Raw genomic sequence first — 72,089 nt, 5'->3', positions numbered from 1 at the left:
CTGCTGATTTGTTAAACTTTCTGGAATACATATATTTCTACTGTTGTGTAGGATCTGGGCCTGCTGTCACTTCATCCCTCTTTCTTTCTCTCTTTTTCTTTCTCTCTTTCTTTTTCTTTCTCTCCCTCTTTCTTTCTTTCTCCCTCTATCCCTCATTCATCTCATACCAGACCCCTTCCGAGCCACGCCCATTTAAGACACGCCTACTATTCCGCTCAAGCCACGCCCATTTTTCGCTGCAGCGCATTTTTCTGTTACAGTATGCCCACCTACAAATGAATAAAACGCCCCCTAATTATAGCAGGCTCCGCCTACATGCAAAAAAAGTGTCCCAAATTTGTTTTTTGCAATGTTGGCAACTATGTATATGGCTACAACAAGTACATTTTGTAGATCAAAACTGTTAAAGGCTATATGTACTTTTTAATATGGTATTACTGGTAAAAAAATCTAAATAGTTCAATAGAAAGGAGCAGCTGTATGGGTACTCAGGCACCAGGGGGAGTTATATCAAGTATAAGTTCAAAAGTCTAAAAGTAAAAAAAAAGAGAGCAAATATACATGCATAAGCTCAATATACAGCACCTTGAAAAAGTATTTATATCCCTTGAAATTTTCCACATTTTGTCATGTTACAACCAAAAACATAAATGTATTTTATTGGGATTTTATGTGATATGGTTAACAAAATATTTTACAAATAAATATCTGAAACGTGTGGCATCCATTTGAATTCAGTCAATACTTTGTAGAACCACCTTTTGCTGCAATTACAGCTGCAAGTCTTTTGGGTATGTCTCTACCACCTTTATACATCTATAGAGTGACATTTTTGCCCATTCTTCTTTGCAAAACAGCTAAATCTCTGTCAGACAAATCATGCCACATATTATTATGATTAATTGGATTTAGGTCTTTACTTATCAACAATCAACCTAACAAACAGCTACTGGTAAGTCCCAGTGAGTTAACAGGACTGAGGGAACCCTGCCTTTATTACCCCCCAAGACTGTTTGAGTTCAATCGTATGCCCTTTTGGTTAAACAAGATCCCCAGTACCTTTCAAAGGTTGATGGAAAGGTGTTTGGAGGACTACAACTTTGAGACTGTGCTTATCTATCCACTAGACCACATACATCACCTGCACAAGGTATTGATGAAGAACCTAAAATGTAAAAGAGGCAGCTAAGTGGAGCCTAAAAGGTGAGCACCAACCTTTCCCACAGACCCCTGTGTATGACATGGTCTCAGAAGGCCCTTATCCAATCACAAAAGGGCTGCACCGCAATCTGCTGAGATTCGGTGTACAGTACAGTGGAGACTGTTCTGCCAAATCTGCCGCAGACAGAAGGGACAATGATCTTCTGGATGTTCCACCAATCCATGAAATCCCCTTTGAATGGTACCTGCCTCCTACTGAACCCAGGCCTCTGGCCTCAGATGATCCTGAGGAGGAAAGTACCACCGACCTCAAGGCACCATTCCCAGAGGCTACCAGTCATGCTGACTCTCTGGACTCCTCCAAGGGTTCAGCCTCCAGCTCAAATAAAGGGGGTGTAGCTGACCCTGATGACCCTCAACCACCTGAAGCCTCAAAGTCACAAGCAGAAGGTGACTCCACAGAGGACAGTGAGATTCACTGCACAATGCGTTCCAACCGTCGGCAACACCCTGCAAAGTACTCTGATTATGTTGTTTGAAATGCTATGCTTATTGCCTTAATTATATTTCATGCAGTTATGTGTTGTTCTTATTGTGTTGCGATGCCAAGGATGGCATCTGTCAAAGGGGGGGACCAGCCAGGTCGCATTTTGCTCCTCATTGCAGATGCTGTCAGCATCTTTCAAGTCTACACATCGCTGTTACAGTTCATAAGTGGCTCCAGACGGTCGTACCTACCTTCTGGGCCTAGTTTTATTGCGTTGGACCTTTCTACAATATATTGCTCTTGCCTATTTTGGGCTCAGTGTGTTTACTGCCTGCCACACCAAGCAGCACCTTGCTCACAAGTGAATTCCTTCTGGCACAGAGGCATGCTGCTAATGTGTGCAAGCTTCTTATGTGCAGCTCAGTGTACATTCAAAATAACGAATGTAGGTAATAATGTTTTATTGCAGTAGAAACATATTCTCTTGCAATGAATTATGTCGCTTCTGCAATGAAAAGCCTGTCTGATTTTTTTTTTTTTGTGGTGGTCAAATTCCACTTTAAGGCTGGGTTCACATACGTGCAAATTGGATGTGGGTTTCCCTGCATCCAATTCGCATGACATGCGAGTGTGCCCGGCTCGCAATGGAGCCGGTTCACACAGGTCTGGTGTGGCCGTTGTCCACATTCAAAAAGGGTCCTGTGCGTCTTTGGGTCCGGTACAGGTGCGAATTCAGGCAAAAATTCGGATCTGATTCGCACCTGTACCAGTGAACAGGGAAGCACTGGACCCCATTCTGGGAGCCGCGGCCGCACATGTGTGAACCTGACCTCAGTGTTCTATTGGGTTGTGTTAACACACGGTTTGGCACATTTTGAACCGCATTACATGAAGACAGTCCATTCATTAGAGAAGAAAAAACACATTTGTGTTATGGAACATGTTGATGTGCAATGTGTTAGGCAGCCCATTCATAAAATTCTGCATATGACTTTTTTTAGCAACTCAGCACACCACAGTGCACTGTATGTACATTGTGCTGCACTTCAGTGAAGTGCTGCCTATTGCACAATATGCTGGAGAGCCACTCAAAAAAAATGTCATCTCACTGCACACAGAACTTTAGTGCAGCGCACAAGTGTGAATAGGTTCTTAAGGAACCCCAGATAGCAGTAAAAAACAGACAGGGGTTCTAATTCTTCTCCATTAACTCCAAAACAAGAAAATAGGTTTGAATAGACATATACAGTACATTAAAATCGCGCATTGACTAACCTGGAACAAGTATGCAGGCTGATGTTAGACGTATGGAACACCGGCGACCATAAGGGGGCTTTTATACTGCTCCGTTGCAAAAAATGCATTAAAAACACGTGTTTAAGATGCATTTCTGGTGTATTTCTGGTGAGTTTTCTGTGTCCCTGAATCCCAGTATGTTTAGGTTTCCTGTAAAACATAGACATAAACATAGCCCGAGTGCTTTCACACTGGAGCGGTGCGCTTGCAGGATGGTAAAAAAAGTCCTGCAAGCAGCATCTTTGCACCACTCCTAAAGCACCCCTGCCCATTGAAATTAATGGTTTTAACCATTTTTCAGCCGCTAGCAGGGGTTAAAAGCGGAATAGCGCCACCAAAACGTCAGTAAAGCCCCTCTAAAAATAGCAGCTCTATACCGCCGAAGCCCCCAACGCCCCAGTGTGAAAGCAGCCTTACACTGAGGTGCTTTTCAGGCACTTTCACGCTAAAAAAGGCACCTGAAAAGCTCATGAAAACCTATTTCCATTAAGATCAATTAATGCTTTCACACTGGGGCAGTGCATTGGCAGGGCAGTGAAAAAACACCCCTCTCCATTGAAATGAATGGAAAGCGCTTCAAAAGCACCTGAAAAGCTCTTCAAAAGTGCCTGAAAAGCTCTTCAAAAGCTCTCCGTGTTTTACTGGCAGTTTAGAAGTGCCTCAGTGTAAAAGGGGCCTAACAAGTGCAGAGAAAATACACACCTGTTTCTAGGCGACACCTCACTCATCCAGCCAGCAAAAGAAGCTAAACCGGAAAACAGGTGTGTATTTCTCCACCCTGTATAGCAATCCTGACACTGGCAAGTTCTTGCAAACAGGAGCATAGTGTGCCATGGCCCTGACTGTGATTTCCTGATCTGCAAACGTGTCCAGGCTCAGTGACCTGAAATATATCGAAGCCAGAGGGCCATCATGGCAGCCAGGAAATTTTCAGTAGCAGGTTAGGGGTTCATGTCAATAGGCATCCTAATCAAATGCTGCAATTTTCTTTAAAACACATGCAGCTGCATTAAAATAGAGGACACAGCATTTTTTGTTTTTTGTTCAATTAGATTATTTTCTGACCTGAATTTGATGTACATTCCAAATTGTACGTCAAACACAGGAATACAATGTCATTCAGCATGAGCCTTTATTTGCTTAAAAAAAGAAGTCGATCTTTCTGACCATATTTAATTTGTAACATGATAAATGGTCACAATCTGCAGTTCCCCCCACCCCGTTACAGAATTTAGGGGTTCTTCCAATCGCCAACTCCTGTCATTATTTGAATTCGGCCTGGCTCTGCCTGCACAGCCGTCATTAAATTCACAGAAGTCTGTAAATGAAAAAAAAAAACAGAGGTCTGATCTGCCACGGAGGCAGAGGAAGTCATAGTTTTCATGAGAGTACAGGTCAGGGGATGCCACCGCACCTGTAGTCTATTGATACTTTGTTTATCCCTATAACTGGAGGACCGACCTGCAGCTGGAAGAATAGTCTGCAAGAGCCAGAACACCGCAATGCACATTTTTTTTTTTTATTTATAAATGTAGCACCCTCTAGTGTGCTACTAGTGTTAGTGTAGGTATATTTGTTTGATTCATAGTAACTGTATGAGTCTGTAATCAGGTCGGGTTACTAGAGGTCAGGCTGGAGGGCTCTATAGTGCAGGTCTCTGGTACCTCCCCCTGAGTCTAGAGGCTTGGAGAAGCTTCTGGAAGTTGGTGGGCGGAGGCATACTTGCCGATATCTGGCCAATGCCCGGGCAGAGGACCTGGCAAAGTGACCCAGGCTAGCAGGGGAGTCGGGTGGAAGATGGAATGCGGAGGAGGCTGTCAGTGGCCTAAGAGGGGACCCCCAGATCTAGGGGGGCTCTGCCTCCAGGCTGGGGCTCAGGCTGGCTTAGAAGAATCCTTTCAGCATCCGGTTTGGGAAGGAATCTTCCCTAAGAGCAACAGGAAGCAAGAAGGACGGTGTGAGTACCAGCGGCGGCCCGTCAAAGCTACACTTCATAATTTTTTTTATTTTAAATTGTCTGTCTCTAAGTGTGGGCGGGGCACCGGACACAACTGCTATGGGAAGCTTTATGTCATTGCAATCACATGATTGCGGGCAAGACGATCTATTGGCAGGCCTGTAGACTGCCCTCGGGGCGCAAGGTCCAAACACCCCCACTCTATCATTAGGTTTTAGTAGTGGCTACTGATTGGCACGGTTCTAGGAGGTAGGCGGTGCATTAGGTTTCCATTGGAAGTAGCCATCTGTATACAGGCACAGTGGAGTCCAGTGAGATTGCACAATCTCTGTCCGGCTGTCAGCAGTGGCCTCGTCTCAGTGTTCCGTGTGGGGTCGGCATCCTGGCCAGTAGGAATCTTTTGGCGCTCAATCGAGATCCAGAGCGAGGGCTGGAGCGCAGCTGGGGAGCACAGGAGAGGGCTGGAACACAGTGCAGGGCGGGATGGCGTCACGGACGCTGCGTGCTTGAGCGCCGAAAGATTCCTGAGATTGTGCAATCTCACTGAACTCCACTGTGCCTGCATATAGATACTGTAATGTGAGTTTTTAATATGCTTTGTCTATTAAATATAACAGTCTTACTTAGAGGCGCCTATGTCCTTTTCTTTCTCTACATGTTTGGAGCATGCTTCAACTCCCCCCACAAGGCTTCCCTGATATTGCAGACTGTCTTCTCACACAGATCTAGATAGCTCAAAGGAACTTTGTATGGGCTCATGTTACCAGGGCCGATCCTAGGGTCACAGGCGCCTGGGTGCAGAAATATTTCTGGCGCCCCCACATGGGCGTGATCATCTTACTAACTCCTCCCCTTTACTAATGTTTTTATGGCAACAACTCCACCTCTCCATCTGTAAGCCCCACCACTTTGTTTTATGGCACAGTGGCAGCGTTTGATGGGCACAGTGGCAGCTTTTGATGGGCACAGTGGCAGCTTTTGATGGGCACAGTGGCTGTGTTTGATGGGCACAGTGGCTGTGTTTGATGGGCACAGTGGACTTTTGATGGCACAGTGGCAGCGTTTGATGGGCACAGTGGCTGTGTTTGATGGGCACAGTGGCTGTGTTTGATGGGCACAGTGGCAGCTTTTACAGGGCACAGTGGGCGTTTGGGCACAGTGACAGCTTGTGATGGACGCAGTGGGCGTTTGGGCACAGTGGGCGTTTGATGGGCACAGTTGCTGCTTTTAATGGGCACAAACAACTTACTTACTTCCAAGTTACTTGACCAGCCTGGACGCTGGTGCAGTGCAGGGACAGGGAGTCACTCACTGTGACTCACAGCAAGGCAGGCAGCCGCACCTGAGCAGCTCTGCTCTCTCTCTTCAGGAGCCTGGAGGAGTACTTCAGACCAGGCACGCCGCACGAGACACGCTCCGAGTCCGATCCGGCTCCGCTCCCTCTGAGCCATGCTGTCTGAAGATGGCAGAGGTGGCCGGAGCTTGTTTACTAGCCGCGGAGGCGGCGCAAAGAATGCTGGGGTGGCCGAGGCACGTTCAGAATGCTGGGGCAGCCGCTGCCTCTCCAGCCGGCGATTCTAGCATGTAAAGTGAGCAACCCGTGCAGTCAGCTTTGGCGCTCCTCTTCTGCAGGCAAATTACAGCGCTGGGGTGCGGTGTACCCCTCCCAAGATCGGCCCTGCATGTTACATTTTTATACTACAGCCTGCGCCACTATGCTTTGTATTTGTGCTTTTTTATACATGAACTGTGCTGTGGGACAACATTGGGCCTAAAACTTTATCCTGTTTTAATAGTGGCCAATTTTTTTCAGGCTATCCTTTTCAAACTTCTTATAATGAACATTGTAATCCAGAATAAACCTAAAATTTTAATTATCCTGTCCAGATGTCTTATCCTTAATTTGATCAGAAACCAGTGAACTTCTATATTTTAATCTAATTCTCTCTATTTTCTGGCTAAGGGAATTCATTTCATATCCTTTTTGTTGGAACCTAGATGCCAATTCTTGTGACTGCATAAGGAAATCAGCTTCAAACGTACAATTACGCCTCAATCTTACGAATTGGCCTCTGGGTATATTACATTACCATAATTTATGATGACAACTTCCTAATGGGATATACGAATTCCGATCAGTGGGCTTCAGGTAGTTACACGTATGAAACCGACCTTTCTACTTAGAGATCTAGGAAAATCATCCGCTCTAGACTGACATTCCATGATAAAGTAATATTTTTATTGTTTCCATTAAGCTTCTACATAAATATATTCAGGTCCACCGAGTTGCCTTCCCAGATCATTACTAGGTCATCGATGTATCGTCGATAACAGACCAATTGAGGGGGGCTATCTCCAAACACCATCTTTTCCTCACAGTGGGCCATAAATAAATTGGCCACACTGGGAGCAAAACTGGCGCCCATCGCCACCCCTCTGGTCTGTAAAAAGAATTCCCTATCCCACCAAAAATTATTTTTGGTCAAGCAAAAATCAAGGCTCCTAAGTAGGCTCCTAAGTAAAAACTTTTAAAAGTGGGAGTCATGCTCATCATAAGTATGTAGCCCTGGCAGTTCTACTGCGTCCCACAGCCTCCTCGTATGATCCGGGTAGCTGGGAAAGATTCTGGTATGATGTTGTGCTGAATAGCTGTACATTCAGGAAAACCAGGAAGTAGTCAGCTCCATGCTTTCCAGCTTGAACCGGACGAAGAAATTATGTCACCAGCATGGGACGGGAGGAAGGGGTCAGGACTGTCTCTGTGGAATGAAAGGCTATGCCCTCAGAGCTCACAGCTCCTTCTACTGGCCTGTTGTTCTCTGGAGGAGAGCATCATTAAATACACCCTCCTGGGCATGATGTCCGCAGCCATAGAACTACAATGGTCAGCGGACCAAAGGCAATGGGATGAAAGAATTTCTGAAAAATAGTAGATTATAAATAGTTGGGCTTACAAAGGTTGACAGCTGATGCAAAACAGAGCACATATTGAGCTAAAAAAGGCCAAAAATCAAACTAAGGCTCGGCTTCCACTAGTGTGACCTATCAGGCAACTTGGGACTGCAAAGTCGCACGACTAGTTGTTCCCCATGACTTCCAATGAGCAATGTTCACATCTGTGTGACTTCAAAGCAGTCCCTGCATTACTCTGGTCCCACTTTGATGCGACTCGAGGTCCATAGATGGCAAAATCGTGCTACTTTCAGGTCACAACAGTGGAAACCCAGCCCAAGGGTGCACAATCTGAATAGAGTATGTATCTCAATCCCCCCCCCCCCCCCCCCCCCGGTGAGAGAGTACTTAAAGAGTACATCCAGAAGGTCATTTAAAACGCTCCACAGCAGGAAGATCTCTGGAGACGGCCTCAATCACCCAGAGGACACTATGTTTGTCGCATCCCTGCTCAAAGAATCGTTTATGTTTACCAAATCATTGGCAAAAGGGACGGATGGTCCTTTCTATATACAGGAGACCACAAGGACATGTCAGGCAGTATATGACATACTCACTGGAGCAAATATGGAATTCTTTGATGTTATATGTCTTTCCTTTTGTGGTGAAATTTTTTTGCCCATGATGAACAGATTTGCACATAGGGCATAGTTTTTTCCGGCATTGAAACGTGCCTGTCAGTGGAATGAGTGGGATATATGTGGGTGGGGGGGAGACTGGAACTTATAAATTCTGCTGGGTGCTAATTGTCTCTTGATGTTTTTAGCCCTACGATAGGACACTTTGGGTTTCTGCATAAGGAACAAGCCCAGAAGGGGGTCTTCCAATAAAATTGGCCAGTGTTTAATAAGATTAATAATCTCTCCCAAAACCCCTCCGCTCGGTTAGTGGGCTAAACTCATGGGAAAGACTAGTTGATCAGGGGGGAATAAATAGACACGGGATTTCCAATATATATACAGTGGGGACAGAAAGTATTCTGACCCCCTTAAATGTTTTACTCTTTGTTATATTGCAGCCATTTGCTATAATTATTTAACTTCATTTTTTTTCCTCATTAATGTACACACAGCACCCCATATTGACAGAAAAACACAGAATTGTTGACATTTTTGCAGATTTAATAAAAAAGAAAAACTGAAATATCACATGGTCCTAAGTATTCAGACCCTTTGCTGTGACACTCATATATTTAACTCAGGTGCTGTCCATTTCTTCGGATCATCCTTGAGATGAGCCTCACATTCTGCATGGGACTAACCAAAAAAAATGAATTACGTTCATATTGGTCAACCCTCCACCATCCACCACATGCCCATCTTTTCCACAGTACTGCCCAGAACCACATATTTCATGATTATGAGATTCGTACACTTTAATGATAATACCCAGTGCCCTCCCCGAAATGACCCAAATTTTGATAAGCTTTATAAAATTCGGCCACTACTAACTTATTTTTCTGAAATCTTCCCCCAGTTGTTTACCCCAGACCAACACATATGTGTGGATGAGTCCCTTATCAAATTTACTGGCAGGCTGGGTTTCAAACAATTTATTCCCATCAAAAAGGTGAAGCTGTATAAATTGTGCGACCGAGCCACAGGGTATACATATGCCTTCATGGTATACCAAGGGAAGGACACCCAGCTGCATGCCCCTAATTGCCCAGACTACATGGGATCAAACGAGAAAGTCGTTTGGGAACTCATAAACCCACTCCTGGAGGAAGGCTACCATTTGTACATAGATAACATTTATACAAGTTTGCCCCTGGACCACAACCTTCACAGAAAGAACACTCCCGCATGTGGCACCGTAAGGACAAACCGGAAGGGCATTCCTCAAAGCCTCATCAACAAGAAGCTAAGAAGAGGGGAGATGGCGAGTTTACGGAATTAGGAAATTCTGTCTGTGAAGTGAAGGGACAGAAGGGATGTGCTACGTGCTTTCTTTGATCCACAACAATGCGTTCGCTGAGATCACCAGGAGGAATGGCTCAATCCAAAAACCAACATGTATCCACGAATATAATATGTTCATGGGGGGTGTCGACTTCAACGACCAAATGCTACTTGCTCTGTAACTGACCCTGGCTTGTTATTTGACCACGCTTCTGCCTACTGATTCTGTTCATACCTCTGCCTGATCTGGAACTGACGCTGGCTTGTTATTCGACTACGCCACTGCCTACCGATTCTGTTCATACCTCTGCCTGATCTGGAACTGACCCTGGCTTGTTATTCGACCACGCTTCTGCCTACCGATTCTGTTCATACCTCTGCCTGATCTGGAACTGACCCTGGCTTGTTATTTGACCACGCTTCTGCCTACCGATTCTGTTCATACCTCTGCCTGATCTGGAACTGACCCTGGCTTGTTATTTGACCACACTTCTGCCTACCGATTCTGTACATACCTCTGCCTGATCTGGAACTGACCCTGGACTGTTTGACCATGCTTTTTGCCTGCCTCTTAGACTGATCTTGTACCCTGCCACTGGACTAGTGGGATTCATAACACAGGGGTCTCACATATGTGAGGGGCTCCAGAATTGTTTTTCTGGATGAAGAAAACTAATTTTTTTGTTTTCTCATTCCTAGATTAGGGTCTGGAGACTTGGAGGCTTCAAAGAGATTTGGGTGGGAGAAGTCTCTACCCCTGTCCCCATTCTGTCCTGAACAAGGCCCTACTTCTGCCTGCTGCCTGTAGGACCTATGCCATCATGCCTCTGCCTGTCGCATGAACTGACCACACCACATGGACCATGTTCCTGCCTAATACCAGGACCAATATTTTGGCACTGCTGACAATCTCTGCCTGCACTGACCCTGGACTGTATATGGACAGTATCCCTGCCTGCTGCCTGTACTGACTATGGACAGTATTCCTGCTTGTTGCCTGGACAATTGAGTCCGCTTTTGCTGACCAAGTCCCTGCCTGCTGCCTGGACCAGTGCTATCCTCCTGTGGACAACTGTGCTACTAAAACCACAGGTAATCTTTTGTTTATCGTTTGCTCAACAGAATGTATTTTGGGGTGTAATTCTTGGCATGTGCATGCTATGTGTCCCTAGAACATCTGAGGATGTTCCTTGCATGTTGGGCCTCTGTATGTGGCCAGGCTGTGTAAAAGTCTCACACATGTGGTATCGCCATACTCAGGAGGAGTAGCAGAATGTATTTTGGGGTATAATGTTTGCTATGTACATGCTATGTGTTGGAAATGTCTTATAAATGCACAACTTTGTGTAAAAAAAAAAAAAAAAAAAATGTTTTCATTTTTTTTCCACATTTTCCAAAAACTTCTGGAAAAAAATAAACCGTTCAAAAGACTCATTATGTCTCAGATTATATGTTGGGGTGTTAGCTTTCAAAATGGGGTCATTTTGTGGGCTTTTCCATTGTCCTGGTGCTCCAGGGCCTTCAAAAATGTAATAGGTGGTTGAGAAATGAGATGTGTAATTTATGCTCCTAGAATGCCTGAAGGTGCTATTTCAATGTTGGGCCTCTTTATGTGGCTAGGCTGTGAAAAAGTCCCACACATGTGGTATCGCCATACTACTCATTTGTGGTATACAGATGCCATATGAGAGAAATAATAGGATTTTTAAATACAGCTTACCTGTAAAATCCTTTTCTTGAGAATACATCACGGGACACAGAGTATTCATTACATAGTGAGTTAGATAGGCACCATCGGTGATTGGACACTGGTTAACCCCAATTAAGGAGAATTCCTCCCCTATATAACCCCTGCCATACGGGGAGGACCTCAGTTTTGTAGCAAAGCAATAGGTAACCATGTAAAACCCATAGAAGGGCGGTAGCTCTGTGTCCTGTGGTGTACTCTCAAGAAAAGGATTTTACAGGTAAGCTGTATTTAAAAATCCTATTTTCTTGATCATACATCACGGGACACAGAGTATTCATTACATAATGGGATGTCCCAAAGCAATTCTCATTTGAGGGGAGGGAGACACAGATCAGAAAATATAGACCGCAAACGGACCAGAGGAATTAAACTGCAGCCTGCAGTACACTGCACCCGAAGGCGGTATCCTCTTGCCCTCTTACATCCACCTGATAGAATCTGGTGAATGTATGGACTGAAGACCAAGTCGCAGCCTTACAGATCTGAGCCATGGAGGCCTGGTGATGCAGTGCCCAAGACGCACTAACAGCCCTAGTTGAGTGCGCTTTCACATGAAAAGGAGGAGTCTTCCTCTTTATATCATAAGCCTGAAAAATAACCTGTCCAATCCATCTAGAAAGAGTGGATTTCGATGCTGCTTGGCCTTTCTTATGGCCATGTGGCAGAATAAACAAACAATCAGTTTTCCGTATCTGAGCGGTTGCCTGCAGATAGACACTGACTGCTCTAACCACATCAAGAGTGTGCAAAGATTCTTCCTCCGCAGACTGCGGATCTGGAAAAAAGGATAGTAGGATTACATCTTGATTCAAATGGAATCCTGAAACCACCTTAGGTAAGAAGGAACGATTAGGACGCATAACAATCCTGTTCTTGTGAATAATTAAATATGGCTCTTTACAAGAAAAAGCTGCCAATTCTGATACTCTCCTAGCAGAGGATATGGCTATCAAGAAGACTAATTTTTTAGTCAAAAGCGCTAAAGGAGCCAGGTGCAGTGGCTCAAAGGGTTGTCCCTGTAAAGCCGACAACACCAAATTCAAATCCCATGGGCATACTGGAGGTTTGACTGGCGGATTCAACCGCAGTGCCCCCTGAATAAAGGCCCGGACCAGGGAATGTGACGCAATTGGCTTCTGAAAAAATACAGACAAAGCTGAAATTTGGACTTTTATAGTGCTCAAAGCCTGACTGAAGAAAGGTCAAGATTCTGCTAATCATATACCTTCTAGGATGCCATCCCCTGGGTTCACACCAGGAAACATATGCCTTCCAGATTTTGTAGTAAATAAGCCTGGAGGCCGGCTTTCTGGCATTGACCAGAGTGGAAAGGACTGACTCCGAGAGCCCACGGTCTTTTAAAATGTGGGTTTCAGCAGCCAAGCCGTCAAATTTAGACTTCGTAAAGCAGGGTGGCAAATCGGACCCTGTGTGAGCAGATCTGGCCGGAATGGGAGGACCCAAGGCCTGCCCACTGCCATCTTTACGATCTCTGCATACCAAGGTCGTCTGGGGCAAGCCGGGGCTACTAAAAGGACCGACTTTGCTTCCCTTTTGACCCTTCCCAGGAATCGCGGAAGAAGTAGGTTCGGAGGGAAGGCATACATTAGATTGTACTGATCCCATGAGATTATCAGAGCATCTGACCCCTGAGCAAGTACATCCCTTGTTCTGGACACAAATTTGTCCAGCTTCCTGTTGAATCTGGACGTGAATAGATCCACATCTGGTGTTCCCCACCTTTGACATATGGTTTGGAATATGTCGGGTGTAGAGACCAGTCTCCTGGGCATAATTGCTGACGGCTTAAGAAATCCGCTTGCCAATTTTCCACTCCTGGGATGAATACCACAGACAGGCAGGGAACATGGCTTTCTGCCCATGCAAGAATGCGATTCACCTCCCTTTGGGCATCCAGACTTCTGGTGCCTCCTTGGTGATTGATGTAAGCCACAGCCGTGGCATTGTCGGATTGTATCCGAATAGGATGACCCTGTAGCCTATAAGACCAGTCCATGAGGGCCAAGTAAATTGCCCGAATTTCTAGAATATTGATGGGCAAGCGTCTCTCGGTTGCAGACCATCTTCCCTGCTTGCATGTTTCTTCCAGAACTGCTCCCCAGCCTGTCAGACTGGCATCTGTGGTTACGATCTTCCATTGTAGTGGAAGAAAGGCCTTGCCTTTCAAAAGATTTTTGGTTCGTAACCACCAATTGAGGCTTTTGCGTATCCTTGGGGATAGGCACATCGGAAGATCCAAGGCATAAGTCTTTTTGTTCCAAGCTGCGAGAATGCTTCTCTGCAGGGGCCTTGAGTGAAACTTGGCAAATGGAACAGCCTCGAAAGTGGCAACCATCTTTCCTAACAGTCTCATACATAGCCCAATAGATGGACTCTTTTTGGTTAATACTAAGCGGACTAGAGCTCTTATGGCCTTGACCTTTGGCTGTGGTAGAAACACCCTGCCTTGAGCGGTGTGTATGATCATGCCTAGATACTCCAACCTTGTTGAAGGTTGCAAAGAAGACTTTTCTAGGTTGATTATCCAGCCTAGTCTTTCCAAATGTCTTACTATCTTGAAGACAGCGCGGTTCAGGTGTGCCACCGATTGCTCTATGAGTAGTAAATCATCTAGATAAGCTACCACAGTTATGCCCTGAGCTCTTAAATTTGCTAAGACAGGGTCTAGAATTTTTGTAAAAATTCGAGGAGCTGTAGCGAGACCGAAAGGAAGGGCCACAAACTGGAAATGGCGCTGGTCTACCGCGAACCTTAGATATCTTTGGTGAGCGGGAAAAATCGGCACATGAAGATATGCATCCTTGATATCTATTGATGCCATAAATTCTCCCCCCTGCAGGGTGGAGACCACCGAACGAATTGACTGCATTTGGAAGGATCGAATGTGTAGAAACTGATTCAGATCCTTTAGATCTAGGTTGGGTCTGACATCTCCATTTGACTTTGGAACGGTGAAGAGATTTGAGTAGAACCCTGAACCCTGATCTTTTGGGTTCATTTCTACTATCACTCCCTGGGATAGTAAGCGATCTAAGGCCAGTAGCAGCGGTTCTCGCTTTACTGGATCTTTGGGAACTCTTGACCTTAGGAAACGAGCTAGTGGAAGCTCTGGGAACTCTATTTTGTAACCTAGAGATACTGAAGAGACCACCCACTTGTCTTAAACCTCTTCCCACCAGGCTCCTGAAAACTGTAGGAGCCTTCCCCCCACTCGGCCCAGTGGGGACGCCCCTTCACAGGGATGTTTTGGGGCTCTGCTTGGCAGGCTTTCGTCCCCAAGTCTTTTTCTGCCCTTGGGTGTGACCCTGGGCCCTTCCTCTGAAAGTAGATTGGGAAGGCCGTCGCCACTGCTTTGAGCCTGATGTTCCAGGGGAAAGGGAAAGAGACCGTTTGAATGGTGGATGTTTACGCCTCTTAACTGGTAGGAGTGTAGATTTACCACCTGTAATTTTTTGGATAAAATTATCTAGGTCATCCCCAAATAGGCGTTCCCCTTTGAATGGGAAGCCAGCTAAATATCTTTTGCATGAAAGCTCTGCTGCCCAACTTTTAAGCCAAGGGGACCTGCGCATGTGTACCAACAGGAGAGACAAACGAGATGCTTGCTGGGCAGAATCCAGAATGGCATCAATCATAAAACACAGCACTTGTGGAAGGTCTGCATAGTTCTCCACTTCCTCATTGGGAAGGAAGCCAAGCATCTGCTTAACCTGTTCCTTGAGGAATTGACACAAACCCACAGTTGCGACTGAAGGTTGGACTACAGCGCCAGCCATGGAGAAGGAGGCTTTTAATAAAGTTTCCAGCTTTTTATCAGTTGGATCTTTAAACACCTGAGCATTGTCCAAGGGACAGGTCAGGTTTTTATTCACACAAGAGACAGCCGCATCCACGGATGGGACCTCTCACTTTTTGGTGAAGCTTTCCTCCAGAGGATAAAGCATAGAAAACCTTTTAGGAGGAGTAAACAGTTTATCGGGATATCCCCAGTCCTCATACAACAGTTTATCCATTAAAGGATGAATTGGAAAGGAAAAGTCAGTCTGTGGGATCCTTCTGACCCCCAGCGAAGAAACAGAGGATGTAGCTGCCTCAGCAGAGGGCATTTTACATGTGGAACGCACTAGTTCAGTATAATACTGGACCTGCTTCTTGAGTGCCTGAGAGGAAGAAGCTCTCTCCTCTTCCTCTGAAGCCTCAGACTGCTCTTGATCCCTATCTCTGCATAGGGATCTCTCCTCATTGTCAGAAGATTCATCTGAAAGAGAAAGTGCAGCAGCGGGAGTGGATCTACCCCTTTTTCTGCTATCTTTTAAGGAAGCTGAAATAAAATTCATAATTCTTCCCTCAAAACCCTCCAATGTAGCCCTAAGGGAATCCTCTGTGACATACGCTGGGGCTGTAACATTAGGAGAGGCTGCAAAACCTGACAGGGGCACTGACTCATCCTGTGAGGCTGGCTCCAGTCTTGCAGGGGGGATGGTAATCTGCAGGCATCTTTAGGACCCCTAGACGCAGGCGGTGACTTTCTTGTGCCTTTGTTACCTCCCCCCGAAACCCTCTTACGAGGAGACATAGTCCCAAGCTACAAAGCAGAGATACATATGCAATCACTGTTGTGCTAAAAGTCTCACAATATACATATATGCTTAATACTGCAAAACCTGATGCCGAGTAGGTGTCTTAGGTTAGCCTTGATCCGACCACTTAGGATGCTCACTGCCCACACTCTGTGTTCATCTGTTTACAGAGCTCTGAACGCTCTGGGCTTTTAAATTAGCCACCTGGCGTCTGCACACCTGCAGTGGAGAAAGTGAGCGGATTGGACACCAGCTTCACTGAGTGTGTATCTGAAAAGCACGTAAGTTTGCTCCTTACTCCCTCTAGTGGTGGAAATCAGGTAAGACATGCAACTACTCATTGAAGAAAATCCATTTGATATATAAATATATATATAGGATTAACTTCTCTTACCTGTCCCCGCCGCAGGAACTGCTGAGAACAGACAGTTTCCAGCCTTCACCCATCACGGCGGGTAGCGCTGTGCCAACCTTCAGGGTTTTTTGGGTTCCTACTCAGAGAAACCTCTTACCTGGACCTGTAAAAGACTCTGCCAGAAACTTTCGTGCCACTGTTTTAATAGTACACCAAGCCTGGTTTTCTCAGGGCCCAGTACTCCAAAGAGAGACTTACAGGCAAAACCTCGCTTCTTCAGATGACGAGGCCCGGGTACCATACCATCTTGGGAGTCAAAATATCAGCCCGAGATATGGATCCGGTCAGCATAGCCCTTTAAGCCCCCGCAGGGACCAAACTGGAGCTTTCTTCACAGCACATGTTTTACGTGACCAACCACCTTAGACACTGGTGAAAAAACTGAGGTTCTCCCCGTATGGGAGGGGTTATATAGGGGAGGAATTCTCCTTAATTGGGGTTAACCAGTGTCCAATCACCGATGGTGCCTATCTAACCCATTATGTAATGAATACTCTGTGTCCCGTGATGTATGATCAAGAAAACCTATTACAATGACAATTTTGTGGATAAAAAAAAAAATCTTCATTTTGCAAAGAATTGTGGGAAAAAAATGACAACATCAAAAACCTCACCATGCATCTTACTAAATACCTTTGAATGTCTACTTTAAAAAAAGGGGTCATTTGGGGGGTATTTGTACTTTCCTGGCTTGTTCAAGTCGCACGAAATGAGATAGGCCACCAGTACATCAGGTGTGATCAATTTGTTATGATTTGCACCACAGCTTGTAGACTCTAATGCCACAAACACATGGTCGGAATTTCTGACAACAAATGTTTGATGGGAGCTTGTTGTCGGAAATTCCGACTGTGTGTAGGCTCCATCGGAAATTTTTTGTCGGAATTTCTGACAACAAAAATTTGAGAGCTGGTTCTCAAATTTTTCGACAACAAAATCTGTTGTCGTAAATTCTGAGTGTATGTACACAGTTCAGACGCACAAAATTCCATGCATGCTATGAATCAAGTATGAGACAGAAGCACTCGGTCTGGTAAAACTAGCATTCCTAATGGAGATAGCACATTCGTCACGCTGCACATTTTTTAATCTTTTAATGCAGCGCATTCTCTTCTTCTTTATAATGCTAGAATTATGAAGTTGGTTTTGCTGCAGATATTCACACAGAGTTTTGACAAACTGATTTCTTGTGATCTCATGAATAATCTTTTTTCATTTTTTTTGCCAGATCTCCAGAATAATGTGTTTATAGTGATCTCCTTTTTTTTTTTTTTTTTTTAAATCAAGATCCCCTGTTTTTTTTTTTTTCTAGTGATCTCCATAATATTTTTTTTCGTTTTGTGTGTCAAGTTACCACAACACCATTATTATCTTGTATTTTTTAACCTCAAGGAGATTGGTTGGTGTTGGTGTCCCTTGTTAATTTGACATTGTATTTTTGAAATGTACCTGCCTACTCACAAACTGTCCTTTTTTAATTATAACACACAGCCAATTATTTAAGAAAAAAAATAGACATTTATTAAGGGGTCATAACAAAATAAAGAGGAAGGCAACGCTGGATAAACTGGTGAAATTAGCGAAGCCTTTGTACCCCAGGGCACACATCAACTTTTTGACATGCAAAATTGGGAGCCTGAGGAGTCCATTTAATAGGGAGCACAACCTAGTCCAGGACTCCAAGAGATCAGGAACAGCATTTGGTGACATATATGTCCCCAGGCTGTGGTCTTACCACAGCCTGCGTCTTTTGCCAGACCAGACCAAACCCAGGCCATCACTCTCTTGTCTTCCTTACATGCTTGCTTCCATGCTTGCTTCCAGGCTGTGGCTCTGGCGTTGGACTTGTGGCAGGAGGTGGAGAAGGAGGATGGTCCAACTCACACAGGTGGGTTTTGCTTGTGAGTTCACCCCTCAACCCCTTATTTAGGGCCATATATATCACTTCCTCACAAAAGAGCCTTGGCCCACCTCCATTTCCTGCATTTTGTTGACAGCCATGCAGGCATAGGCCTCAAGAAGACTGGGGGGGGTTCTGAGGGCCGCAGAACCCTGCCGAATTAACCCAAGTGCTGACTCCTCCACGCTCCTCCCCTTCCTGGGCCTTTTTTGTTGAAGGCGGACTGGAAGGACCTGTGATTCGGTCAGGCTACTGGACCCAGCCACCTCCTGGCTGCCACTATCCCTGCCACCTCCTGGCTGCCACTTTCCCCTGCCACCTCCTGGCTGCCACTTTCCACAGCCTCCTCCTGGCTGAGGCTTTCCTGTGTATGAAAAAGGGACATAGGTTTAGTTTATTGTTCATCAATCACACACAATTTTCAGAAATATGTTGAACAATGCTATACCTGACTCAAGCTAGGCTCCTCCACAACTTCTTCCTGGGTGGAAGGCCCAGTTGGGCGTCGGAAGCCTCAGCTGGGGTGGAAGGAAGAGTGGAAGGAAGGGTTGAGAGTGATGGCCTGATTTCAGTCTGGTCTGACAGAAATTGCAGTCTGTCTTAGTACCAGACCCTGGGGACATAAATGTCATCTGCTGCTGCTCCTGATCTCTGGGAATCCTGGACCTTCTTGCACTCCCTATTATACTTGCTCCTCAGGCCACCAATTTTGCACTTCAAATAGTTGATGTCTGCCGTGAGGATCTGCGGCTTCACAAATTCCAGCAATTTATCCAGAGCTGCCTTACTCTTTAGTCGATTTGTATAAAAGGGGTGTTTTGTCTGCCACAGACAAGGCAGCTCTCTGTACAAATCAATGAATTGGTGGAGGAGATCATGATCGTTGAATCGATCCATTTTATCTGCAAGACACAACACAAGACAAACCCTAATGTCAGGCTAAACTTGCATAATCTTGTCCCAATATAGGCCTCAATCTATAAGCAGTATAGGCCACTGATGTCCCAAGTTAAAATTGTACCTTCGTTAGAATGATCGGCGCTTCCGCTACTCCTTCCTCGACTCACAGATTGTACGTACAACGCACACATGTTCTGCTTTATATACACTGCGCATGTATTGAACTCCGCCCACCCCTGACCTTCTTTCTAGTATATTCCCTGCCCCTTCTCTTTCAGTGCAGTGGGAGAGCACATGGCGGAGAAAGAACAAGTGCATGAAGACAGCAGCAGCAACAACGAAAGCCCAGAGCCACGAATGTCCTGATCCCGGAGGTGATTTAAGGCCTCAAATATGTCCTTTGTAGAGATGGTGGAAATGGTGGACATCTTGAAGAGGGCCAGCTATGATGGGAAGCATGGACCTTGCCCAAACCCAAATGTGAGAAAGGCCAAGATCATGACTAACGTTGTGAAAAGTCTGCACAGGAATTTTGGGGTATGGTGGTCCAAGGATCAACTGAGGTCAGACCTCAAATTGAGGGAGCAGGATCAGTACAGAGAGATCAAGAGAGTTCTGCAAAAAAAGTAAGTATTTTGTCGTGTGTTCCTATTATTAATATTACTTCCATGATGCTCCATGTGCTTTTCTTTACTATTGGACAGTTTAAGATGGCGGCTAAAACGGCATGTTTCAGGTTCGTGGGCACAGTAATCGTTCGTAGTAAACATCATTCGTTCACCCACTAATACGATGTTTTTGGCAGATGCAGGTTAACTACATTTGGTCATGCTTATTTGTATTCAAAGAAGTTTAGTACATTGTTGTCTAGATGGGTTTGTAACTAGAATGAAATGCAAACTTGATTCAGTGTAAGGAGAGGACACTCAGCAGCTGTTTACACATCTGGACGCAGGAGCACTAGTGTGGGACACCAGAACAAACTTTTTAGGGTGTCCCACACAGGTGCTCCAGTGGATACTAGGGGTGTCTCCATGCATGAAACTTTACCAAAACAGGTAATTATTGCAGCTTTAAAAAAGGGGAAAAATCATGTCTTCAGCTTGGAACTCTGCCAAAACAGACAATTGTACGACACTTCCAAACAATGTTTCATATTCCTATTTTGGCCCTCAAATATCTGTGTGCTAAGTATACCTTTTTTTATTCACATAGGGGAGAAAAGACTCTGGACATCAGAGGACACCAGGGACCCACAACCTCCTAAAGAAGGGGAAATCCCAAAACCACAACCTCAGGATGTGGAGGAAGGAGAGGTTTATGAATTGGGCGAAATAGTGACCATTACAGGTGAGTGTCTGAGACCACAGCTTCAGGTAATAGATGTATGCCTGCATATTTATAATACATGGTGTGTTTTTTTTATTTTAGGTGATGTGGATGTTGTGGAAGAAGAAACACATTTCACAAGTGCAAGCGCACAGATCCTCATCGGCGAGATCATGGTGTGCAATCAGGATTTACAGAAGATCAAGGAAGACATCAATGATGTGGAAAAAAGACTCAAAAATATCATTGATGTTTTAGGCAGAATCTAAAACACACCAACATTTTTGTAATTGTTTTTATTTTTCTAACTTTTCTAAAAAAATTTGAAAGCCAAATTTTGAAGATGCACACAGTGTGTCAACATGTGCTATATGCCATCACGGGATATCAATGTACACATTTGTGGGTGCAACCCCTTCCTCGCTAAAGTAGATGAGAGGAAGGGTTTGCACCCCCGAAATATGTCAATTGATCCCCATGATGGGAGCTAGCACATGTTGACCTTAGGCATGGGATCAGGAGGGAAATCCCCATTTTGACTCTCAATTTGTGTGCATCTTCAAAATTTGGCTTTCATGGGGGTGACATCACCCCATCTGATGAAGGCAATATCAACACAGTTTGGACATACTAATGTACTAATGATTATTTTTACCAAAGATATGTAGCAGTATAAATTGTGGCCAAAATTTATGAAGAAAAATTAATAATTTGCAAAATTTTATCACAGAAACTAAGAAAAATGCGTTTTTTTTCAAAATTTTCGGTCTTTTTTCATTTATAGCGCAAAAAATAAAAAACCCAGAAGTGATTAAATACCACCAAAAGAAAGCTCTATTTGTATGAAAAAAAGGACAAAAAATCTATTTGGGTACAGTATTACATGACTGAGTAATTGTCATTCAAAGTGTGAGAGCACCGAAAGCTGAAAATTGGTCTGGGCAGGAGGGGGGTTTAAGTGCCCAGTAGGCAAGTGGATACATATGGTTTTGAAATGATGTGGAATGTTTTTATGTGTATAATAACTTAATTAAAAAAAAAAAGAAGGGTAGAAGTTACTTGCCACCTTCCCATGGAGCCAGGCGAAATCCTGTTGGAGCTGAAGCCAGTTTTTGTGGGCAACTGCTGCAAGGACAACAGCTTAGCCCCACTTTGGGGTGCCAGATGTAGCAGAATCTCTGACCTCTTCCAGTCTAATGGGAACCTTCAAGACCAAAGATAGCTGACATCCTTCAATATGTGGTGGGTTGTGAGGCTTAGTGGGTGCAAAGGTGGTAAAAGTAACTGGGCGCCAGACACTTCTTGGATGTTCGAGTCGAACATGAGTTCTACTCGAACCTTGGCTGTTCGCCCATTCGCCACATAGCGAACAATTTGGGGTGTTCGCGGCAAATTCAAAAGCCGCGAAACACCCTTTAAAAGTCTATGGGAGAAATCAAAAGTGCTAATTTTAATAGCTAATTTGCAAGTTCTTGTCATAAAAAGTGTTTGGGGACCTGGGTCCTGTCCCAGGGGACATGCATCAATGCAAAAAAAAGTTCTAAAAACGGCCGTTTTTTTCGGGAGCAGTGATTTTAATAATGCTTAAAGTGAAACAATAAAAGTGAAATATTCCTTTAAATTTCGTACCTGGGGGGTGTCTATAGTATACCTGTAAAGTAGCGCATGTTTCTTGTGTTTATAACAGTCCGAGAGCAAAATGACATTTCTGAAGGAAAAAAAAGGTAATTTAAAAGTGCTAGCGCTAGTGCCGGCTATTAATGAATTGTCGGTCCCGACAATACACATAAAAGTCATTGAAAGTCATTGAAAAATAAAAAATAAAAATGCGTGAGGGTCCCCCGAAATTCCATTACCAGGCCCTTCAGATCTTGTATGGATTTTAAGCCGCAGTCCCAACCCTGCGCTGCTCTCTTACTTTTGGATAGGCCCTCACACAGCCTGGCAGCCTGATACCCCCGGGATAGGCCCAATCTCTGGCCTGGCAGCCCAGGGCAGATGACCCTCGTCCACCCAGATGGCGCTCTGGGTGGCACACAAGAACTTTGATTAGCTGACCTCATATAGGCTCTCCCAGCAGGCCAAGGAATTCAACAAAATTCCTGCCCATTGGCTGAGACACATTCCACATACCCATAACCTGACCCTGAGTTGTCCTTCTCAATCTAATACCTCCAAGTGCCTGGCCACCTGATAGTAGAAGAGGAAAGTACAACAGCCCGACCCCACCCCCACCCCTCTTTCCTTACAAACCTCACACTCCAGCTTTCACTTTGTTTCTCCTACCTCTCTGATAATGAACTCTCTATGTCCTTGGTGCTAGGGAAGGACTGTGCTTTTCTGCTCTGCTTCAATTGACACATGTACACTGCTGCTTACATATATGGTTGTAATGGAAATTTGTAAGTTCTGTATATAATTGTATTGTATTTTGTATGTATTGCACACTGCCCTCACTGTGCAACAGCACTAATAATGTTTTCAGTAAATGTTTACATTCTTTCGAGTCCTGATTAGAATAAGCCTGCCTATGTAACGCCCCTTGTTATGATAAACCTACAATTGTAATATTAATGTGATACCTACATAATCATGTGCATAAAAACCTTCAATTGCGTCATAATAAAGCAGAACAGTAATTTGGAAAGATGCTGAGCGTATCTTTTGTGTCTGTTCCCTACTGCAGTAGTTATTATTAATTTGGAACCACTAATCAATATGAGGATAGGAGTTGCCTATCATCAATTCAACCGAGTCAGCATGGCGAGCTTTGCCTTAGGAGGGGATTCCAGGTGACCCTGAGTATCCGAAACGAGGAGCTTGAGACGATCCGGGAATTTCTGATAATCAGCCGGCTGAGGTAAGCCTTTTGCTTACATTTGAGTTATCAGACTTCCTTGATCGGTAAGGCATTTTCGGGACAAAGGGTACCTATTTTACTCCCCTTAATCGAACTGTATTGATTGGTGGTTATATGTTATGTTGTCCCTGTCTATTGTCCATCGGAGTGTTATAGATAAGAAAGGGAAGAATAGTGCTGTTCACAGGTATATGTAGTACATCTGCTAGATAAAGTAGTTTAGAGGCAAGAGGGTATAGGCACAAGTAGAGAAGAGAGAAGACTGGCCAGTCATTATGGGCATTGAATTAAGTAAGGGAATGAAGGGTAAGAGACCCTCAAAAATGCCCAGCGCAAGAGGAGCGCTATATATGAACCAAAGGTGCGGTTCCGCCTATACTGAGCCCCTAGATTAATGGTTAGAGTGGACAGGGATCCACATTGGGTAACTGGGTTACCAAAGTCCACAGGGACTAAGAATCACACAGAGTAAACAGCTATCTATGTGAGCAGGATGGATCAAGGGTGACATTAACACTAGACAGAAAGGGACATTTTCATGTTAAGTTGTGGGATGAATTTGGGGTCAGGCACTACAACTATTAGAGTCAGAAACAGAGAAATGAGAGGTAAAACAGAATACTTTATACGTTGTCAGAGAGAGAAGATGGGATGAGCACTGTGGCTCCCCATCTGATCATAGAATCATAGAAGCTAGATATAAAAGTTATTTAAACAAAATAAGGAAAGCAGAATTTAGGCAGGGAAATATTAATGAGAGTTAAAAGAAAGTGAGAGAGATATTGGTGTATGTGTGTGCGAATGCTGGGACCTTTAGTTCTATTGCTTGTGTGTGTCATGTACGCAGATGTGACCCCCTCCTTTGTGCTCTCCTGAAAGAAATGTGGCTGGGATGAGAGGTCAGTGATAAGCTGGAAGGACATCATGCCAATTCCAGTTTTTTAGACAAAACATTTATAACAAAATGTGCCGGGTTAACGAATCTAATGGTAAACAATGTGATCACAATTATTTTGAATCTGTTTTCCAAACATGGTAAAATGAAGGTTACATTTAACCGTGTATTACACAAATTGAATATCCTTTGATAGTGGAAACAGTGCATTTAAAAAAGGGAAATTAAGTAAAATTAAGTAATAATGAGTATTAATTTCTAATATGAGTTTAACAATTATATAGATATAATGAAACTGGTTTAGACAACCTTTGGTTGGAAATGAAATCCAGGTTAATGGGGAAATTTGTAATGAATGAGATTAGTTTAGATTAAGATAACAATTTTGTAATTTTACATTTATTCAATAAGCCCTTATTGAGAGAAAAAAGATTAAGATGAGGTTGTTATTTGGAATAAAGCTGCCATAATATTTAACAAAGCCAAGATGGATGGGATACATAAGAAGTTTTTCTACAAAAATGAAATTTCAAGGTTCTTGATAATAACTTGATGTGCGGTCCATGATGTGAGAGTTGTTATAAATAAAATTTAAATATAACAGACCCATCACATCAAGTCCACACACCCTGTTAGGATAGATGCCACCTGCAGCCAGTTGTTTTATAGTTTTTGATGCTTTCTGGTCCATCATACAGATTGTTGGTCTTTTTGTTTTTATTTATTTTTATTTTTGAAATCCAAAGCAGAATGTGTGGATTGTGAAATGATGTGCCCATTTTTCTTGTAAGTGCAGTGGTATAAGCAGAAGAATATTTTGGATTTATGGGCATCTCTCCATGACCGCAGGGTATTGTTATCATTTATTATAATATTGCCAGGAAAAAGTTGTCTTTTGAAACATGAGACTGGAGTTCTTACACAAATAGCGTGATAGAAAACAAGCCATTGTAATATATTTATGCAAGCTGGACCCAGTAATGAAGGGTTCACCCTGATATATCAGAGCTGTAGCTTTTATGCAAAGGTGCTATTAGACAAAGTTAGATATTGTTTTGGTCAAACATTTAATTTTTAATGGTCCGACATTCTGTGCAGCAAATATACAGCTAACTAAATGTTTGTTTAATGAAAGGTTTAAAATATGAGTTTGTTTATGTACAAATCTAACAATGAAAAATGCGTACATTTATTCAAAAGAAAGGAAAAGACGCATGTGTTAAATTGATGACATAGGAATCAGCTGCTGTGAGCCCAGTGCAGGACACACTCCCTGAAGACCCAGATATTACATTTTTTGTAGATTTGAGTATGCAGTTTATCACCCAGAAGGATACTCTGTATTCAAAGTCATTGGATCCTTTTTCCCCAGCTCAAGAAGCAGAGCTCCATGTTTTAGCAAAGCCTGTGAGCTATAAAAAGAGTGTATATTTATATAGATAGTCGAGATATAGAGAGCTTTTGGTTCCATTTAAAGGGCCAGAAGTTTGTTTTTACTTCGGCAGGTAAACCAACCAAGCATGCCAAGTTAATTTGATCGGCTGTTTTCAGCCTTCCAGCTTCTTGCTGAGGTAGCCATATTAACTTTCACACATGGAAGCAGACCAGGTGACTAAGGATGCTGCATTTACAGCCCCGGACACTTGATGGGTCTGTGCAACTCACAGATTCCACCCTAGTTCTGGCCCAGTATAGCTGGGATTAATAATTCAACTTTAAGGACCCCAGAACGAGAAGAACAAGTGGTCCACAGGGGGCAACTTCTTATGAAACAGGACTTTGGAAAAGGTGATCATTTATGTCTGCCAGCCACTCTTTTCCCTTCAGCTTGACACATGGACCGTGTCATCAGTCACAAGCAGTTATGGCTGCCTTAGTAAATGAGCGTGGGATAGAGCCAGGGTTCACCACAGTTGTTTTTATAACACACCACTTCTTGTTTTACCTGTTACCAAAGGTGTTACCAAAAGCTGAACATCCCTCCCAGAGATTACAAAAAAGATATATCCAGATGCCCAAGTTAGGATCTTACGAGTATGCATTTTGTCTGTATGGACATGTTTTTTGGATGTCCAGTGGCAAATGCTACTGTAAAGGCCACAGTAAAAAGTGTTATCAGAAGTAGTTTGTAAGTACAGAGTGCCAGAAAGTACAGAGAGTAACAGAGGAAATCATTTTTTATAGGAGAGTCCTTAATAGAAGTTTTGAGGTTTTATTTTTACACCCCTTACTGTCTACAATGTAGCGGACAAAGTAGAGTAAGAAACTAGAAAACTTTTGCCTGAATGTTTTCTTATATTTTATGAAGCCCCTAAGGGGGATATTGGACTCTCTCCCTATGGGATTTGGTTTGGGAGTGTGTTACTCACTTGCTTATATTTTGTCTCAGCAGCTGAAGTCCTTCATTCGGATCTCATAGAGAATGTTGCTGATCTTTTAAGGTTTTTGACAAACTCATTTATGTGTTTTCTCCCCAATTCCAGATCCTAAAAGTTTGGAAGGATCTAAAACTAAAGCCAGGTGACTTGTGGATTTTTAAGAGACATTTATATATAGGGAAATGTTTGGAGACTCAATACAGCATCTATTTCATGTACAGTTTTTGCAAAACTTGAAGGAAAAGTCACCTGGATCCACACCAGACACTGCAAAAATGACTAAATTAAAGAAATCTCTGTGTTTGCTTTGTTTCCCTCTTGTGATCACAGTCTAGGGTACTTTTTGATTCAGTTACTTTAATTGTACGGGATATATATATATTTGAAAAATAGTTTAGCCATGTTGAAGTCATATTTGTCTTTTGTACGTCTTCCATTTTATGTAGAATTGTCTGTGTTTACATATGCTGATAAGTCAGCATGTCCACAATTAAGCTAGAAGGCCATTCTGGCCACAGGAGTGTACAGCCAGTACTCTGTAAATATGTCTTATCAATCATTTGTTTTTCACAATGAAAAGTCATTTTGTAATGAAAAAGTTGCTTAGCTATTATTTTCTCCAAAATGGAGTTTTTGCTTCTTTGGCCAGGACTACCTCCACCTAAGTGTGTGGAGGTTCCAGGTTAAAGGTGATAGCAGGTATGGTTAGTGATCAAAATATTGATCAAAAGAGGGGAGACTGTAATGGAAATTTGTAAGTTCTGTATATAATTGTATTGTATTTTGTATGTATTGCACACTGCCCTCACTGTGCAACAGCACTAATAATGTTTTCAGTAAATGTTTACATTCTTTCGAGTCCTGATTAGAATAAGCCTGCCTATGTAACGCCCCTTGTTATGATAAACCTACAATTGTAATATTAATGTGATACCTACATAATCATGTGCATAAAAACCTTCAATTGCGTCATAATAAAGCAGAACAGTAATTTGGAAAGATGCTGAGCGTATCTTTTGTGTCTGTTCCCTACTGCAGTAGTTATTATTAATTTGGAACCACTAATCAATATGAGGATAGGAGTTGCCTATCATCAATTCAACCGAGTCAATGGTTAACTCTTTACAGCTCAATACCTGCAGGCTGGTGCTTCCGTAATCAATGGCATTTAACACCTTAGTGTCTGCTTGTATATGTGGTGACCTTTCATAGCTACCTGTATGGCTAATGCTGCTTTCTGACATATGAAGAAATGTGTCATTTCTGATCATAAACCAGTTTGGATTTTATTATCCATCCTCCTGACTATATTTAGCCCAGGCTCACACTGATGTGGGTTACAAATCGTGTGGGTTCAGCTGAACTCGCATGATTTCAAACTGGCAATGCAGTCCGACTTCAGGGGGGGGGCGATTTGACAGACATTGGTGTGGGTTCATGCACAGATGTCTATACAAATGGCACCACGAAGTCGCCAAAAGTAGTGCGGGAACTACTTTTGGGAATCAGTGCAGCGTCGCAAAGTCGGCGTTGCACCAATTCGGACGGTGCCATTGCCAGCAATAGCCACCGATTTGGCATGCGATTTGACATGTCATATCGCATGCCAAATCGGCCCCATGTGAACGGGTGCTTAAAGAGGAACTGCTGTCTGCTCACATAATTTGGTATCATTAGAATGCAATTGGAGAACCTTATTGGGTACTGATGAGGCTGCGCGGATGGGCACTGGTGAAGCTGCATTTATGAGCACTGGTGAAGCTGCATTGATGGGCACTGGTGAGGCTGCATTGATGGGCACTGGTGAGGCTGCATTGATGGGCACTGGTGAGGCTGCAATGCTGGGCACTGGTGAGGCTGCTTTGACGGGCACTGGTGAGGCTGCATTGATGGACACTGATGAGGCTGCATTGATGGACACTGATGAGGCTGCACTAGGTACCCACTTTTAATGTACAAAGAGGAAGAGGTGGGGCTCTAAGAGGAAAAGGTGGAGCCTATAGAGGAAGGGGTGTGGTTTACAGATGACAGGGTGGGTCTTAAACAGGAGGGGGCGTAATATTGACAGGAAGGGGTGGGTCATATATAAATTAGGGGGTGAACAAGTTTAGTCAGGCCTAGGGCAGCACAAAACCTAAATACACCACTGTCTACACCCCAGATATCCCCCCAGGACTCTGACCCCTCTACACCCCAGATATCCCCCCAGCACTCTGACCCCTCTACACCCCAGATATCCCCCAAGCACTCTGACCCCTCACACCCCAGATATCCTCCCAGCACTTTGACCTATCTACATCCCAGATATCCCCCCAGCACTCTGATCCCTCTACACTCCAGATATCCCCCCAGCATTCTGACCCCTCTACAACCCCAGATATCCCCCCCAGCACTCTGACCCCTCTACATCCCAGATATCCTCCCAGGACTGTGACCCCTCTACACCCCAGATATCCCCCCAGCACTCTGACCCTTCTACACCCCAGATATCCCCCCAGCACTCTGACCCCTTTACACCTCAGCTATCCCCTCAGCACTGTGACCCCTCTACATCCCAGATATCCCCCAGCGCTCTGACCCCTCTACATCCCAGATACCCCCCCAGCACTTTGACCCCTCTAAACTCCAGATATCCCCCAGCACTCTGACCCCTCTACATCCCAGATATCCCCCCAGCACTTTGACCCCTCTACACTCCAGATATCCCCCAGCACTCTGACCCCTCTACATCCCAGATATCCCCCCAGCACTCTGACCCCTCTACATCCTAGATATCCCCCCAGCACCCTGACCCCTCTACACCCCAGATATCCCCCCAGCACTCTGTCCCCTTTATACCCCAGATACCCCCCAGCACTGTAACCCCTCTACACCCCAGATATCCCCCTAGCACTCTGACCCATCTACACAACAGATATCCCCCCAGCACTCTGACCCCTCTACATCCCAGATATTTTCCCCAGGACTGTGACCCCCTCTACATCCCAGATACCCCCCCTCAGCACTCTGACTCCTCTACACCCTACATATCCCTCCAGCACTCTGACCCCTCTACACCCTAGATATCCCCCCCCAGCACTCTGACTCCTCTACACCCAAGATATTCCCCAGCACTCTGACCCCTCCACACCCTAGATATCCCCCAGCACTCTGACTACTCTACATCCCAGATATCCCCACAGCACTCTGACCCCTCTATACCCTGGATACCCCCCAGCACTCTGACCCCTCTACATCCCAGATATCCCCCCAGCACCCTGACCCCTTTACACCCCAGATATCCCCCCAGCACCCTGACCCCTCTACACCCTAGATATCCCCCCCAGCACTCTTACCATATACCATAAGATACCCCTTGTATTGTGACCCCACTACATCCCTGATACACCCTACACTGTGGATTCTCTACTTCCCTGATACCTCTAGCACTATAGCCACCCAAGCTACCCAAAGCATTGCTACCCCCTATACACCCCAGATCCCTCCTCAGCATTGTTTTCCCCCATACACCCTTGATATCCCCCAGCACCATTATTCCATCCACCTAGTACCCCCTTTTCCAGTGGAAATACAGTGAATGTAAACTTTTGGCTATGTGCCCACCTCCAGCACTGGAGTCACCTATACCAATCAAGCAGGCAGAAGGAGGGGGGAGGAGGGAGCATCTCTTCGGACATTCCAAGCCCTTCAAAAGGGTATCAGTAACTATCAGCGCAAACATGAATAATCACAACTCATATATCATTAGTCCATTGTGAAGTCAGGGATTCAGGGGTTAATAGTTTTTCATATAAAAGAATAAAATCATAAGATAGTGGCAGGGCAACGGCGGTTGCTGTCCTCAGAGAGCTAACTCTGTGTAGAGGAAGACAAAAGGGAGAACACAGGAAGCACCACCTGAGTGTAGTATTAGAAGCAGCTTTAATGGCAAGGTAACAAAACTCACAAGAAGTAAGAACATAAAAGGCTCATTTTTTTATACATGTATATTTACTCTCATGCATATGTTTTTGTACATGCATGATATGATATGGTACATAGGCAGCATAAACCCCGCCCCCCCCCTCCGGTATTCATATGTACATGTGTATACATATATATACACATATATGTTCACTCTAGATCCACATTCGTTGGTAGTTGTAATCAGGGGTGAGCTTTGAGAATATGCCTGAATGTATTTTTATTTGTATTATTATTATTATTTTTATTGTATTGTATTAATATTAATTTTAATTCCATGTCTGGCCATCCATTTCATTGGTGTAATTTTATGATTTTATTATCCTATTATTATGCTGCCATTTGTTAGTAGTCCTGTACTTGTACCCCAAACATAATTTTTCCACACTTTTGTCCACGCTGGGACCTGTTGTCCCACAGCGCTACCATATAAATTGTACTATTAGGACATTTCCACTCCAGGCCAATAGAAGGAGCTGAAGCTCAGAGCGCGTAGCCTGCTAGTCCTTTCCTCTTTCCTTGTGGAAGTTCCCTCGGATGTGCTCCTGTGACCCGTGACGTCATCCACGAGTGTCCGACGCCGGTTCCGACTCCTTCCTGGTGGCCACAGGACGTGCTGAGCGACTGGACCATTACACAGCTACACACAGTGACCGGATCGGGATCCAGGGACCTCCAGAAGGACTCCACATACCCATACAGATGAGCCTTTTATGTTCTTATTTCTTGCAAGTGAGTTTTGCTACCTTGCCATTAAAGCTGCTTCTAATACTACACTCAGGTGGCGCTTCTTGTGTTCTCCCTTTTTTATTCCAAGCCCTTGCAAACAGTGCTGGACAGCTGGGCTCACCGTGACACCATCCACAATGCTACTTCTGCAGGTGGGCTCTCAGTGCTGCAGACTCAGCAGCTCCCACTCCAGCTCCTACCCCGCAGCCTTCGAGTCGCGAGCATTCAAGCTGCACAGGGCGGGGTCAGAACAACACTGGCGCTCCAGCCCTGCCCCTCACTGCTGGCTGTGAAATAGTAGGTATCGTTCTGCACAGCACGACGCACTGCTGCCAACCTGCCTCCCCTGTGTATCCATCACTCTCAGTGCCATCATGGGGCCCCCAATTTTGGGGCAGCATGGACTCAAGGACCAGCTGCCTTGGGGAAAGTACAGGGGCACCCCCATGCAGCTGGGGCACCTGGGCAGTGCCCAGGTGTGCCCACTTATTAAGACAGCCCTGCCTGGGAAGCAGCAGCACAGGGACGGTGGGAACCCCTCATAATGCGCACAGCAGCCAGCAGGTGTACAGACTTCAGTTTGTTTGTGCCACCCCCAAATATTAAATATTGAGCACCAGCCATCAATTGTGAGTACATCAGCACACCTAGGGATTCACAAGGGGAGAGACTGCCACATGTAGCAAGCTTTCAAAGGACAGCACTGTGTTTAACCCTCTATCCCTTGTCCTGGGAGATTTTCTATGAAGCCGGGTGGGCTGGTAGACAAGCAGCCAGGAGGGCTGGTAGTACCTGCAGGTGGTGGAGCTGGGAGCAGTTCTACAAGAGTAGAGGAGATACTCCTGCAAGCAGCTTTTTTAACATTTGGCGCTTTTTTTTCCAAAGGGGCTGAGAGCTTCTGGTCCGTAAAAGACTTTGCCACTGATCCAAGAGACTGGGTTTTTTCTATCAAGGAGAGCAGTCCAGGATCTTTTTCTGTAGATAGGAAGGAAGTTGTCCACATTTGTGCTCTTCAAGTCAAGTTGGGCACCCCATAATCCCTATATCTTAGCCAAATTGGTTTCCCCAATAAAACAAAAACAAGCCCATGGGCTGATTTCTTATGTCTAAATGTAAGTTGGAAATGCTTCTTGTCTGGCTGTGCAGGGATAGGGGAACCAGTTGTCAGCAGCCCCTGCGGGAATAGTGCTACAATGGTGCATTCATTTTTAATTTTTTTTTGAAGAAGGTAAACAATCCTTTAATATTATCTTTCTTTTAAAGAACCTTTAGGCTATTTTAGTGCTAAAAATAGCGCCTGCAAAGTGCCCTGAAAGAGCTGCTCAATTCACTCCAATGTGAAAGCCCCGAGGGCTTTCACACTGGAGCGGTGCGCTTGCAGGACAGTCAAAAAAGTCCTGCAAGCCGCATCTTCGCAGCGCTATAGGAGCGGTGTATTCACTGCTCCTAAAGCGCCTCTTCCCATTGAAAACAATGGGGCAGCACTTCAAACCCGCCGGCAAAGCGCTGCTGCAGCGCCGCTTTGTGGGCAATTTTAACCCTTTTTCGGTTGCTAGTGGGGGTTAAAACCGCCCAGCTAGCGGCCGAATAGCGCTGCTAAAGCGATGGTAAAGCCCCGCACAAACACTGTAGCTGCTGACTTTTAATAAGGGCACTTACCTGCCAAGCGAGCCCGCAATGTTGCCCCCCCCGAGGCGATCTGTCCATCGGATCGGCTGCCGGCGCCACCCTCCTAAGGGAAACAGGCAGAGGAGCCTTGCGGCTTCACTGCCCGTTTCCTACTGCGCGAACCGCGTGGCACTTTGTGAATGACCCTGTTGTTTCCTGGGACACACACATGTCCCAGAAGACAACGGGGCCGCTCACCGAGGAGGAGGAAACAGAAGAAACAGTGCTGCGGAATAGGAAGAGGCAGATTAGGAAGACTGCCCAGCAACAGGGGTTTCTGGTGAGTAAAAAAAAAATTTTTTTTCAAATGTTGTTTTTTTTATATTGTTTTAGGAATATTAATGCCATTTTTTTTTTTTTGGGGGGGGCCCTCCACTTTAAGTGGAATTCTGGGAAGGGAAGCTGTGGTCTCTCAGCAGACAGGTAATGCTTCATCAGAACATTTCCCAATCCTTAGAGCTGCAAATTAAAGACTGTTGAAGGCATTTGATTTTTTTTAGGAGACATTAGACACACACACACACACGCGTTTGTATGAACACAAACTAATTAGCTATCACATCACATGCTTTAGCTTTTCCAGACTTTTATACATGCCACTTACACTCCTTTTCCTGTTTAAAGGTTACTGTTACACAGTTATCAGCAATGCCCCTCCTTCTCTGTCACCCAGCAGCAGTAATAGCAAGGCCTCCCCCTCCCTGTTCAGCTCACACACAGGCTGCACACATTACAGGCTGCACTGTCTGACAATGGCCGTGCACATTGTATTCTTCCAGATATGTGTAGCTCTCATAGCACTGCCCATACACATCCTTGCTTTCCTGGGCCTATGGGATCCCATAGTCAAGAAATTATTTCCTTATCTTCTGGAAAAAGTCACCAAGAACTACAACAAATACATGGCAGAGCACAAGAAGGAGCTCTTCAGGAACTTGAATGACTTCAGAGGCCCTTCTGGGGAGCTCAGAGTCCTAGAGCTGGGCTGCGGCACCGGGGCAAACTTTAAGTTCTATCCTGAAGGATGTAAAGTCACCTGTGTAGATCCTAACCCTAACTTCAAGAAGTTTCTGAGCAACAGCCTGGCGGAGAATCAACATATCCAATTCCAGGCCTTTGTGGTGGCTGCAGGGGAGAACATGGCCCAGATACCAAGTGGATCCATGGACATTGTGATCTGCACACTGGTGCTGTGCTCTGTAGACAATATTGAAGGGATTCTGGCGGAAGCTCATCGTGTGCTGAGACCTGTAAGTGTATATCTGGTGCCTATGGTTGCCACTTCATCCCTTTAAACCCAAACACATATTGATTACACAGGTTCTGTGGCTGATTAAGGTGGTAATTAAACTCACTTGGTGCCTTATCTGCATTAAATTAGCCTTAGAACCTGTGTAATTCAGATGTGTTCGGGTTTAAAGGGATGAGGTGGCAACTCTACTGGTGCCTCACATGTACATTAGATGTTAATAATTGTAGGGTATTAAACCAGTGACATGTAACCAGTCACATGCAGATGTAGTAGGAAAAAACAATCATATTTTTTTTGCTAGAAAATTGCATAGAACCCCCAAACATTTTATATTTTTTTTTTTTAGCAGAGACCCTAGAGAATACAATGGCGGTCATTGCAACTTTTTATCTAGCACGGTATTTGCGCAGCAATTTTTCGAATGCGTTTTTTTGGGAAAAAAAAACACAGTTTTGGGCTTTTAAAAAAAAACAAAACAAGAAAGTTAGCCCAGTGTTTTTGCATAATGTGAAAGATGAAGTTATGCCGAGTAAATAGATACCCAACATGTCACGCTTTAAAATTGCACATTCTCGTGGAATGGCGCCAAACTTCGCTATTTAAAAATCCCCTTAGGTGACGCTTTAAAAATTTTTTACTGGTTACATGTTTTGAGTTACAGAGGAGGCCAAAATTATTGCTCTCGCTCTAACGTTCGCAGCGACGCCTCACATGTGTGGTTTGAACACCGTTTTCATATGTGGGCGGGTCTTATGTATGCGTTCGCTTCTGCGTGCGAGCTCACGGGGACAGGGGCGCTTTTTATTGTTAATTTTACTTTTTTTATATAAGCTTGACACTTTTTTTCCAAAAAACATTTTTTTGATCACTTTTGTTTCTATTACAAGGAATGTAAACATCCCTTGTAATAGGAATAAGCATGACAGGTCCTCTTTACAGTGAGATGTGGGGTCAATAAGACCCCACATCTCACCTCTAGGCTTAGAAGCCTGAAATCAAAAGAAAAAAGATCTCCGCTTCCCAGCCGAATCGGCGCCGTTTTTTTTAATACAGAGACCGGGCGTGACGTCATAACATCGCACCCGGCCTCCGAATGATCATAGAGACTCCAGCGACCATCTGGTCCGCCGGAAATCTCTATGCTAAACATCCGGGGCTGGCGGATCCTGTGACCGTCTCACCGATCGTATCGGTGAGTCGGTACAAGCACCGGAGGGCGACAGGAGGGGGGGGACATTCCCTCTCGCCTCTCCTAAGAACGATCGAGCGGCAGAACAGCCGCTATGATCGTTCTTATGGTGCGCAGATTCGCCAGCTCTAAAAGACGATATCTGGATGATGTCTGTAGCTACAGGCATCACTCAGATATCCCCGCTCAAAGCCAAGGATGTCATTTGGTGTACGGTGGGCGGGAAGCGGTTAAAGTAGGACAACTTTTTATAACATTTTGGATACAGCAAGGGAGGGTTATTTCTTTCATGACTAAGCCTATTTTTAAAATTTGGTGTTAAAATCCGTATTTTTTGCTAGAAAATTACTTATAACCCCCAAATATTATATATTTTTTTTAGCAGAGAATCTAGAGAATAAAATGGAGATTGTTGCAATATTTTATATCACACGGTATTTGTGCAGCGGTGTTTTAAACGCAAAGTTTTGGGAAAAGGGACAATTTCATGGATTTTAAAAAATTAAAACAGTAAAGTTAGCCCAATTTTTTTGTATAATGTGAAAGATGATGTTACGCTGAGTAAATAGATACCAAACACACTTTATAAAATTGCACGCACTCGTGGAATAGCGACAAAATACGGTACCTAAGAATTTCCATAGGCAACGCTTTAAAAAATGTTTACAGTTACCAGGTTAAAGTTACAGAGGAGGTCTAGAGCTAGAATTATTTCTCTCGCTCTGACGATCGCGGCGATACCTCACATGTGTGCTTTGAACACCGTTTATATATGCGGGCGCGACTTCCGTATGCGTTTTCTTTGCTGCGCAAGCTGACGGGGACGCTTTAAAAATTTTTCTTTTTTTTTCTTATTTATTTGATTTATTTTTATTTTTATAAATTGTGTTTAAAAAAAAATTTTATTGATTACTTTTATTGCTGTCACAAGGAATGTAAACATCCCTTGTGACAGTAATAGGTGGTGACAGGTACACTTTATGGAGTGATCGGGAGTCTAAAAGACCCCCAATCCCTCCTTTGCACTTCAAAGTATTCAGATCGCCGAGAACGGCTCCATTGGCTCCATTGGCAGCCAAGTAAACGGGATGTGACGTCATGACGTCGCTTCTGCGTTTACAATTAGAAGGCTGGAACGAAGCCGCCCATGGCTTCGTTCCAGCCCGCCCCCAGCCGCTGGAGGCAGCTGATTGGTCACCGGGCCTCCCGATGGCATGGGAGGCCCGGCAAGTGCGGCGGGAGGGGGGGGGATGTCCCCTCCCGCTCCTCCCGTATAACAGCCGAGCGGCTTTTAGCCGCATCGATTTTTATACTCGGATAGCCGATTGCCCGCTGTAAACAACGGTACCGGGATGATGCCTGCAGCTGCGGGCATCATCCCGGTATAACGCCAGAAAGCCGAGTACGCACATCTGCGTACGCTTGGCGGGAAGGGGTTAAAACCCCTGTCAGATTTTTTTTTTTTTTTTTGCCCCAGTGTCCCCATTGGAAGATTTCTCCTCTATGACTGTTCTGGGGACACTATTCAAGTTGAGGGGGTCACCTGCCAGGAAGATACAGACAGCAATAAAAACTTCAGTTGTCAGAAGTCCTAACCTATCCTTGCTCTGTTAACAAATAGTTTTTGTCTGTGACCTGTCCCACACTGACTCTTTATTGGACAATATCATAAGGGGTGCTGGGCTATTACAGTTAGTACTGTATAATGTCTAGTGTAGAAGGACACCAACATGCTAGATTTTATTTCTGTAGTTCCATGCAAAACCAAAGTTATCTATCAAGATATTCCTCGAAACCTTGGTTTTCCATGGAACTCCAGAAATTGCTCTGAAATGAAATGTGCTGTCCTGGCCTAGTTCTATGCTAAGTTTATTTTTTCCAGTAGGGGAGATGATACCTCACTTCCTGTTTATGTGACAGCCATTTAAGAAATTGGGTGTCACCATGACAGCAATAAAACCAGTCAGAAAGTCCTTATTTGAATGACATTCTGGTTTTGTCTGTGTCCAATCATGTCCTGTTCTGAAAAGATATGAAGGGGAATCTCCCTAAATCAGGCCATAGACGATGCGAAAACCGAACAAAAACTTTGTATTGATAGCTTTCCGCATCGTTGGTGTGCCAGCTGCGACACGCGATTTTTGTTCCGCAATCGAAAGTGCCTGATCCAACATGATAGATTTTTATTAGAAAATCTAAACAATTGATGGCACAATCTTATGAGCTATTTTCCTTTTTCACTCGACAGGACTTTTGGATTTCAACTCGCCTATGGCCTGCCTTAGCCTGGGTTCACACATATGTGGGTTGGGGAAACCATGCTGATCGCACACATTCCCTGACCTGCAGGCAAAATGTGCTGCTCTTTTGCAGGCATGCGGGGTTGCCAATAATTCTAATGGCACTCCACGCATTAGAAAATGTGGTATGTTTTTGGGTGTGTGAATCTGCAGTTCCAAACAGCCCTGTTTTCAAATGAATGGACTGCTGTACCCGCACTGGCACCCACAGAGCCTAGACTATTAGAGGTAAAGAGAGCAATAAAGGACCAAAACACTTCTGTACTCTACTCAAACTGAAATAAGTTTTTGCCGGTGCTGGGTTTAAATACTCTTGCCCTGGCCCAACTCCAGACAAAACCTTATACATTTTTGACAAAAAGTGGAAGGGTTAGGGCTTCTGGTTTATATTGGCAGCTCGTGTCCTACTGGGGAGATTTTCTCTCATCTGTCTGGACAGGAAGTGATCAGAAACCCCTCTAAAAGGGGTGCACATAAAAAGAAAAAAAAAACGTTTTCAATAGACTGTTATGCTAACAGACGATGCGCAGTAGGGAACCAGCTGTGAAGTCGCAAGGCTTCACTGCTGGGTTCCCTTACTATGAATGGTGGCGGTGGCAGCACCCGAGAGCCGGTGGAAACATTGACTGGGGCGCCGACATCGCTGGATTCCAGGACAGGTAAGTGTGCTAATATTAAAAGTCAGCAGCTACAGTATGTGTTTTTGTTAGGGAGGCTGGACCTCCTCTTTAATTAAGGAAAGTATTTATTAAAAAAAAAAGAGTAAGGTGCTTTCCAGAACAAACAACAAATGCTTACATTCTCAAGAACACAGAATTGGTGCAACTCCATGGCGCACACACACATATATTGTCATATCTGGTAACAAATTGGTAGCACATCTACATGAGGAGTAACATAATCCATTTTTTACAGTACATTATTATTATATTATCATGGACATAGCTTAGTATGAGTATATCAGAACTTGACAAATTAGAAGTCTGTACTAACTAGATCTAGCTTTCTAAGCCCTGGTGTATCTAGCCACGGAGCCCATATTTTTTCAAATTTGTCAGGGCAGCCCCTATGTTGATAAATAAATTTTTCCAACCAAAGCGTATCTCCCATGTACCCTATCCATTCCTAGCACATGGGCGGGTTAGCTGATTTCCAGTGGGTCAGAATCCGTCCACACGCTTGAAATAAAGCTCTAGCTAAGGTTTTTTTTTGTAAACTACTGTAACTGAAGACCTTCCGGGAACCCTAAAATACATTGTTTGGGATCAGTTTGGATCGTCACTTGAAAGTGTTTAGCAGTCGAATGATCCCTGACCAGTAAAATTTAAGTTCTGGATATTCAGTGAATTAAATCACCATGATCCCGGTGACCCTTGCCACATAGAGGGTCGTCCAAAGCACCCATTTTAAAAAGTTTTTTGGGAGGTATAGTATACCTTAAGAATGATGTAAAGCTGCATACGCTTCTGATTTACATTGAGAGAACTCTCCTGGACTGCCTGCAGGGCTTCCTTCCACTTCCTCAAAGGGTCCTGCATCAATGGTCCAGAGATTCTCCACCTTAATAGGGTAACCATCAAGGAAATTAACCAGCAGCGCAGCGTAGCGTAGCACTGAGAAATGAATCCCTTGGTGGGGTGGTTTTTTGCATCATGTTAAAGAAAGGTGTGGAGGACTGGTGCCAGTTAGTGACTTAATTTGTGACATGTGACGCTAATGCCTCCTGGGATATGTAATGTGCGTATACCAGGAGGAACAGTGAGCAAAATGTATGTCATTCGCCTAGGCAAATGGCATGCACAAGGGGCAGGCCAGAAGAGTTTTCACAAAAAAAAAGTACATAGAAAATGAAAAAGCCCTATTTCATCAGCATAGGGGAGGAGGGGTGCAGAGGAGAAAAGATGAGAAAGAGGGTGAAGATCAGCTTTAATATTAAAAAACATAAAACATATAAAAGTGATAAAAGATCAGATGCAAAACCGCCCAAAGATGTTAGATTGTTTTCATATTAAGGGTAAATAGGACCCCCAGGGCTGATTGACAGGACTTCCTCTGGTACCGAACTCCCTTGAACTTGCTACTCACAAAAACATTCTCAAAGGACTGGAGCCGCCTGCAGAGTAAAACAGCAGCCATCTTCGGTATATAAGGAATAAGGAGCCTCAGTTTATGGTGGCCATTTTTTACCCAAAACAAGGCTTGGCCCTATCCCCGTGGATGGTAAATATTTGTTTATATTTGCCCACCCCAAACCCTCCAAGAATTCCCCTACATCGCTGTACCCTCTGCCCCCACTACTTCTTGACCTATCTTCCCCAGGCCCCTAAGCCCTTTATACCCAATCTCGCTTGCTCTTATTATCTTCCTTATTTTCCATACCCCCTACTCTCTGTGAACCTTACATGGTCATACTTGAGTCCAACCAGGATCCTCCCTAATCTGCTAGACAACAACCTGGCATAGAAATTCCACCAAGCTATCTCTCGCCGGGGTTCAATTAGAACATGCCTATGTGAGGCCTACAGACAAATACTAGATTGGACACTCGACCCCAATCTTATGCCTAAAACCTCTAGAAATCTATGTTCCATCCACCCCCACGCGTTTCTCCCCCATTCTCTTGTTTATGCACACCTATATTGTAACACATCTGTGCTCTGTTTGTGGTGATTTTCTATATTTTCTATTTTCATCCTACTTTTTGCAGATTGTACTTATGTTGTTTAGATATACTTGGAAAAACAGTTCATAAAAAATAAAAACGCAGCAAAAAAGTAGTTTATAGCATTACCATTATTAATCAACTTAAAAATCTAATTAGTGAGTCCGATGGTAAAGTTAAATGACAAAGAAGGTTTGACCTATAATATTTTCTACTGTTTATTGTATATAATTTGATAGAATTAGAAATAGTGTTATGAAACATTTACCAGTGTTTTATGGGGATCCAGGGTACGTTATTGTCATTTGAAACGGTATCAAAAAGGTTGCAAGGAAAGCTAATACGCTCGGCAACTAATTTAGGTTCCTGTAGCACACATGATTAAGATATAAAGGCACATTCAACTGCAGTGAAAAAAAAATTTTAGTGCGAGGGGGGAAATAGGAAAATTGGCAATACATAAATTACACTACGAGAAATATTATTTGTTATTGTTTGTAATGTATTTGGAATTCATTATGTTAGTAGAACGTCTAGAAGGCTCAAAGATAGGTCAGGGGACCATTTAGGAGATAAAAAGTCCAATGACCCCACTTATGTAGCCAACACTTTGCTCAAGGGCATAATGCAGCTTGGTTTCAGTACTAGGCATAGAAAGAGTCACCTCCTCATATTTGTGGGGGAGGTGTTTTTTTTCCTGAAACTCTGCAAGAGAGAGAGATGTTTTGGATATTTAAGATGGAAAACAGAATCTTGTCGGGGTTAAACTCCAGATAAGATTTTGCACAACATTCTTTGATCACCTCTATATTCCAGGAGCCTGACTATAAAATCGTGACTAGATTTTACAGAGTACAAAAGATCTTATGAGATATAGTGCATGAGCTGAGTGCTGTTGGCCTGGACAACAATCCAGCTACCTATCTTCTCCGGTATCAACTTAAATCACCTTCCTAGGAAACAATACAAAAATTCCTTATTGATTCATTTACTAAAGGCTGCTAGGGTCTGCAATCCCAAATTTTAGAGACAAGAATAACCCTGTCCATATAATTATAGCTCAATCAGATTATTGAATCTTTGCTTTGAAAACTTTGACAGTAACTCTGTACTACCGTTATGATAAATTTAGATACACTTGGTTTTACTGGATGGACTTTGTATATTCTAAAAGTATAAAAAAAAACCTGATAATCAACTCATAGTACATGTGACAATCTCCCATCCCTCGTAGGCCACTGTTACACTGTCATCCAGGTCCTCTCCTCCTCCCCACCCTTCTTAAGGTGACCATACACATATAGATTTTATGTAACAGATTACTCCATCTATGCTGCACAGCAGGAAGGGCAAATCTCTTGCTGCGGCTATTGTATTTTGGCAGTTGGCCCTGCATTTTAAAATACCTGAAAAGGGGCTGCATCTAATTTGATGCAGTTGTCTGACATTTTTCCTAGTGGCTCCTTCTTTTTTTTCACTTGTGGGATGTTTGCTGGGAAGCCACCCACTGAGGGAATTTCGACTTGTTCATCAGGAACCAGACAAAATTCAGTCTATGGCCAGCTTTAAGTCCCTTCGCTTTCTTCTCTTTGGCTTCTCCACCCCCATCCCCAACCCCACCCTCATGTGCATATACACTTGCTCTCTCTATGTTCACACTTGGACTTTGGTCTTTCACTCTATCTATTACTTACTTTCTACTTTTTGCCCTATCAACCTATTTGTATTTTATTTTTTTACCCTTCTGTGAGTTTTCTCCACTTTTCCCTTTGTTACTTGCTTTGGGAGAAATTATTTGTTTAAAAGAAAAATTATCTGGATCGTCCACAGCACCAATAGGAAAAGTACAATTTCTTTTTGGGTTTCATATGATTATTGTCTTTCATTCATACCAGATCTATGTCTGACTATATTGGTATGCTTTCTAGAATTGCCTGGGGACCACTGTAGTTTAAATATCTGCATAGCTCCCAACTGTCCCTGATTTCGAGGGACTGTCCCTGATTTGGAGCAATGTCCCTCTGTCCCTCATTCCTCCTCATTTGTCCCTCATTTTGGTCTGATCTATATAGTTGTATATTAAATGCACTTTTTATCCTTCAAAAAGTGTTTCCCAGTGCTAAACCTTTAATCCAATTTCTAAATTGCTGCATTTGTAAATTTTCAAAACCAATATAAAAGAATAGTAGTGGTAAAAAGCCCTTGTGGATTTAAATAACTTTTTTTTTTTTGGTTAATTCTTCTTTAAGGGGGTGTGACAGGGGTGTGTCCTATGCTTACATACGTTTGCTAATAGCTGTCCCTCATTCCCATCTCAAAATCTTGGGAGGTGTGTATCTGTGATGTGACTTTCTAATATATATCTCACAAAAGTGAGTACACCCCTCTCATTTTTGTAAATACTTTATTATATCTAATATTACACTGTTATACAATCTGTACACTCACTACTTTACATTGTAGCAAAGTGTCATTTCTTCAGTGTTGTGACATGAAAAGATATAATAAAATATTTACCTCACTTTTGTGAGATGCTCTGTGTGTGTGTGTGTGTGTGTGTGTGTGTGTGTGTGTGTGTGTGTGTGTATATATATATATATATATTATACACTGTGACGATCCGGGGTGATTAGGTTCAAGTGGTGCATGCAGTTTTCCAGAAACGTGCCACTCCAGACTTTTTTGGGCATGGCAGCCCACTTTTATTTAAAGGTAACGAAAAAGTTCAAACAAACAGTAATCTTCCTCACAGGGGGGTTCCACCATCACTGTATAAACACAAACTATAGCCTCCTGGCTTACTCACTGTCAGCTTCGTGCTGTTTTGGTCGCGGGCCACATCTGCCTGCTACAGACGTACACACACAGGCTGCCACCTGCAGCCTTAGACTCCGAGGCCTCCTGTCTCTTTCTCCTGGAGCCATCTCTTACTGGGACCCTCCCGACCTCCTAGGCCAGATTTCCGGTCTGCCGGGTGGAGCTGTCTCTAAGACCTCTTTCACACTGAGCCGTCTATAGCATCGGCGGTAAAACGCTGCTATTTTTAGCTGCGTTTTACCGTCGGATTTGCGGCGCATTTCGGCTGCTAGCGGGACACTTTTACCCCCCCCCCGCTAGCGGCTGAGAAAGGGTTAAAACTGCCCGCAATGCGCCGTAATAGTGGCGTTTTGCCGGCGGTATCCCAGCGCTGCCCCATTGATTTCAATGGGGAGCAGCGGTGGAGGAGCGGTAAACACACCGCTCCTTCACCGCTCCAAAGAAGCTGCTGGCAGGACTTTTCCTGGCGTCCTGCCAGTGTACCACTCCGGTGTGAAACTCACACTGGAGACAATGCTACAGCTGTTTGAGGGCGGATTGCAGGCGCTATTTTTAACGCTATAGCGCCTGCAAAACACCCTCGGTGTGAAAGGGGTCTAAGTCTGAGCACTGACCTTTATTCCTGGGATGTTTCTGAACCCAGTCCACAAGTGTGCAATTAGTATTCCTGCCACAATCAGGCATACACTGCTCATATCCACCTGTGGCATGGGGTCGCATCTCCACATATCCTCCCCCGTTTTGCACCGGAGGGAGAAATACAACACCCTTCTTCCTAAAGGGGCACTCCACCCACCTCTTTTTCCGAGTGTGCTTCCATGCACACTTCTTCCTAATCTTTGGGAGCTTGCATTTCTTCTCACCTCCCCCAGATCTACTCTCCCAAGACTGTAGGGGTCCTATTTTGACATCTGTCTCAACACTTTCTAGGTTTCAGGTTCGCTGATACCTGTGTGGTTACCCCTGGCAACTGCTTTCTCAAAATTACCCAGTTCAAAACCACCAGGAACTCTGGTCCCATGGCTTGCTAGGACAGTGTCTGAGGAGGGACCACACACAGGGAAGTTGTTACTCTCTATGGGACCTTCCCACAGTTTTGCATCTAACCCTGTTGTCCAACACTCCAACAGCAACTGTTCTTGCAACACATATTTGCCAACACCTTTTTTCAATACATCTGACCTGTCCAACAGCGCTCCAGAGTGCCTCTCGTACCCTAGCTTTTTATGGAGCAATCCAGCGTACTGTGAGTTAACTTTTCACATTAACATCAAACATCGCATTAAATTTGTGCACAGTACAGTCTGCAATATCCAGCTCCTATCAGCCATACCCCATGGTACCAGGTAACAGGAGAGGACGGCAGGATATATACTGGCTGTACACTCTATGATGCTAACATTTCATTAAGCATGTCTGTCAAAAAATGCACATTTTCTCTTTTTTTTCATTGTGGACATGAGAGGATTAGTCTCTGCAACAACCCGTGCACCTTGGCCTATAGGCTGTTTTGCAAACGTCTCTCCTGGCACAGCAGCCATAGCATCCACTACTCTGCAGTTTTCCAGAAACGTGCCACTCCAGACTGCGTTTTTAGGGCATGGCAGCCCACTTTTATTTAAAGATAACGAAAAAGTTCAAACAAACAGTAATCTTCCCTCACAGGGGGTTTCACCATCACTGTATAAACACAAACTATAGCCTCCTGGCTTACTCACTGTCAGCTTCGTGCTGGTCGCAGGCCACATCTGCCTGCTACAGACGTGCGCACACACACCTGCAGCCTTAGACTCCGAGACCTCCTGTCTCTTTCTCCTGGAGCCGTCTCCTACTAGGACCCTCTTGACCTGGGATGTTTATGAACCCAGCCCACAGGTGTGCAATTAGTATTCCTGCCACAATCAGGCATACACTGCTCATATCCACCTGTGACATGCGGTCACATCTCCACAATATATACAATTGTGCTCATAAGTTTACATACCCTGGCAGAATTTATGATTTCTTGGTCATTTTTCAGAGGATATGAAGGATAACAAAAACTTTTCTTTCACTCATGGTTAGTTTTTGGCTGAAGCCATTTATTATCAATCAACTGTGTTTACTCTTTTTAAATGATAATAACAGATACTACCCAAAACACCCTGATCAAAAGTTTACATACCCCAGTTCTTAATACTGTGTATTGCCCCCTTTAACATCAATGACAGCTTGAAGTCTTTTGTGGTATTTGTGGATGAGGCTCTTTATCTTCTCAGATGGTAAAGCAAGCTGCCCATTCCTCTTGGCAAAAAGCCTCCAGTTCCTGTAAATTCTTGGTCTGTCTCGCATGAACTGCACATTTGAGATCTCCCCAGAGTGGCTCAATGATATTGAGGTCAGGAGACTAAGATGGCCACTCCAGAACCTTCATTTTAATCTGCTGTAGCCAATGACAGGTCGACTTGGCCTTGTGTTTTGGATCATTGTCATGTTGGAATGTCCAAGTATGTTCCATGCACAGCTTCCTGGCTGATGAATGCAAATGTTCCTCCAGTATTTTTTGATAACATACTGCATTCATCTTGCCATCAATTTTGACCAAATTTCCTGTGCCTTTGTAGCTCACACATCCCCAAAACATCAGCAATCCACTTCCATGTTTCACAGTAGGAATGGTGTACCTTTCATCATAGGCCTTGTTGACTCCTCTCCAAATGAAGCATTTATGGTTGTGGCCAAAAAGCTCAATTTTGGTCTCGTCACTCCAAATTACTTTGTGCCAGAAGGTTTGAGGCTTGTCTCTGTTTGGTGTATTGTAAGCGGGATACTTTGTGGCATTTGCGTAGTAATGGCTTTATTCTGGTGACTCGACCATGTAGCCCATCTTTCTATAAGTGCCTCCTTATTGTGCATCTTGAAACAGCCACACCACATGTTTTCAGAGAGTCCCATATTTCACCTGAAGTTATTTGTGGGTTTTTCTTTGCATCCTGAACAGTTTTCCTGGCAGTTGTGGCTGAAATTGTAGTTGTCTACCTGGCTGGGGTTTGGTTTCAACAGAACCCCTCATTTCCCACTTCTTGATTAGAGTTTGAACACTGCTGATTGGCATTCTCAATTCCTTGGATATCTTTTTATATCCCTTTCCTATTTTATACAGTTCAACTACCTTTTCCCGCAGATCCTTTGACAATTCTTTTGCTTTCCCCATGACTCAGAATCCAGAAACGTCAGTGGAGCACTGGATGAAAGATGCAAGGGTCTGTCAGGAGTCCAGAAACTCACTGACCTTTTTATATATACACACACACACTCACACACACTAATTACAAGCAAACAGATCACAGATGAGGATTGTTACCTTTAATAACCATTCAAACCCCTTTGTGTCAACTTGTGTGCATGTTATCAGGCCAAAATCACCAGGGTGTGTAAACTTTTGATCAGGGTCATTTGGGTAGTTTCCATTGTCATTATGATTTAAAAAGAGTAAACACAGTTGATTGATAATAAATGGCTTCAGCCAAACACTAACCATGAGTGAAAGAAATGTTTTTGTGTTATCATTCATATTCTCTGAAAATGGCCAAGAAATCATAAATTCTGCCAGGATATGTAAACTTATGAGCACAACTGTATATGTATGTGTGAATAATATATATGAAATCTCTTTAGGGAACTTTGGTTGTGAACATGCTCGTGGTATCTGATTGATCTGTGGTTGTTTTCTATATGTCTCACTGTGATAATAAAAAGGGTTAAATAGTTGTTCATTACATGCAATTGTGGAATTTGGCCACCAGGGGTCCCCATAAGTCCTTTGATATCTACAGGACAAAAGATGCAAACATTATATAAAGCATTTCTAAGAATTTAGTTTTGATAGTATTATAATATTTTTTGTTTTAGGTGCATACATTTGGATAGGGTAAAAATATATGCTAATCTTAATTGATGTTTAAGCTCTTGTATATGTGTGGTGGCAAGGAGGGTAGGCCTTAACCACTTGCCTACCAGGCCAGTTCTGACATTTCTCTCCTACACGTGAAAATCTGCATTTTTTTTTTTGATAGAAAATTTCTTAGAAACCCCAAAAAATACATAGATATATTTTAATCAGAGGCCCTAGAGTGGTGAGATTGTGAAAATGTCCCTGCTTTGCCGACCCCTGCTTACGTGCTGCTCCTTCCCCCCTGCCTCTGCCACTCTCATCCTCTTGGCAGAGTGGAGGGCGGAAGACAACACACCTCAGGACGGAGGGCGGGAGCTGGCCAAGTTAACTTTTCAAGTTAACCAGCAGGTGATTGGTTGCTTGGACACATGGCGGTCCTAGCAACCAATCACAAGCTTGTTATTATGGGGGGGTGCCGAAATAGTATTGTAAAAACTACTGACACCATCCACTGCCCAGCAGGGACCAACCACTGCCCTACTGGCACCATCCACACTGCCCTACTGACATTGCCCACTGCCCTACTGACATTGCCCACTGCCCTACTGACATTGCCCACTGCCCTACTGACAGCGTCCGCTACCCTACTGATACTGTCCACTGCCCTACTGACACTATTCACTGCCCTACTGACACTATTCACTGCCCTACTGGCACCAACCACTGCCCTAATGGCACCATCCACACTGTTCTACTCACACCATCCACTACCCTACTGACACCATCCACTGCCCTACTGACATTCCCACTGCCCTACTGACACCGTCCACTGCCCTACTGACACCGTCCACTGCCCTACTGACACCGTCCACTGCCCTACTGATACAATCCACTGCTCTACTGACACTGTCCACTGCTCTACTGACACTGTCCACTGTCCTACTGACACCATCCACTGCCCTGCTGACACCATCCACTGCCCTGCTGACACCATCCACTGCCCTGCTGGGACCGTCCACTACCCCAATGGCAATGTCCACTGCCCTACTGACACCGTCCACTGCCCTACTGACACGTCCACTGCCCTATTGACACCATCCGCTGCCCTACTGATACAATCCACTGCTCTTCTGACCCTGTCCACTGTCCTACTGACACTGTCCACTGCCACTGTCACTGCCCTACTGACACTAGGTGGCACAGTGCTGTGGTGGGTAGCACTCTTGCCTAGCAGTAGAAAAGGTTGCTGGTTCGAATCCCAACCACAATACTACCTGTCTGGAGTTTGTATGTTCTCCCTGTACCTGTGTGGGTTTCCTCTGGGTATTCCAGTTTCCTCCCACACTCCAAAGACATGCTAGTAGGTTAATTGGCTTCTGTCCAAAATTGGCCCTGGTATATGGGTGTGAGTTGGGGACCTTGGATTGTGGGCTCCTTGAGGGTAGGGACTGATGTGAGTGTGAAATGTATTAGTGGAGCGCTGCGTAAATTGACGGCGCTATATGGGTACTATAAATAAATAATAATAATAAATGAGCATCTTAATGAGACACAATGTACAGGGATAGGGACAATTGTAGACACCCACCCACATTCACTCAGGTTGAACTGGATGGACTGGTGTCTTTATTCAACCTTACTAACTATGTAACTGTCCACAGCCACCGTTCACTGCCCTACTGACTGACACAGTACACTTTTAAGCGCTAACCCTTAAGTGCCAAAAAATAATAAGTGTCAAAATGTATCAAAATATGCCATCAAATATAAAATTAAACCTTAATGATTCACAACAATAAAGCAATTGTGCTTAACAAAATATATGTATATATAAAAATGTATATATAAAAAGTTCCAATGTGCATTCTTCGTATATTAATACACCGTGCTGAACAAACATGTGCAATCCAAAATATTTGTGATACACCACCACCTTCCAATATATGCTCTTACCAGAAACCTGTAAAATGAAAGCCTGTGTTATGCCTTATGCCGCGTACACACGACCGGACTTTCCGGCAGAAAAGGTCAGACGGAATCATTCCATCGGACATTCCGATCGTGTGTGGGCTGCTGACACCATCCACTGCTTCATCGGACTTTTTCTTTCTAAAATTCTGATGGACCTAGAAAAAGAACATGTGTCAAATCTTTCCGACGGAATCAGTTCCTATCGGGAAAACCATTCGTCTGTGTGCTATTCTGACGGACCAAAAACGACGCAAAGGCAGCTATTGGCTACTGAACTTCCTTTTTCTAGTCCCGTCTTACGTCATCGTATTCTAAACGATCGGACTTTGGTGTGATCGTGTGTAGGCAAGTCCGTTTCAGCGGAACTCCGTCGGAAAGACCGTCAGGGTCTACTCTGACGGAAAGTCCATTCGTGTGTACGCGGCATGAGTCTCTCTGGTTCTTTAAACAAGTAGTTTGGGATATATGCAGTAGATGCAGCAATACTCTTATGTGTCTCCACTAGTTTATGGTTCTCATGAAAAAACAAACGGCCATCATTGCACAAAATTCCACATTTATTTCTTATAAAACATTTTAAAAGTTTACACTCCCATTTAAATGTGCCCTAGACCGGCACTGAGTCTATCCAGTGTTCCAGTAATGGCCTGTGCTGGCCATTCTGTTTGTAGGGAGCCGGCGTGTGATTCAAGACTCAGTATCAGTGCTGGTCATGGACTGGAAGTGACGCCAGGTTTGCACAACTGGCCTCCTTTGAGGCTAGTGGAGACACATGAGAGAGTATTGCTCCATCTGCTGGATATAGCCCAAACTACTTGTTTAAAGAGCCAGAGAGACTACTAAGGCATAACACAGGCTTTATTTTACTGGTTACTGGTAAAAGCATATATTGGAAGGTGGTGGTGTATCATGAATCACGAATGTTTTGGATTGCATTAATATATGCAGAATGCACATTGAGACTTTTAATACATTTTTTATACATACATATATAGGATCATAAAGGTTTAATTTTATATTTGATGGCATATTTTGACACATTTTGATAAATTTTGACTTATTATTATTATTCATTTTTTTTAATTTAATATTATATTTTGGCACCTAAGGGTCGGCGCAGTTATCCATTTATATATCTTCTAATTGCCCCCACTGGTACTAGTGGTGAACTGCTAGCTGCAGCATACCCCATATATTGACAAAAGTTTTGTTTTATTGCGCCGGTGGCATATATCACAGTCTCCACTTCTCAAAGGCTGCCTGCCCCTGCCCTAGAGAATAAAATGGTCAGTGTTGCAATTTTTTATGTCACACTGTATTTGCGCAGTGGTTTTGTTTATACATCTGTATAAATTGTATGTCATAAGAAAAAAGAAGGGGGTTCAACAAGGACCCCCTAAGCCAGTGGTTCTCAACCTGGGGGTCGGGACCCCTTCGTGGGTCAATTTATGATTTGCCAGGGGTCACCGAATCCTGGGCTGTTCCTGAAGCCAGCACTGCTGTCCCAGCCTTTTTGCGGCCGCCCAGCAGGGCTGTCCCTGGAGCCTGCGGCACCCCAGTTGGGCTGTTCCTGGAGCCCGTGGCAGCCCACTCAGCCTCTTCACAGCCGCCCATTCAGTTCACGGCATGGCTGGGGGGCAGAGACTAGAGGTCAGCTGACTGGTGAAGAATGTGAAGTGGGAGGGGCTCTAGGAGACCCTATCTCCTGATTTTGGCATAGGTGTCACTGCTATGAGACACCAAAAAGTTGTAGACACAGTGAGTAACACTACCTGTCATTATAGTTGCCATTAAAAGTCCCCACTACAGTTTTCAGATCAGCAGATGACCTTGATCAAGGCTGAAGTTAGCTGATCGGAACTCCCCCCAGCACTGCCAATCATTCCAACTGCCCGCCAGCACTGTCACTCATCCCATTCCCCCCCACCAAGGAGTAAGAGAAGGAATAAAAATAGAGAATATATGGAAGAGAGAGGGAAAGAGGGGGAGGAACAAAGAAAAAGGGAGAGAAAGAATAAGAGAAAGAACAAGAAAGATGGCTAGAGAGATGGATAAGGAAAAAAAAATGAAAATTAGGATAGAGAGGGATAAAAGGGAAAGAAAGGAGAACAAAGAGAAAGAGTGGTACATACTAACATGTACCAGAAGGGGTTTTAATACTGTACGAGTGGAAGGGACTCAGGGAGCGATAAATTTCCGTAGGTTAGGGGCGCAAATTACTTGTCTTGCCTTGGGTGCTGATAACCCACGCTATGAAAATAATTTTACTGTTAGGGGCCCCACAACTTGGGAAATTTTATCGAGGGGTCACGACACTAGTAAGGTTGAGAACCACTGCCCTAAGCGGACTTTAGAGGCACAACAAACCTGAGAAAGCATAATCAAAATAACAATATTGTCAATTTTATTCAATATAAATACATACAATACAAAGACATTGACAAAAGATAGTAAAAAATCATCTATATAAAAAAATATACATGATACAGGCCCCGATGTGTCTACGCGTTTTGTATAGAACTTCTTCAGGACACAGTCAGGTTTCAGTTTACACAAGAGGGTTTCACTTGTAAAGAGGCTTTCACAAGTTCAAAAACAGTAGTTCAAATTTATTCAAATATAGACTTCAAGGTCTTAGCAATAGAGGTGGATGACCATCAACTGTTTCCATTTACAACCAATCTCGGGGTTCAGTTCCAATGAGGAAGGGCCAATAAATAGTAGCACTGCAGCAACCATGGGAGGGCACCAAAGAGCCCATAAACCGTGTCTGCTCAATGGTCCATGTGGAACCGTGCAAATGCACTGGGGAAGCTTAAGGTAGAATTGGATGTAGATCCCCAGGAGGCATTCGCCTTTGCACGCCAGCATGAGGACAGGCGCACTTTAATTTTTCTATTTACTTTTTTTTTTTTAATCACAAGGGATGGACAACATCCCTTATGATAGCATGGACAGTGACAGGTTCTCTTTTTACTGAGACATCTGGGCTCTATTAGACCCCAGAACTCCCCTCTGCTTTTAAAATCATCAGATCAAACCAAAATCGGTTTGCTCAGATGCTTTCACAAGCCAGTAGCAGCTTTTTTACATCAAAGCGAAACCGTAAGTGACACAATCCTTGTTGCTTCCAGTTTCTTAGACCATAGAGATGATATGGGATGTTTCGGTTCTCGGTCATTACTATGGTAAGCTGGCGGAATTAGGTCTCTAAAACGATATAGTCCCTCTAAATGTGGAACAGTTAGGAGCTATGGGTCATGTGATCAGGATGTCCATCTTGTTTTCCCTCCTTCCCCTCATCTTAAAACCAGGTTAAAGGGCGGCAGGAGGCAGGCAGGATGGGGTTGAAGTAATTTTGTATTTGGTTTGTATTTTATTTGTATTTGATCACTTGATACTTACGAAAAAAACATACTCTATGCTAGCTCTCAAATGAGGCCTTGCGAGCTGGGCTGCCTGGGAGTGGGGGGGGGGGTGAGCACCGCCGGTGGGTGGGGTTGATCGGGAGTTGTTCTCCCAGTGATCGCCCCGGTTGAAGAGAGCATGATGGAAGAGGAGAGCCACGGGGTCACTGAGCGGTATAGCACACTGTTACAGCTTACATTGAAATTGCCTCCACTCTGCTCGTCGTCACACACAGCCCCGCCTCCTCCTAACCCCGCGCCTCTGATAGACAGAACACATCCCAGCATTGATCTGTCTATCACAGGCACGAGGTCAGGAGGAGGCGGGGCTGTGTGTGACGGTGAGCAGAGCATAGGCGATTTCAATGTAAGCTGTAACAGCGTGCTATTCGCGCTCTGTGACCCCGTGGCTCTCCTCTTCTTCCAGTCGTGATCCGGCCACCCTTTATGCTCCTCCACCCTGGTGAGGCTGTAGTGTTGGGCACGGTGAGGCTGCAATGATGGGCACGGTGAGGCTGCAATGATGGGCACAGTGAGGCTGCAATGATGGGCACGGTGAGGCTGCATTGATGGGCACAGGTCGCGCTGCATTGATGGGAACAGGTGACACTGCATTGATGGGCACAGGTGAGCCTGCATTGATGGGCACAGGTGAGGCTGTGCTGAGGGGAACTGATAAAGTTGTTAATATTTATTTTTGTAACTTAATTGCCTAAAACTTTTGAGTAAGTTAACTTGCATAAAACATTTAAGTAAGTGTCATTTCATGAGATAATTTATGAGGGCGTGATTAGGGGCAGAATTAGGGGCGGGGCGAGGTAGGGGTTGGGCAGGGCAACTGGTGGCAAGTAACCCTTGAGGCCTGGCTAGTAGCTCAGGACTTGAAGTTTTGAGCCCTGCTCTATGCTAAAAGTAACAGCTGCAGCTTGATTAAAAGGAAGGTGGAAATTTACTCACGTTTGTTTACTGCTGGACTATTTAAGTGTATTGTTTGTCAATACCCCCATAGGATTTAATTGTAAGGACACAGACTGACGCAGGGAGAAAATACGCCAATTTCTATACGCACACTTAAGAGTATTGCACAACCATATGTTAACTTGTTGCATGACAGTAGTGTCCATCCATACACATCCACCTCTCCTCTCCCTCCTGCAATGCTGCGCCTCACTGTCCCCACCCCTCACTACAGTATATACACCACTTTGATAATAGTGTACATTTTAGAACAATTATCCTAGAACGTTGGCACGGGTGCTTGATTGTTTTGGCACACGCTGTAATGGAATACACATAGAAGTTGTCTAATGGCACAGCTGATTTAGCACATAGAAAATGTGCCAATAATTACGTATTTAAAATGGCGAATTTCAATTTGGTTATCACCCATCTGTGCAAATCACGTGCTGTCTATTTGTGCATGCTTGTACCTCTTTTCAGTAACTCTTATGGTCAAGCAAGATAAACAGGAGCATAAATTTGCCTAATTTTACAAAAATGTTGTTAAATATTTCAAGACCATGTCCCGCCTAAGAGCCGTGAACCTGGAAGTGTGGGGTGTGTAAAGTCAGCTCCTTTGCAGCAGCAAAGACTACTACTTAATACAATATCTGCTGTCCATCCCTGCTTCTTTATATGCGCTCTACTCAGCAATGTCATGTCCCTGTGTCTACTGTCTGTGAACACTCATCATAATTATGTAGCCTTCATTGCTATGGTAAAGTGTCATGATCCTCTCTCACGTTTGAAGTGAGATGGTAATGCCTGCACACCAGTCCCTCTGCTCTATTTTCTTTAGTCTTAATGTCTTGGCACAAAATAGATTACAGCGCACACATACAAAAATTACATTTTAAATCCTGCAAGGCTATTTAAAACACCTGAACATATTCAGAAATATGGGGATTTGGTTACACCATATGGCCATATAGTGCTAAGCCCACTACTGTTTCAAAGTACCCCATTATCAGTGGGTCCTACACTAGTCATAGACTGAAAGGTCCTGCATCTCAACCATGGGAGACAAACTCCTCTTTATGGGAGATCTATAAGGACTCCTCCTATAACACAGGTGGACACTAATAAGAGGTATTGAAGGGGTGATGGGGTGCTCTGGGCCAAGGGATCTGGTCAGGACCCTTACAATATACAAACAACAGACTTCGGCACACGCTAATGCTAATGCCTATAAACCAGTCCCTGTTAACTCTTTTAGTTTAGTTAGTCTTATTGTCTTGGCAGCCTAGGTAGACTTCGGCCCCACATGAGGGGTATGATGAGATCGTAGGGTTGCCACCTGTCTGTGATTCACCCGGACAGTTCGGGTTTGGAACCATGCGTCAGGGTTTCAGACTGCCTGAAACACGGACACATTATTCAGACTGGACTATGGCTTCCCAGCAGGTTTGCTGGCTGCAGTTGGCTAAGCTGAGAGTGTCTGTTACACTCTTTCACACTGCCCAAAGCCAGCAATAACAATACTAACAACCGCCCTACACACACACACACACACACACACACACACACACACACACACACACACACACACGGGAGAGGAGAGAGGGCTCGATCTGCACCTCTTTCTCCCACCCTACCCCATTGTGTGAGTCCCCAGAGTTCTCCCTTACCTCAGAGTCTGCAGAATTCCCCCTTACAGTGAAAGGGAACTCTGTGGATTCAGATGTAAAAGGTGGACTGTGTGGACTCTGATGTAAAGTGGGACTCTTGTTATTAACGTCATATGATTAGAAATGTTATTTAAATGCAAAATATATGTATAGTTTATACCAGACATGGGGGTAAGTCACACATGTGCAAGTCACAAGCAAGTCTCAAGTCTTAACCTTCAAGTCATAAGCAAGTCCCAAGTTACTGTGGCGAAAAGCAAGCAAGTCAAGTCGAGTCCCTGCTAGAAGTCAAGCAAGTCAAGTCAAGTCATTTATTTTGGTCAAGTCACAAATTAAGTCAAAATACTGATCTACGCCATTTGCATCCTTAAAATTAGTTAAAAGTCAGTTTTCAGGAAAGGTTTTGTTTCATTTTCAACATTAACAAAACTGCTTAGTGCTTTTTTCTTGACACAGCACTGGTGGTGCCAAGTCATTGCAAGTCATTGCAAGTAAAATAGCCCAAGTCAAAGTCAAGTCGCAAGTCATTAGTGGCAAGTCAAAGTCAAGTCGAGTCATTTATTTAATTTTGTCAAGCAAGTCGCAAGTCCTCAAACAGGTGACTCGAGTCCGACTCGAGTCAAGTCATGTGACTCGAGTCCCCCACCTCTGGTTTATACTGTAAAAAAAAATGCTGTGCGCTGCTAAAGTGTTCGGGTTTGATTTGAAGAAAAGGTGGCGACCCTATGAGGTCGGCCTATCAATTTTTAAACCTGATCCGAAGCTCCTTAAAGTCTCTGGGCGGCTGGATGTAAATGGACTTGCATTCATTTACATGCAATTACGTCCAAGTTTTTATACATGAAGCATTATGACCTAATGTTGCTCTTGTGTTCTAATTATTTGTCTGTTCTCTTGCAGGGAGGAGCATACTACTTCATTGAACACGTTAAGGCAGATCCTTCCTCTTGGAACTATTTTTTTCAGGAAATTTTGAATCCAACTTGGAAATACATAGGGGATGGATGCCTGCTAACAAAGGAAACATGGAAATATCTGGAAAAAGCCAAATTTTCGGATGTCAAATATAGACATATCATTGCTCCATTTAAATACAGCCCTGTCAAACCCCATATCATTGGATACGCTCTGAAATAAAACTTTTTTTTCTTTTTTTTTTTTTTAAGATATGTTTATTGGTTTTGCAACTAAAACAATACAGAGAAAAAGGAATAAACACGTCTCATGTCTCGTCATTACAAAGCGGTATTAGGCTGGATTCACACATATGCGGCTGTGGTTTCAGTGCGGCAGTCCGGTGCGTTTCTGTTCACCAGTTCAGTTGTGATTCAGGTGCAAATTTTTACCTTAACCACTTCAGCCCCGGAAAGTTTTCCCCCTTAATGACCAGGCGATTTTTTTGCGATACGGCACTGCGTTGCTTTAACTGACAATTGCACGGTCGTGTGACATTGTACTCAAACTAAATGTATGTCCTTTTTTCCCCACAAATAGAGCTTTTATTTGATAACCTCTGCAGTTTTTATTTTTTGCGCTATAAGTATCCCAAAATGAAAAAAAAAAAAAAATTCTTCATCAGTTTAGGCCGATATATATTCTTCTACATATTTTTGGTAAAAAAAAAATCACAATCAGCGTATACTGATTGGTTTGCGCAAAAGTTATAGCATCTACAAAATAGGGGATTATATTTATGGCATTATTATTATTATTTTTTTTTTTTTTTTTACTAGTAATGGCGGCGATCTGCGGTTTTTATCGGGACTGAGACATTGCGGCGGACAGATCGGACACTTTTGACACTTTTTTGGGACCATTGACATTTATACAGAGATCAGAGCTAAAAATAGCCACTGATTACTGTATAAATGTCACTGGCAGGGAAGGGGTTAACACTAGGGGCCGATCAAGGGGTTAAATGTGTTCCCTATGTGTGTTCTAACTGTGGGGGGAATGTGGCTGACTAGAGGAGGAGACCGATCGTTGTTCCTACTTGGTAAGAACACACCATCTGTCTCCTCTCCCCTGACAGAACCGGGATTTGTTTGTTTACCTTAATGTTTACACACACAGATCCCGGTTCTCGCTCTGTCACAAGCGATCGCAGGTGCCCGGCGGTCATCGCGCCCGCCGGGCACGTGCATCGGCTTCGGGGACACGCTGCGTTCGTGTGCACCTGCTACAGTGTCTTAAAGAGCCGACCTACAGCTACGACGGCTCATGCAGGGGAGTCAACCTACTGCAGTATAACTGCGGCGGCTGGTCGGGAAAGGGTTAAATCTCACCTAAACCAGACCCAAAAATGCACAGGACACTTTTTAAAACCTCACCACAGCCGCCCGAACTTGTTTGAACCGGCTTCATTGAAAGCTGGGCTGATTCACATGTTATGCAAATTGGATGCGGTTAAAAACGCATCCAATTTGCATATATGTGAACCAAGCCTTAAAGTGGTTGTAAAGTCAGAAGATTTTTTATCTTAATGCATTGTATGCATTAAGATAAAAAACCTTTGGTGTGCAACAGCTCCCCTCAGCCCCCTAATACTTACCTAAGCCCCATCTCAATCCAGGGATGTTGCACGAGAAACTCAGCTGCCTGGAACTCTCTCCCCTCATTGGCTGAGACAACAGCGAAGCACCTTTGGCTCCTGCTGCTGTCAATCAAAGTCAGTGAGCCAATGAGGAGAGAGAGGATGGGGGGAGCGGGGTAGAGCCGTGGCTTCGTGTCTGAATGGACACAGGGGGGGGCACGCAACAGGAGAGAGGGGCCAGGAGAGCCGAAGAGGGACCCGAGAAGAGGAGGATCCGGGCTGCTCTGTGCAAAACCACTGCACAGAGCAGGTAAGTATAACATGTTTGTTATTCTTAACACACAAAAAAATGAGACTTCAGTATCACTTTAAGAAGATAAGGCTTACATTGGGTACAATAAGCTAAAGTGTACAAGATATTAGCAAAACAGAGAAACTGTATACAAGTCCCAGTTTCTTGTATCTGGAGAAACTAGAGTCAGTTGGCTAGAAACCCAACAGTCCTATATCTTATCAAACAACTTTGGGGGAGTTTGTTTTTGACCTTTTAAGGTGTTAGACTAACATTAATTAGTTGCAGCCAAGTGTTAAGAGATGGGGAAGAAGTACCGCTCCATGTCTTCTTTGCATAAAAGTACAATATCCACAACAAACGTTTAGCATATTTAGACATGGAGATATTGGCAATACTTAGGAAGGCCCAATGTTAATGAAATAAAAGTGTTATCCCCCGTACACACGATTTTCCAACAACAAATGTTGAATGTGAGCTTGTTGGTGGAAAGTCTGACCGTGTGTATGCTTCATCGAACATTTGTTGTCGGACTTTCCGCCAACAAATGTTGGCTAGCAGGTTCTCAAATTTTCCGCCAACAAAAATAGGATTTTTATAACAGCTAACCTGTAAAATCCTTTTCTTGGAGTACATCACAGGACACAGAGCCACAGTAATTACTGTATGGGTTATATGGCACCTTCAGGTGATGGACACTGGCACACCCTAAACAGGAAGTTTAATTCCCCATATAACCCCTCCCCTTACTGGGAATACCTCAGTTTTGTAGCAAAGCAATACACGTGTAACCAAAAAGAAGGGAGGGACCTCTGTGTCCTGTGATGTACTCCAAGAAAAGGATTTTACAGGTAAGCTGTGATAAAAATCCTATTTTCTTTATTGTACATCACAGGACACAGAGCCAAAGTAATTACTGTATGGGATGTCCCAGAGCAATGCCACCTGAGGGGAGGGGACACAACAAAAGTAGGGTGCAATCAGACCTGAGGACCTATACTGCTGCCTGCAGCACACTGCGTCCGAAGGCGATATCCTCATGCCTTTTTACATGCACCTGATAGAATCTGGTGAATGTATGGACTGAAGACCAGGTTGCGGCCTTGCAGATTTGAGCCATGGAGGCTTGGTGATGCACTACCCACAAAGCACTAACAGACCTGGTGGAATGCGCTTTAACCTATAAGGGAGAACCTTCCTCTTCAAGCCATAAGCTTGAATAATTACCTGCCGAATCCATTTGGCAATAGTGGATTTTGATGCTGCCTGTCTGTTTTCTGAATCTGAGCAGTCGCCTTCAAATAGATTTTGACTGCTCTCACTACATCCAAAGAGTGTAGTGACCTTTCCTTCCTTAGAACACAGGGTTCTGAAAAAAATGAAGGTAAAACAATATCCTGGTTTAGGTGAAAACCTGAAACCACCTTTGGCAGAAAGCTAGACAAGAAAGAGCTGCCAGCTCTTATACCCTTCTTCCAGAAGAAATGGCTACCAGAAAAACTAGCTTGCTTGTCAAAATGGACCAATGTAACATGTTGTATCGGCTCAAAAGGCTGTTTCTGTAATGCCGACAGAACTAAATTCAAATCCCAAGAGTTCAGAGGTGCTTTAACTGGTGGATTAAGCCGTGTTACCCCCTGTATAAAGCTTCGGATCAAAGAATGCAAAGCCAGCGGATGTTGAAAAAATACTGATAAGGCAGAGACTTGGTCCTTGATAATACTCAAGGCCAGCTTCATCTCTAGCCCCATTTGCATAAAGGCAAGAATGCTAGCTATGACATACTTCCTAGGATGCCAACCCCTGGATTCACACCAAGAAACATATGCCTTCCAGACTCTAGAATAAATTACTCTGGAAGCTGGCCTCCCTGCATTAATCAAGGTAGGTATCACTGAGCCTGAAAGCCCACGATTCTTTAGAATGTGGGTTTCAATAGCCAAACCGTTAAATTTAGCGTTTGTAAAGTAGGATGGAACACTGGTCCCTGCAATAGCAGGTCTGGACGTGGTGGTAGGGTCCATGGGTTTCCTACCGCCATCTTTACTATTTCTGCATACCAAGATCTTCTGGGCCACAAGAACTACTGACCTTTCCCGCTTGATTCTGCAAAGAAGTCGAGGTAGCAGCAGAATAGGAGGGAACGCATAAATCAGTGAGAACTGATCCCACGGAGTCACCAGCGCATCTGGTCCGCATGCGAGTGGATCCCTTGTTCTTGACACAAAGTTGTCGACTTTGTTGTTGAACCGGGACGCAAACAGATGTACATCCGGTACCCCCCATCTTTGGCGAATAGCCAGGAAGATGTCGGGGTGAAGGGACCATTCCCCCAGGAACAACTGCTGGCAACTTAGGTAGTCTGCCTGCCAGTTCTCTACCCCTGGAATGAAGATTGTCGAAATGCACAGCACATGTTCTTCTGCCCTGGTTAGGATATGGTTTACCTCTGCCTGGGCTGCCTGACTTCTGGTGCCCCCTTGGTGATTGATATAAGCCACTGGTGTGGCACTGTCGGATTGAATCCTGACAGGCGAATTCTGCAACCTGAATGTCATGGCCTTTAGGGCTAGACGCGCTGCCCGAATCTCTAGAATGTTGATGGGCAAGGTCCTTTTGGATCTGGACCATTTCCGTAGGACAGACGCTTCTTCCAGGACTGCTCCCCAACCTGAAAGGCTGGTATCTGTTGTTGCCACCTTCCAGGTAACCGGTAAGAAGGATTTCCCCTTCTGCAGAATCTCATATATCCTCCACCAACTGAGGCTCTGGCGCACTTTTGGCGACAAACGCATTGGAAAATCTAGTGTCTGAATCTTTTTGTTCCAGGCCGATAGGATACTGTTTTGTAGCAGTCTCGAATGAAACTGAGCATAGGGAACGGCTTTGAATGAAGCCACCATCTAATAACCTCATACAAAGGTGAATGGAAGGAACTTTCTTTGGCCTGACCCCTTGGACTAGCTCCTTTATGGCGCTGATCTTTGCCTGGGGTAAAAACACCTTCTTTTGGGCTGTATCTATGCCCAGACCCAAGTACTCTAATCTTCTTACTGGCTGTAAAGAAGATTTCTCTAGGTTGATGATCCAACCTAGGTATTCCAGGTAGTTGATTGTGGTGGCTACACTTTGATTCAAGCGGACTACCGACCGGTCTACTAAGAGCAGGTCGTCCAGGTATACTATTATTGTTATACCTTGAGTCCTTAATTTGGCCAGAGGAAGGGCCAGAAGTTTTGTAAACATCCGAGGTGCAGTAGCTAGACCAAAAGGCAAAGCTACAAACTGAAAATTACGTTTTTCTACTTCGAAACGCAGATACTTCTGGTGAACGGGGAAATTAGGTACATGCAGGTATGCATCCCTGATGTCAATTGTTGCCAGAAGCTCTCCCCCTTGTAGGATGGAGACTACTGATCGGATTGATTCCATGAGAAAAGAGCGAATCTTCAGGAACCGGTTTAGATCTTTGAGATCTAGAATGGGTCTGACATCCCTATTTGGTTTTGGTACCGTGAAAATGGTTTGTCAGACTTTTTGTCTCGATCTTTTATGGGGACATTTGACTTGAGGAAAAGAGGAGATGGGAATTCTCGGAACTCTAGTTTGTAACCTAGAGCTATTGTGGAGACCATAGACAGAGGGAACTGCTGCGCCAACTTTAAATACAGAAGCAGCCAACACTAACAATAAGACTAATTGTGAAAAGTAAATGGAAAAACAGTAAAGTGTAGCGCTATAACTATGGTAAAAATCTATATAAGGAATGTAGAATCACAATGGTGAGAGTGATACCTAAAAATTCACAAGTGTGTGGACAACCTCTATATTTTGTGACTAAAAACAGAGGGTGGATGTATTCAGAAATTCTCAACCAACCGCTTCAAAGTGTTCGTCAGTGACAAGAATCACATGACCGCCGCGTCATTCGGCGTCAGCGTGATGACGCAGTATACACTCAGGAAGAATGTATCATCGGAGGCAGGAAGTGGGGATGCATACCAGATCAGTTTGGAACGCAAACACGTTCCAAAAGACCGGAACTGGCTGCTTATTGGATAGGTGTAAGCCAACACTCGGCTTGAAAATAGAAAAATATAAGTAAATAATATATAAAAAATAATATATAAAAAAATATAACAGCTATACTATGATCAACAGGCTGTCACACCGCACATAAACCATCAGAGTTACATGCATATTAAAAACACATATCGCTCAACGAGAAAATGCAAAAACGGACAACTGTATATGGGTATATGGGTAGAATATACTGTGTCTTAATCTGAGCCGTATATGATAGATGATTAAAAAACAATAAATGTATATACTTCACTCAATCTCTATTAGGAGAGAGTTATAGAAGAACATTGTAGTGTATATGTCAAAATACCGAAGTGACGTCACAGTCAGGATAGAATACTATGGACCATATGTAGTGAATGGTGTAGAGACAATAATGAATCACCATTAGTATGAAACATACTCAATCCTCATAGGGAGAGAGTAATAGGAAGAAGTGGTATGTATCTCGAGTATTAATAGGCAAAAAAAAGTAAAAAATAGATAAATAAAAATGAAAATAAAAATGGAGAACGTCTACGCTAAACGTGATCCCAGGCTAGATGTTAGCCAAATAAATTCCGCTAGGTACTTCAAATAAATGCATCTATAAAATTTAATGTATGTCGCATAGGAATAAAAAAGTAAGACATATGCAGGTGAACCACCTAAAAGAAAGGAAAGAGTCTATATTCTGTATGACACAAAAAGTGACAAATATTCAAGATTGGTTTATAAATGCATTGATATCCCAATCAATGTTTAGTCTGTGAGGTGTATAGCATTTAATTTGATGTATCCAGAATGTTTCTAGCCTGGACACACCTCTTAGACTGGATTTGCCTCTCCAGTGGGGTACAAATTTGTCTATAATTTGGAATGTAGTACCTAATGGGTTCTAGTCATGGTAAAGTGAATAATGCTTGGATACGCTATGATTGGTGCGTCCTTTCTTTATTGCTGTAATATGCTCATTAACTCTTCTGGCAAAATTACGTATTGTCCGGCCTATATACTGCCTCCCACAAGGGCAGGTAATAAGATAGACAATATACTTTGTTCACAAGTAGCAAATTGCTTCATCTTATATTCTCTTCCGGTGGACGAAGAGGTGAAGTTTTCGATTTTACGTGCTTTACATGCATTATGTTTACACACTGTACATTTACGACATGGAAAGAATCCTTTCATATTGTGAAAAAAGGATGGAACACTGGGGGGGGGGTCTATTACATTGGGTGCAATTTGACTCTTAACAGATCTTAACAGAGCACCTCTAAAGATTATTCCAGCTCGTTTAGGGAGTAGAGGGCCTAGTATGGAATCATTTTTTAATACTTTCCAGTGTTTACAGAAAATATCTTTGATCTGTTTATGCTGGGTGGAAAAATTTGTCAGGAAGGACCACTTGTGTTTATGTTCTTGAGATCTCTTAGGTTGTACAGCCAACAAGGACGTTCTGTCAACTAAGGCTACTCGCTGGATTTCTTCGTTAATCTGAGAAATATCATATCCTTTATCAGTGAACCTAGATTTCAAGGTATCTGCTTGTTGGAAGTAATCTGAGAGATGGGAACAATTCCGTCTTATCCTCATCAGTTGGCTCCTAGGTACTGACATTAGCCATGCTGCGTGATGGCAGCTATCAACCGAAATGTATCCATTACGATCCGTTGCTTCCGAGGAATCAAGTGGGGAAGGATCTTCTTCAGCTTCACATGCTGAGAAGTTGCTGGTGCATTTTCTTACTGAAATGGTCCACTCCACATTTAAGTTACCCTTAACGGAGTCGGTTGAAGAGCCCACTTCCTGTTTGGGTTCACTAAAGCCTCCTCAAGCCTTGCGTGCCTTTCCTGTCCATTCATTACTAGAAAAGCTTATGTATTCTGAGTGGGATCACCCAGATAAGCACTTTTTCCCTCCTAAAAACTTTTCAACACTTTATCCTATGGAGGAAAAAATTTACTAAGATGGAGTATACCAGCAATTGACGCTGCTATGTCCTCTGTGAATAAAAGTTTGACTTGTCCGGTAGACAATGCTCAAATGCTTAGGAATCCAACTGATAAAAGATTGGTATCCTGTGGAAAAAAAAAAAAATTTACCTGGCAGGTTCAGTGGCTCAACCTGCAGTGGCGGCAATTGGGGTATGTCAGTCCTTGAGAGACAGGTACTCAAGGTGGTCCCTGAACAGCAAGCCCAGGAATTAGTTGAGCTGCCAGCGGCTGTGTGCCTTGCAATTGACGTAATTAGAGATTATATTCTATATGCATAGAATCTTATGGTTGAAAAGTTTATCAGCCGAAGCGCCATGCAAAAAGCTCCTGGCTGGTTTTCCTTTCCACGGTGGAATGCTGTTTGGGGAGGATTTGGACAAATATATCCAAAAAAAATCAAGTGGGAAAAGTACCCTTTTGCCAGTTAAGAAAAAGAGTAAACGTCCCTCATGTAAACGGGCTCTTTCTCCAGTGCATCAGCCTCCAGGCAGTCGCGACGGCCTCCACCTTCAGGTTCAAGAGGTAAACCTCAGGATCAATCAAAGGGACAAAAGAGGTCCTGGGGGAAGAAACCCGCAAGACAGAAAGCTAAAGCCTCTTTATAAAAGGGGCGCCCCCGCTCGCTCGAGTAGGGGGGGGGGCTTCTGCAGTTCTCAAAGGTCTGACAGGCAGAATTTCAGGACAGATGGGTGGTTTCCACAATAGCTCTAGGTTACAAACTAGAGTTCTGAGAATTCCCGTCTCCTCTTTTCCTCAAGTCAAATGTCCCCATAAAAGATCCAGACAAAAAGAAGTCTCTCTTTCTAGCGTTAGACCGACTTTTGTCACAAAAAGTGATCATGATGGTCCCCCTGGAAGAGCAGGGGTCAGGGTTTTTCAAACCTTTTTCACGGTACCAAAACCAAATGGGGATGTCAGACCCATTCTAGATCTCAAAGATCTAAACTGGTTCCTGAAGATTCGCTCTTTTCGCATGGAATCAGTCCGATTAGTAGTCTCCATCCTACAAGGGGGAGAGCTTTTGGCATCAATTGACATCAGGACAGGTTCCACTCAGAACAGGCCTCACCATGGTCTACCAAAGAAGTTGAGTGCACATGCTCAGCGTCATATCCAGAGGTTGCCTTTGGGAAATAGACATATGAGTGCTGCCAGCATTGCTGCAGAGGTTGAAGGGGTGGGGGGTCAGGCTGTCAGTGCTCAGACCATACACCGCACACTGCATCAAATTGGTCTGCATGGGTGTCGTCCCAGAAGGGAGCCTCTTCTAAAGATGATGCACAAGGAAGCCTGCAGTTTTCTGAAGACAAGCAGACTAAAGACATCGATTACGGGAACCATATCCTGTGGTCTGATGAGACCAAGTTAAACTTTTTGGTTCAGATGGTGTTAAGCATGTGTGGCGGCAACCAGGTTAGAGTACAAAGACAAGTGTGTCTTGCCTACAGTTAAGCATGGTGGTGGGAGTGTCATGGTCTGAGCTGCATCAGTGCTGCCAGCACTGGAGAGCTACAGTTCATTGAGGGAACCATGAATGCCAAAATGTACTGTGACATACTGAAGCAGAGCATGATCCCCTCCCTTCGGAGACTGGGCCACAGGGCTGTATTCCAACATGATAACAAACCCAAACACACCTCCAAGATGACCACTAAAGAAGCTGAGGGTAAAGGTGACAGACTGGTCAAGCATGTCTCCAGACCTATTGAGCATCTGCGGGGCATCCTCAAATGGAAAGTGGAGGAGCGCAAGGTCTCTAACATCCACCAGCTCCGTGATGTTGTCATGGAGGAGTGGAAGAGGACTCCAGTGGCAACCTGTGAAGCTCTGAGAACTCCATGTCCAAGAGGGTTAATGCAGTGCTGGAAAATAATGGTGGCCACACAAAATATTGACACTTTAAGCCCAATTTGGACATTTTCTCTTAGGGGTGTACTCACTTTTGTTGCCAGTGGTTTAGACCAGTGTTTCTCAACTCCAGTCCTCAAGGCGCCCCAACAGGTCATGTTTTCAGGATTTCCCTCAGATGAACCAGCTTTGGTAATTACCAAAGCAGTGAAACTGATCAAATCACCTGTGCAAAATAATGGAAATCCTGAAAACATGACCTGTTGGGGCGCCTTGAGGACTGGAATTGAGAAAAACTGTTTTAGACAATAATGGCTGTGGGTTGAGTTATTTTGAGGGGACAGCAAATTTACACTGTTATACAAGCTGTGCACGCACTACTTTACATTGTAGTAAAGTGTAATTTCTTCATTGTTGTCACATGAAAAGATATAATAAAATATTTACAAAAATGTGAGGGGTATACTCACTTTTGTGAGGATAGGGCGTGCTCCCAGCAGATCCACTCCCATTTGGGAACTCTCTAAAGACTATAAAAGACTGAGTTTTAGGGGGTCTCGCTACCCTGAAGAAGTCCACGCTGCAAGTGGACGAAATGCGTTGGTGTGCCTGCCTGCTTTCACCCGCACCTTATGCCCAGTCTCCACAGATCCTACCACTGACGATCTATGACCGTTTGAGCCATCACTTGCAGTGGAGGAGTTTGAGGCATTTGAAGTGGTGCCGAGCACAGATGTGACCTCCACAAGCCACCCACCCAATACTGAGTACCTGTCGGAGATTTTGCTGCCCTACACAGACAGCTCGGCCGAGCAGGAGGGAGTCGGGTGATCCGTAATTAGCCCCATGTGAACCGAGGCTCATACAGAAGTACAAGAGGCTTACACATCCGCTGCATGTGTAGTCTAGTCCCACACCGGCTACCAAGACAGGAGAAGATTCGCAGTCGGAAACCTCCCAGTGCAGAGGACATTTGCATTTCAGGCACTCGCAGCCTCTGACACTGCTTCCAACCATCCCTGCACCCACCATCCCACCGGTCGTGGTGACACTCTGCCAACTGAGATTAGCATTGTACTACTCCCCACATGGAGACTCACCCCATTGAGGGATCGCTGTGATCCAACCTCAGGAAGCAGGAGTGGGGTGATCATCGAATGATTCCACGCTAAACATCGCTTTTTCATCTTCTCTCCATCCACTGCTTATGATAGACTATAGGAGCAATCCATAAAGGATCAGTATACACAGTATCCATGACCAACGGATCTCTAGAGCAGGACAATAGTGTGTTTATAACATAATATATTTTATTTACAGTTGGTAGATCTCTGGTAGGTAGAGAGGACTGAAGCCTACAGTGTTTGTTTATAGCCAACACAGGGATGTCACCACTGAAGTTCCCTGCCACCTACTCTCACCGGATCCCGAGTATATGTATTGATTTAACAACACTGTCGTGACACCTGCTGGCTTAAAAACATGTGGAGTGCGATTGGACCCTGGAGTGTGTCTGTGCATAGTGGCAACGTTGTCCTATTTTATTCTTTTAACTGTATGTGTGGTCTGTTCACTATTGCCATAATTTTTGAAACCAATAAAGTATTTTTTCAAACAACTGTGGTGGAGACTGCAGTTTGCCTTGTTCCCCTCCGCCCTTAAGAACTCCTTGGGTTCTTCTTTCCCCCTTTTTATGATGTTCATGTGTGTTCGAGGACTCTAGGGAAGGGCACCACCCTTGCTGGTGAGTCGGTACCTCCTATTGTACTGGATGATATACCCATCCAGCACTCAGGTCCTATGATACAAATTCCTTGTTCCTTTATATATAGAGGCACCAGTATGAAAATAATACAAGCTTTATATAAGAAAATGATTAAAAAAGTGCATACATCTCCTACCCTCCTCACTAACTTGTGACAAAGGACAGGCCAATTTCACACCACGCTGTCACTTGCGTAACAATGCCACTCTCAGCTACACCCTGCACAAAGATTTTCCAGCTCGCGGGACCACAATCTAGGTGCCAGCAGCCTGAGAGCGATTGTCAATGGACTAAGTTAATTAAAAGTTAACCCTTTAGCTACCACCACCCTCTTGGACCAAGCAGGAGGAACTCATAATTTTAGCAATACCAATTATGATTTTAGAATAATTGCCTGTAACACACACGGTCACCACAGACAGGTATGTTCATAGGATTGATCCTATACAGTAGCACTCTTCAAGAGACAGATTCTTTATTTTTGTTGCATTAAGAGCTTAGAGACAAGGTTAGCACTTTTCAAAATGAGGTTTTAACAATCAAAATGTGAAATTGGTGCAAAAAAAATATTTACAGAAAAAAGAAAAGGTGTTTCAAAGAAATAAGGCTACTTTCACACTGGGGCGGTGCCGACGTTAGCTGTAAAGTGGCTCTCGTTTTAGCGGTGTTTTACCACGGTTATAGTGGCGCTATGGCACTTTTAACACCCAAGAAGGGGTTAAAAAGGGGTTAAAAGCACCTGTGATGCAGCGCTTCATTCCAATGGGCAGGGGTGGTGTAGAAGCAGTGAATCCACCGCTCCCACACTGCCCCAAAGATGCTGCTTGCAGGACTTTTTTTCCCGTCCTGCAAGCGCACCGCCCCAGTGTGAAAGCTCTCTGGCTTCCACACTGGGGTGGCTTGAGAGGCAGTTTTCAGACACTTTACAGGCGCCAAAACTGAAAACTGCCTCAGTGTGAAAGTAGTTTAAAGCTATAATACAGTAACAGAGAGATAAAACAGAGTTTATAAGGAAGTATAATTGCAGGGTCCTGGGTGTTATCAGTGGACAAGCCAGGTATTATCGGTTCGTAAACTTGACAGATGGTCCTGGTTTGATGGTACATCAGAACTGTCAAACTGTCCTGGCATTCCTTTTTTATTTGGGATCAATGGGGTATTGACAGAGGCCCTCTGACCGATTAAGCATTTGAGGAGTGGTTGCTGGGAGGTCACCACGCTCATGACCATGTCCCAGGTACAGTTTGTGATAAGTATTCACATCTCTGAATAGCTACTGTTTACACACTGCTAGTGTCCATATTATGGTGCAGTGTGAAATTTGCTTCAAAACAAATATAAATATCCAATGTCTATTTTACCTAGGAGGAATAAGGGGTGCCAGTGGTTCCCCATATGGTCCGATATAGGAGTATCTTAACTTGAAATGTTACAAATTATCTGAGGAAAGTAAATATGTCCATACTATGGCTTTGCTATTATTATTTCAGAAGTTATGCAATATACTGGAATGATGGATTCTACCGACAGATATGTATATTGTACAGAATCCCGTTACGGTATTAACGACCCAAGTCTGTTAACTTTTCTAGTCACTGAAGCACTAAGTCAGACACTTTTACAGGCCCTGAGATGGGTATTGGGAAATTGATAAAAAGCGTCTGCCATGAAGAGATTGTGGATTGTGTGAGCTAAAGGTCACTGCAGCTGTGTCTTCTTATGACAAGATGGCATGAACAAAATGCTGCCACGCAGGGCCGGCACTACCACTAGGCAGACTAGGCAGCCCCCTAGGGTGCAGCCAGGACTGCTGGTTTCCCTACTTTCTGCTAGGAGCTTGTCAGTGCCTCGTTCTCCATAGTCCAGTATGCAGAGGGTATGCATGGTGAGAGCACATTACCACTGCCGCCTGCCTCAGCTCAACACACACACACACACACACAGAGCGGCGTGTTCGTGGGCGCTCTGCCCCCAATCTGCCTTCACTTCCTGGGCCGTTTGTCACTGTTTACTGAAAGGGAGGAGCAAGGGAAATGTGGGAATCCATTCCCAATAACGGGGGAGGCCATCCCACCTGGGGAGGTAACACTTGACAGGTGACCACACGTCCTGCCTCTACTCGACGCTCACTTGATCCCTGGGACAGCACAACACACAGGTAGCCATTGGCCACAACCGCCACCACAAGGAAACGCCCACCCCTGCTATCGATTGGCTGTGGCACAGCAAGCACACGACTCCATGATTGGCTGCTCTGACTGGCTGTTTATTGCTGACATAGGATTCCATGCAACGGGCATGCCTCAGCTCTCTCCTTCTTGTTTTTAAGGGCAGCCCTGAGAAGCTGGCACTAACAGCCAACACAGTGAGTGACTTTCTGGCACCTGTCACACTGACCCACCACCAGTCACACTGGCCCTCCTCCTGTCACACTGGCTCCCCACTACCATCACCTGTCACACTGGCCAATTGCAGGGTCCCAAGATCTGCGGGGATGGGAAGACCCTCTAGCAGTTGTCCAAACCAACCTGGAATGCAGCTTCTCACACGCAGACATCATGGTGTGGCACTGGAAATCAGGGTTAGCCCATCTACTCTGCCCTTTAGTCCCTCCCTAGTAACTTCTAATCTGACATGCAACCAGATCTCTAACTACCAGACGTGGCCATTGGATGGCTAACCTGGCTCTAGCCTATGTTGGTTATTAAGCCCTGAGCTAAAACTAGCTATAGGATCCCAGACCAGTAGGGACAGGGTTAACTAGACAGGAGCTGCATACAAACTCTATTGCAATACATGGGTTCACCTACTAATATACTGGAAGGTGGCTATAACACACAGAGTAGCACACACCTAAAGTAGCAGAATATCGATAAATGACATTGTTGGACAAAGAACTCTGGTATGGGAGATTTATTCTATCTTTTTGGCCAGAAAAGAATGGACACTCCTGACCCGGCAAGTGTCTACATGTCAAGAGTGTCTAATACAGCTAATACAGTGTACATATAATTTTCAGCATATTGCATCACAAGGGAACAGGCGATACACTTCCGTTATACAAAACATTCTAACCTTTTAAAAATCAACCTATGCACCCTAACCCAGACAAGTTCGGCAAACCATATATATTTTTAACTGTATACAAAACTTTCGTTTCTCTGTAGTATGCTCTTGCGGTTCCTTCATCTGTCTTAAATGATGTCAGCAAGCAAGCTTTTTGCACAGAAAGAGGAATGTAGCAGATTCCTGTGATGGGGGGAGTCACAAGTAGCTTCAACATGAAATACAAGAAATATGATTCTTAGCTGAAATTCTAAATCAGTCTTACTACACACATAACTATGGCCATATAAACTGACCCTCGTTGCCACTTCATTCGCCCCTTTGATAATAATCATAGCGATTAATATGAGCAAGATTAAGCATCACTAGATAACATAGTTTTTTGTTTTTTTTTCTTCTTTATGGTGGCCTCACTAGCAGGCACAAAACAATCTTCTACCGAGACTATTCCCCATTGTCAGCTCCAGTCGGGTCTCTCATTAACTTATAAAGCACTGGGATAGTGACCCTTGGCCCATGGTAACAATAAGAATGCAAAAAGAGTAAAAATATTAGCACTCCATACACTATAGGGAGAATCAGAAAATAATTAAAACTTGTCTCTGCAATACTTGAGTTGGTGATCAGGGTATGATTTACCAGCTTACCGGTGGAGCTAAAGCTCCGAGCAGTTAGCCAAGTTTTATAGGGTGCACAAGTGGGGTTATAACAGGTTATCTGATTTTCAACGGAGCACACTGAATAGGTAGTCCCATTATGTATGCAGGTGCCAGCTTCTGTGCCCTTGCATTGATAATGAGAGTGCCACAGTAACATCTTGGCAGCTATGGATCCTACTCTGGTGGTCTTTATACAAGGCAGGGCTGTGTTTTGGCCTAGGCCGACTCGGCCTAGGCCTAGGGTGGCACTTTGCGGGGGGCGGCAAAAAGGGCCGCCCCCCCGCATGAGATAAAGCCCCCCCACCCGTCTTGCCGATTCCTGGCTCCCGCTGCCGCCTCCCGCACACTTGCAGCCCACGGTGGCCGGCTTTCTGTAGCGGCGGCGGCGCCACTGTGTATGGGCGTGCTTGTCAGAGGGTGGAGGCGTGTATCTCACGCCCCCCTACTCTCTGACAAGCACGCCCATACACCACGACGCCGCTACAGAAAGCCGGCCGCCGAGGGGTGCAAGTGTGCGGGAGGCGGGAGCCAGGAATCGGCAAGACAGGTGGGGGGGGCTTTATCTCATGCGGGGGGCGGCGTGTGTCACTCGCGCCCCCATAAGCAGCAGGTGACAGGTGGAGCCC

General features: G+C 44.2%; 1 protein-coding gene across 1 annotated transcript; it reads left to right on the top strand.

The window, feature by feature from the left end:
* Positions 1-33,800: 33,800 nt before the first annotated feature.
* On the top strand, positions 33,801-56,457 carry LOC141127349 (thiol S-methyltransferase TMT1A-like). The gene is made up of 2 exons (XM_073613689.1): positions 33,801-34,392; positions 56,142-56,457. The coding sequence occupies exons 1-2, from the start codon at positions 33,895-33,897 to the stop codon at positions 56,376-56,378; spliced, it is 735 nt and encodes a 244-aa protein (XP_073469790.1). The 5' UTR covers positions 33,801-33,894; the 3' UTR covers positions 56,379-56,457.
* The last annotated feature ends 15,632 nt before the right edge of the window (positions 56,458-72,089 follow it).

Source organism: Aquarana catesbeiana, linkage group LG02 (assembly GCF_042186555.1).
Source record: "Aquarana catesbeiana isolate 2022-GZ linkage group LG02, ASM4218655v1, whole genome shotgun sequence".
NCBI lineage: Eukaryota > Metazoa > Chordata > Amphibia > Anura > Ranidae > Aquarana > Aquarana catesbeiana.
The sequence above is the reverse complement of the archived record's forward strand: the minus strand, read 5'-3'. Positions and strand labels throughout refer to the sequence as shown.

Excerpts from the sequence above, each read along its gene's own strand:
- LOC141127349 (XM_073613689.1), top strand. The coding sequence starts at position 33,895 with ATGGCCGTGCACATTGTATTCTTCCAGATATGTGTAGCTCTCATAGCA. Across the intron at positions 34,393-56,141 it reads CTCATCGTGTGCTGAGACCT|GGAGGAGCATACTACTTCAT; the intron begins GTAAGTGTATAT and ends GTTCTCTTGCAG.